At 46.5% G+C, this 70,883-nt stretch overlaps 3 protein-coding genes across 6 annotated transcripts in view; all 3 read left to right on the top strand.

Annotated features, from left to right (window-relative positions):
- The first annotated feature begins 12,391 nt into the window (after positions 1 to 12,391).
- Positions 12,392 to 29,091, top strand: LOC118075224 (myosin-7-like). Its single transcript, XM_060282927.1, has 10 exons — positions 12,392 to 12,551; positions 17,625 to 17,805; positions 19,403 to 19,579; positions 20,270 to 20,427; positions 24,155 to 24,237; positions 24,469 to 24,641; positions 25,966 to 26,076; positions 27,417 to 27,533; positions 28,579 to 28,646; positions 29,061 to 29,091. The coding sequence occupies exons 1-10, from the start codon at positions 12,451 to 12,453 to the stop codon at positions 29,089 to 29,091; spliced, it is 1,200 nt and encodes a 399-aa protein (XP_060138910.1). The 5' UTR covers positions 12,392 to 12,450.
- An 11,455-nt stretch (positions 29,092 to 40,546) lies between these two features.
- Positions 40,547 to 51,077, top strand: LOC118080874 (cytochrome P450 2C19-like). Of its 4 annotated transcripts, none has more exons than XM_035106854.2 (9): positions 40,547 to 40,729; positions 42,186 to 42,348; positions 43,358 to 43,507; positions 44,156 to 44,316; positions 46,415 to 46,591; positions 46,953 to 47,094; positions 47,904 to 48,091; positions 50,388 to 50,529; positions 50,852 to 51,077. In XM_035106854.2, the coding sequence occupies exons 1-9, from the start codon at positions 40,547 to 40,549 to the stop codon at positions 51,031 to 51,033; spliced, it is 1,488 nt and encodes a 495-aa protein (XP_034962745.2). In that variant the 3' UTR covers positions 51,034 to 51,077. The 4 variants fall into 4 exon arrangements, with proteins under 4 accessions (XP_034962745.2, XP_034962756.2, XP_034962736.2 ...); XM_035106865.2 differs by having other exon boundaries at positions 43,352 to 43,507; XM_035106845.2 differs by having other exon boundaries at positions 40,547 to 40,743; positions 42,179 to 42,348.
- A 17,755-nt stretch (positions 51,078 to 68,832) lies between these two features.
- The window catches only part of LOC118080863 (cytochrome P450 2C19-like), an 8,508-nt gene continuing 6,457 nt past the window's right edge, over positions 68,833 to 70,883 (top strand). Inside the window, exons 1-2 of the mRNA XM_035106831.2 lie at positions 68,833 to 69,022; positions 70,592 to 70,754. Coding sequence (XP_034962722.2) covers positions 68,840 to 69,022; positions 70,592 to 70,754 — 346 coding nt within the window. The 5' untranslated portion in view covers positions 68,833 to 68,839. The remainder of the gene's footprint in view (positions 69,023 to 70,591; positions 70,755 to 70,883) is intronic.

The raw sequence follows: 70,883 nt of genomic DNA, 5'->3' as shown, positions 1-70,883 counted from the left end.
ATCATCTGAGTCAGAGGAAGAATGGTGAACACATCGATATAGTCCCCATTTAAAATTTTTTCCCTCTTTTTGTCTGACAGATGAGAACCCAAAAGGATATCTGTGTCCGAGTTCGTGGCGTACTTTTCGTCGGGAATTAACGCACCGTCGCGCCACTCCAGTGTACCCCTAAATGACTTGCGATGGGAGCTGGCCCTCCTTTTATGCACCCAGAGGGGGAAACCCATCTGGTCTTCCCCCACACCCCAATAATCCTCCATAGGGATTTCGCATTCCGAATCCGAGGACGTACCTGTGTCGTCATCCGAATCGTCTCTTCTGCTCCTCTTACGTTTCTCCGACTTTTTCTTCGCCTTTCCTCCATGGCGTCGGTCATCTCCGTCCCGCGACTCCGCGACTCCGCCAGACGCGCGCCCCGCCGCCTCGTCATCCGTGGTCGAATCGCGCGCTTGCACCCCCTGCTGTGCCGCAGCCGCCGCGGGCTGGGTCCCCTGCTGACCTGAAACAGACTGGGCCGCCCCGCTAAGAGAGCCAGGCCCCTGAGACCCTGAAGCCACTGATTGCTGGCTGGGAGTGTTGGTCCCTGAGCCCCGTCACTAACCCCACCGGAGGTGGAGGTAGAGAAAAAGGCAGCAGAGGTGGACGGCCCATCCTGGTCATCAAACTGGGTATCTGCTACACAATCCTGAGAATTAGGAGGGGACTCATCCTGTAGGCTTTCGGCCAGTGGGACCAGCGTGCTGCAGAGGGGGCCCAGCTGGCCGCAGATAGATTGCAGTGCGTTAACCGCCTGGGCGAAAGCCTTAGAATTGACCTTAGCTGCCAGGTTTTTAGCTTGGCCCTGCTTGCCTTTTGAAGCCATGGTCGCAAGGACTTTTAACAAACGCTATGAAATAATTTCCTCCCTTACAATACTTTATATATATATATCTATAAAATGTTTGTTTATTTATATATAATTTTTTTATTTAATTATTTATTTATTTATTTATTTATTTTTTTATTTATTTATTATTTATTTATTTATTTATTTTGTTTTACTTTATTTTTTATTATTTTTAATTTTTATTTATTTATTTATTTAATTTATTTATTTATTTAATTTTTATTAATTTATTTATTATTTACAATTATTGACTATATTTATCTACATACGAGCCTGGATTCTCTTATTATCCGGCTTATTACTTATTCATCTATTTACTGGCTATATATATGAATTTTATTATTATCATAAAACAATTATTAGTGCAACTTCTTAATTATTTGCTAGCTAATTCAAATGAATTCCAAAGAGGCCCTGATAAAATATACAATAATCAAACAGCTAACTCTGTATACTGGAATCAATTCCCGATATTATTAGCGTTAAATATCCACAAATCAAAAGGCGGGAACCAATGCCCACCAATGGTAATCAAAACCCCAAATTAATTCCGGATGGCAGCAATTATAGCAATTTCCACAATACCAATGTATTTTCCTATATAATTAATCGCCTAGCCAAATACCAAAGAGAAGACCGCCCAATAATTAAAAGTCGCTGCGCAAAGGAAACCAGGTCTACCTATAATTAATAACTGCAATGGGAAATGTCACTAATTAATCATATGCAATGAATTAATTCAAAACACCAGGATAAGTCAGATTAAGATAAGTTAAAACCAGGGCGCCCCTGAAAACCAATACAAGGGAGTAACAGTGATCTGCTACTACCGGCAAGAACAAAGGCCACACACAAGATGGCGCTGGCCACACAGGACAAAAACAGCTAGCCCTGCCCTTCCCAAAATGGCGGTGGTTGCACAGAGCCCAGCAATCACTGTACCATGAAGAAGAGACCCTCCCAAAATGGCGACCGTCGGCAGAACCACGTGGCCACCCTCAAAATGGCCGCCGCACTGTACCGCAAGGAGGCCCTCTCAAAATGGCGGCTACCAGCCGACCCACCTGGCCACACTCAAAATGGCTTCCTTATAAGCAAGCCAAAACCGGGCTTTGAGGGAGAGAGCCCAACCGCTACGGCCACCAACCCACGTGGTCGCGATCCCTTCCTGGAGAGTATACCAACAGGGGGGAGAAAAGCCCAGAATCAAGGGGGGGAGAATGGAACGCACTCACCGAGTCCGCGACCGCTGCAAGAGAAAGCTCCGACAGGCAAGGGGAGAGGAGGCAGCCGCCTCAACTCTGCTACCCAAACCGCGGCAAGAAAAACTGCAGGAAACGGTCGCCCGGCTTTGCGAAGGTCCTCCTCGCAGGAGAGCAGGGAGAGGAGGCAGCCGCCTCAACTCTGCACCCGGAGAAGCGGGATCCTCCGCTCCAATCGGCACCAGCCGCTTCGGTGTGGTAACAGCTGCAGTAGGAGAGCTGCTGGACCAGAACCAGGAAGCCAGGCGGTGGGACCCGAACGAAGAACCGGCTTGTGGCCGGTACCCGAAGAGCTGGTTAGCAGCTGTACGGAGAGAGGCTGAAACAGCGCAGCTCCGACGAAGGCCCCCAGGCGACGAAGCGACTCGCGCCCGGCACCGGAACAGCTGATAGGCGGCTGAAACAAGGGTGGCGAAGCACCGCGGCTCAGATGCAGCCTCTTCACAGACGCAGATGAGACCTGAATTGAAGAAAGAAAAGGGGAGTAAGCAATCCGGCAAAACTGAGCTAGAAAATAAAACAAATCCACCGAAAATGAATGCTTCTGCTCGCGCTGGCGAAATAAGAGGGAGAGAGCGAGCTCCGGCCGCGCAGTGGGGTTTAAACCCCGCGGCCCCGCCCCCTCGTCCCTATTGGACAAGGGCGCGGGTGACGCAGGCGGGTACTTCCATTGCGTGGGGGCTGACACTGCAGCCCCCACGCAATGGACTCGTCGGGCTGCCCACAACTCCACCTCCGGCAAAGGCACGGAAGTGGTTTTGTCATTATCTCATAACTGGGTAACTCCCCCCTAAGATGTTCAGCTCCTGTCTCTCTCTCTGCTTCTGAACATGCTGTGGACAAGGGAAGTGACTCTTCTTCCTCCAAATCTCCATCGGATCAGCTGGCTCAGCCCAGACTGTGATAACTCATGGAACAAGGGTGTTCTGGGATGCAGTAGAGCAGAGGCCAACTAACCTCTATTCCAAACTCCTTTCAGCTCAGCTCAGCTACATAACCTAGCAACCCAGAGATATATGCACTGACGAAAAAGATGGTGGAAGTCAAACTCTATTTCAAAGGCTCATTTTTGCTTTGACCAGGCTTGGGCTGGCTCAGAGAGCAGTCAGCCTTACTCCTGAATGGAATGGGGGTAAGTTACACCAGCCTAACTGTACATTACACTAACTTTCTATAATTTGGAATGCTGTGCCCAACCAACCATTAGCTTTGAACCTCTCCATCTTGTGTTCACAGCTCCATTACACTAATGCAAGGATCAGCAAACTTTTTCAGCAGGAGGCCAGTCCACTGTCCCTGAGACTGTGCGGGGGAGGCGGACTATATATTTTTTGGGGGGGGGAGAATGATTTTTGCCCGCCCACAAAGAGGCCTTCGCTTTACCTGTCCCCGTTGTCTTCCCAATAGCCGGCAGTTAGGCTTCTCCAGCCAGCCAGGCGCCATGGCGGAGTAGGAGGCTGCGTTGGCTCGTGAAGACAGAAGCAGCAGCCCCAGCGGAGGAGCCGCGGACGAAGGTAGGGGAACTGGGGCGTCGCCAGAGCTTTTACCCACCACCTGCTACTGCTGCTGCCCAGGAGGCACCACAGAGGAGAAGACAGAGCCGCCCACCAACCCGCAAGTGGCAGCCACAGCCTCTGCAATGACCCGCCTGAACACCATGGGAGGAATGAAGGAGGGAGGCAGGCAGGCAGGCAGGCTGCGACAAAGAAAGCACGCGAGGAAGCGGTGCGGAAAAGAGGCACAGAGAAGGAAGGAAGGAAGGATGGACTGAGGGAGAGGGAGGAGGAGCAGGAGGAAAACACAGCAGCAGCTGGCGTCGTATGCCCCCTTCATAGCACCGCTCTGCTGAGGTGGGCAGGTGGGCGAGCCGACTCCTGCCATTGACAGCGCCCGGCATGGGACAAGATAGCTCCATCCCTGAGGAGAAAAGCACTGCCATGTGAGGGAGAGGAAAAGAACACGTACGCTGGAAATCCACGTGCTGGAGATCCACACGGCGATTCCCGTACCGTCCGTGGGCCGGATCTAGAAGGCAATTGGACCTGATTCGGCCCGCAGGCCTTAGTTTGCCAACCCATGCACTAATGCAAAGAAACCCAGATTGTGGGAAATAAAAATGTACAGAAGTCTTTCTAACAATACTGGTAGCATTATTTTGATTTGACTCTCCATTTACGTACAATTCCCCTCCCTATATCCCTAAAAGCCACTTACAATGAGATTTTGGTAATACTGTATGGAGTGTTAAGTAATTGATTAATCAGTTGCAAGACAGATGATTAATCAGCTAAAAATTCTCCAAACATTTGACATCCTTGCTTTATAGTGAAGGTAAATTACTTTGGACTGAATGATTTTGCTGAATCTTTCAGGGGATACAGTGCTAGTACTTTCATTCTCTTATGTTTATTCTGAGGGCAAAGCATTCAAATTGAAGTCACCCTGTTTTATGCATGTTTGAATTTAACAGACAATGGAAAAGAAGCTCAACATTTCAACTGAACAAATTGGGAATGTATCAGAACAGTAATTAGGCTTTATTGGCAGTGTCGAGGCTGCAATAATACATTCCCCTAGGAATTCTTAATTTAGCAGTCAGTCTCAAAGCATTTGTAAAAGATTATAACTTGTTGCCTGCAAAATTAAATCCATGAACTCCTGTCACTTCAAGACTGGCAAAAGCAGAAGACAACAGAAGATGTGAAAGTAGTGGTGTAAAATGAGAAGTGCAAGTTCTGAAAACTTGTTTCTGCTTTCTGGCCCAAAATAGCCAGCAGCGACTGCTAAAACAAGTCTTGCTAACCTCTCCTTCAACTCTAGACTAACTCATAACAGGTTGGTTTATGAACTCCTTTGATGGCTCAGTTGTGCCTTGGTTTGGATACAACAAATTCGATTTCTTATTAGAGAGTAGGGCAGGGTAGCAATTTGATTTAGTTCACTTTTAAAGGCAAATTTACCCAATTTGCACTTTTCCAATGCACCTTCTTTGAAATTTGACTTCTCTGACTATTCCAGTGCTGTTCTCTAGCCATGTAATACGTACAATAATGCATGTATTAGTGGGGTGGGGAGAGAAATATCAATACACATTATATTATGGGAAATGGTTTTGCAAAAATGGCATATAAAATAAATGTGTCTATTTTAAGAGAAATTCACACAAAAATGCTGATGAGGTTTCATAAACCCTTTTTGGGGGAAGCAGAATTCGCAAACTGACATGGCAAGGTGGGTGAACTGAACTGAAGATTGTGAAATTAGATTCTGAGAGAAACCAAACCAACAGATTCACCCATTCCTAGCAGAGAGTATCCCTGTAATGATGGTTGGTGTGCTGTAATAATTTGTAATGGGAAATGGGAAAGACTGGTTTGTCATTCGGAGAACCCATAACTCAGGTCTTCCTTGACCCTTCCCACCATGCCTAGCTGAAACAGAAAAATTATGCATTGACCACGTGCTTGCCAATATGCTTGCTTTGCATTATTTAATCTGGAGGCCAGATTAGACATCACGTGAGAGATCCGTGAAGAAGACCTATTGGTTTGTTTGCTTTTTAAGAGCCACCTAGGCCCTCAGTTTGGATGATGATCATGGGGTGTGCGGGTGTGATCCCCCTCCCACAAATTTTCTGTTAAAATTCTTCCCCAGGCTTTTACTTGCCCCTCCAGTGAAAAGAGGTACTTGCCATTTCTCTACAAGGGTAAAATGTTTTCTTTGTACCTTTCATGTATACACTCGGACATTAATGTTTGCATTACATTAATGCAAATTTAGTCAATGTGCATGGAAGGAAGAGGGAGGGAGGGAGGGGAGAGATGGCTACTTATTATATGACCAATATGGAAAAAACACAAAATACTGTTACTCCTTTACAGTTGGGGAAATCAGGTCATGTAAATGGGTCATGCAAATTTAGCTCAGTGGCTGAACTCCGGTTGACTTTGCTCAGTCCAGCTGTGCAGAGGCAAAGACTGGTGGTTCTTCACTTGAGTATTTTTCCATTCCTTTGCTGCTGCTCCACGGTTTCCTGCTTCCTGGGGGTGTACATGTGAAGAAAAGGAGGGATGCACCTTCTTTGTAAGTGACAGTGCCCACATTTTTGTACTTCTCCCAAAGCCCAAACACAGGGGGGATATCTTTGTAGCAAAACAGCCTCTTGCGTGAAGTGCCCCTTCTTTACGATTGACAGGGAACCATACCCCGAGGGAAGCAATATTGTTATCCGATCTCCTCAACACCATTTTAGCTGATTGCTGACTCAGGCTGACACGTTAAACCTTAGGGGAACTCACTGTTATTAGTCTCAGGCTTTCTCTGTGTAAATATCACCAGAAGGTCATGTAGACAGATGGAGGGGGATCGGCAAATGGAGGGGTAGTGTGTAAAATTGCAAATGCAACAGGAATTTAAGCAAAACAAAGGTGAATCTAAACAAGCACGCACTGCCTTGGTGGGTAAAAAGCACTGTTTATTTAGCTGTTGTTTGCTTGGCAAATATCACTGATATTTCACCATGAGGGTTAACAGGAATTTTTAATCAAAGCGTTCCTGAATTTTAGTAAATGTGGGGAAAGGTCCAGTCCTCTATTTAGCCACAAGCAAAGGAAAAGCAGAGGAGGGGGAGAGATAAACATGACAATAGAATGGCAAGTGCTGTCCTACTAAGAACTAACTTAAATTAGGGTTCAAAAGGACTCTAGTTTTCAGCCCTAGGATTCAGTCCAGGTGTGAGTATCTTTTAAGCTTAAACATGTGCAAAGTGCCACTGAATAGCCACAAACCAACCCCACACAACCTTGGCCACATCCCCAGCATACATGCAAAGCACTGTGATACCGCTTTAATAGCCATGGCTTCTCCCGAAGAATCCCAGGAACTATATTATAGTTAGTTAAGGGGGGCCATGGAAGACCCCTGTTCCCCACATAGATCTGTAGTTCCCTGGGAAGAGGGACTGGTTGTTAAACAAAGGTGCCAGCTTGCGAGGGAGACTGGGGAGTGTTAGGTTTTTCCTTTAAGACTGATGTGGTCAATGGTGCTACACAGAGATGTGTGTTTGTAACCTTGATCTGAATATTAACACACCTGTGAGCTTTTGCTAATTTGAATAATTGAAGGTAGAGTTTGCTCACTGTAATGTGATTGGGTAATTGACTATTTTGAATTCTGTATTTAAGCTACCCAAATGGTTCATGGGTGTGGTGGTGATGGATTGTGAAATGAGAGGAAAGGAGTAGAGATGTGTGTTGTATATAATTGTAAATAAAAGCAAGCAAAGATACTGAAGACGACTTTGTTATTTCGTCGACCCTGCCGCTGTTGCCACTCGGTTGGTGCGTATTGCCCAACAGGGAGATGTGGCTTTGGGACGTCGGGATGACCCAGGGGCGGAGCCAAATGCAGCAGTAGCGCTGCTTCAATGGCTGGCAGCTCCTCCTCTCTGGCCCTCAGCCGCCTCCTCCACCTGCCGCTGGACGTGGGTTGCTTCCACCACCTTTCCCTCACACAGCCAGAAGAAGAGCTGCTGGCCAATGGAGCCATGCTGTGCTATGCGCAGTTCCACATTCAGGCTCCTCCTGCCACCGCCAACGGCTGGGGGCTACTTTCCCCTCCTTCCCCTCCCTGGCAGCAGTAGGAGGAGAAGGAGCCGACCACTGAAGCCATGCCACGCTCGGCCTCCTCCGCCCCTATTTTTTTCAACACAGGGGCACCTCCCAAAGAATTATGGGAGATCCAAGACAGCTGGGCCACTACGAGTTGGCGCCTATGTTGTTAAACCATACTGGGCATTTTAGCTCGGTGAGGGGAATAGCAGTCCCCTAACAACTCACAGCCCCCTTAACGAACTACAGTTCCCATGTGTCAGGCTGAGGAGGGCTGCACTGAGGAGGAATGGTGGGAGCCTCCCCCTCCCCCTCCCCTTGCTTCTGATCCGAATATCAAATCTTCCCAGGAGCAGGAAGACAGTATAGATTTGGAACAGTGGTTTGCAGAGGGACATCATTCAGAAGGCAGAAGCTGGGAAATACTGGATGGGGAGCAGCCAGGAGAAGAAACACACAGAGAGAGGGTTAACAGATTCACTGTCTCGGGAAAGCATTCATCCGCTCTCCCGAAGGTCAAGAAGAGCTGAGAAAGTGGCAGAACAGAAAACACACAAAGCACAGAGGGTACCAGCTCAAGATTACAACACATAGGAGTGGCGTGGATTAATGGGGACATCAGGCGGTGGGATTCTTAATTGGGAGCACCACCATTCCTAGGAGATGGGTTCTTTGTTCTCACACTGTGATTATTAAAGTTTCTAATGGGTAAGAAGACTCCTTTTCCATTTTTCTGCTTATCTACTGCCAGAGGGGGAGGAAGCCGATTCCCTGAAGCCTGACACCATGATTCTTTGGGAGATTCATATGGTTGTGTAGGCAGCCCTCCAAATAATTTTGTGATGCTCCTGTAAATTACCACAACATGGCTTACCTTGCTGACTTTCCTGGAACACATGTCATTTAGGGCCAGTTTCCCCATTGCAAAAGCACGTGGAAGTAAACTGATCATATCAAGCAGTTTACTCATCTGGAGATTCTTTGTGCAACTGACAGCGGCTGCTGTTGCTTGGAATGCTAAACAGTGGTATGAAGATTCTCAATGTGTTGCCAGAGATCTTTGGTATATATTCTTGTATAATTTATTTGCTTTTATGGATGTTTGTGAGCAAGGCTGCAAACGCTTTCCCAATTCAACCTCAAAGGTGAATGAGGACCCCGTTCAGAAGGCTAGCTTCCCCATGAAACATCCACATTATTAATTTATTCTTATTTATTAAACATACATCAACAAATATTCTCTGGTTGCCTTTACAGAGCACAAAAGCAAAATCCAATCCAATTCAGTATTAAAAATGCAGTATGCAATGATTGAAACAGCTATTAGTTATTTGACATTTCTCTTCAAGAAATCAAACCCTCCCATGCCACAATCTTGTTTCGAAAAACTGACATTTATTGGTTTGTCATGCATCCCTCCTGAGAAGCTAAATTTAGCACAAGTGTCTGGGCAAAATGTCAGATGACACGAGAGGATATCTGTTGCACAACATACCATAAGAGTGTGTAGCATTTAACTCGGTTAAAAATAGTCATATACTTGACAAATGTGGCAGGCTCCTGTATTATATCAAATAGATAGTGTGATAAACAAACTTTACAGCAATAATAGAGGTCAAAGGTATGTGGGGAAGACTGAACAGAGGCAATCCAACAAACTAGTAGAACAAGTTATCTTATGCTTAATCAGTTTTTGGATGATCGCTCTCTATTTCTAGCAACTAGTACAGATCATTTTAAGCAATTTTAACTAAAGAAGGACAAAAAACACCTGCCGTTAACAAATAAAATAATTCCTAGACAAGATTTTGAGGGAGGTGGGGGTATTATGTAATTTTTTACATGTTGTAAGCCACCTTGAGCATGGTTTCGATTATGGAAAAGTGACATACAAATAAAATGATGATGATGACTGTTAGATAAACTATTATATAGTCATTATATATGTACACACATATAATATTTCAGTATTTTTCCAAGCAGCAGGCAACAGTCAAATTTTTGCAGAAGTCCTAAAATCTGTGATTGAAAAAATATATACACAAAAGTATCTACTATCTATTTCAGATCATGAAATGGAAGCCAACGAATACTCAAAATAAGTTTCTTTGCTTCTTCCTAACATTGGGGCAAGGCCTTTTCCGTGGTGGCACCCTATCTTCAGAATATCCTCCCTGGGACCCTTGCCTGAGCTTTCTATTTTAAGCCTGTGATTCAATGGAGAATGACACAGGATCTGTTCTAAATTTGCTCCAGACTAGTTGGTAACCCTATCCTGAAAACAGTAGTCTGAAACAGGAGCTGCTTCCACGCTGCACATTTACTGTAGAATAACCACAGTTTGCTCACTCACTTTTTTTACAGGGCATCTGCATGATATCCTGAATATAACATCCTGCTCCCATATTTTCTCTGTTCAGATTCCACCCCCACCCCCATCTGAGCTCAGAAAATCTTATTTTTTCCCCTTAACACAACAGAACAACTGCACAATTTCTCCAGGTGTAGATGACCCATTGCACAACAATTCAGATTCTTTGACCAGTTATGTCAGAAAGATCCTCCTGATGTTTAGCCAAACTCTCCTTTCTTGTAACTTGAATCCAGTGGTTTGAGTCCTACCCTCCAGAGCAGCAGAAAACAAGCTTGCTTCATCTTCCATGTGACAGCCCTTGAGATATTGAAGATAGTTATCATAGCTCCTCTCAGGCTCCTCTTTCCCAGGTTAAACAGACCCAGTTCCTTCAACTGTTACTCATAAAGCTTGGTTTCCAGACCCTTGGTCATCTTGATTGCCCTCTTCTGCACATGTTCCAGCTTGTCAACATCCTTCTTAAATTGTGGTGCCCAGAAGTGGACACAGTACTCAAGGTGTGGTCTGACCAAGGCAGTATAGAGTGGTACTATTACTTTCTTTGATCTGGGCTGGATCTAGACACAGTAAAAAAACAAAACCCGTTTTAGGAAAATGTGTTGTAAATCTCATACAGTCAAAACTCCGCTCCCGAATGCCTCCATTTTGGAATGTTTCAGCCCCCAAACGCTGAAAACCTAGAAGTAAACGTTTTTCAGAAGCTGAATGTCCGATGCTGCTTCCGCATTGGACTGGGAGCCAGTGTGGTGTAGTGGTTAAGAGCGGTAGACTTGTAATCTGGGGAACCGGGTTTGTGTCTCCGCTCCTCCACATGCAGCTGCTGGGTGACCTTGGGCTCGTCACACTTCTTTGAAGTCTCTCAGCCCCACTCACCTCACAGAGTGTTTGTTGTGGGGGAGGAAGGGAAAAGGAGATTGTTGGCTGCTTTGAGACTCCTTCAGGTAGTGATAAAGCGGGATATCAAATCCAAACTCCTCCTCTTCTCTTCTTCTTCCACTTGCGTGCAGGAAGCTCCTGCAACCAATTGGAAGCTGCACCTCAGTTGTCGAACATTTCGGAAGCCGAACGGGCTTCCAGAACAGATTACGTTCCACAACCGAGGTTTGACTGTAATGTAATGTAAAATCACATTGCCAAAGATCAAACTCTACAGTGCCATCTAGTGTCACAGTGTTATTATGCATTCATAATGGTTTTGGATGTTTTTTTTTTACTAATGTAGCCAAGTCCCTGGATCACAGCTGCCAAGTTTTCCCTTTTCTCGCGAGGAAGCCTATTCAGCATAAGGGAAAATCCCTTTAAAAAAGGGATAACTTGGCAGGTATGCCCTGGATACTATACTTTTGTTGATGCAGCCTAGAATACCATTAGCTTTTTTCGTTGCTGCATCACACTGTTGACTAATGTTAAGCTTGTGGCCCACCTTTTCTGTCTTTCTGTCTATCTATTTGAATTTATATACTGCCCTATACCCTATACCAGGCATCCCCAAACTGCGGCCCTCCAGATGTTTTGGCCTACAACTCCCATGATCCCTAGCTAACAGGACCAGTGGTCGGGGAAGATGGGAACTGTAGTCCAAAACATCTGGAGGGCCAAAGTTTGGGGATGCCTACCCTATACCATTGGTCTTGCTCACCCCTGGCTAGCAAGACCCAATAGTCAGGGATGATGGGAACTGTAGTCCAAAAACAGCTGGAGACACAAATACTGGAAAACACTGTTCTAAATGAACATACATACAAACAAACAAATACTATGCCTTCTTTCATGCTATAGTTGTGATCAAGCAGACAAAAAATATATTCATCCGATACGATTTAGCAAAGAGGCTGCTGCAGTGTTTACGCTGTTTTGTTTCCAGCTGTGCTGGGGAGGGGGGGAAAAGAGAAAGAGAGAGAGGCCGCTCCACTGGGAAACACAAGGACAGTTCTCCCTGGGCACTCGAGGCCTTGATCCGCACTGTGTGCTGGGGTTGCCAGGGGGATAGTGGAAGCACCAGCAGGCGGAAAGGTAACTGAAGTAGCAACGCAGAAAGTTCACCTGGCACACTGAGCCCTGCGCTTCCAGCTTTGCAATTAGATCTGGGTTTGCTGCTCACACACGTCTGTCTCTGTCAATGCAGCGAAGGCAGCACCGTCGGGCTCATTTGGTCGTGCCGAGATAAGCTTTACACAAACTGAGGCAAACTGGACACTTCTTTCCCCTCTTGACCGATTTCCCAGGGGGTGAAACTGCTGTGCACGACAGTACACAGGATTCCTGCAGGAAAGGGGAAGGGGAAGCATTTCCGCACCCCCCCTCCCTTCCTAAAGAAACATGACTTTTCTGATGATGACAAGGGACAATGATCCCAAATACTTTCTGCAGGTGGAAAACGGGCCGGGAAATGTTTTCGTGACCCAGCTAGGAGAACACAGGTAAGGTGGCCCTTAACATATGTGAATGTGTGATGCATTCCTTAAAACAGGGGTGTGGGGCAACTTTTATTCAGTTTGAGGGCCGCACTGTCAGCTGGGAAACCATCTGGGGGCCACACGCCAAGGTGAGTGGGGTCAGGGGATGCTGCCCTAACCCCCTTGTACAGTGGGTTACATTCTAGCCATGGAAAAGATAGGTGTGCCTATAGGCATGCTACTGATTTGTATACATGTTGGATGGGCATACTGTGCGTATTTTCTGGCAGGCTAGTTGCATTTTAATTCTTATTATTTAATTAGCACATTTATGCCCATCCCTTTCCTCCAAGGAGCTTAAGGTGAAGCAAACACTTCTCTCCCTCTCGGTTTTATCCTCAAAACAATCCTGTGAGGTAGGTCAGGCTTGAGAGACAAAGGCTGGCCCAAAGCCACGCAGTAGGCTTCACGGCTGAGCGAGGATTCGAACCCTGGTCTCCCAAGACCCTAGCCACTACTCCACACTGTCTGCCATTGTTGGGACTGCTTGCTCAAGGAAATTACCATTTCCAGGTTACACACCAAAGGCTTCCAACAGGATGCAGAAAAACATAACAAACCCATTCTTATTCCGGTCAAATCACTTGGTGGTACGGCTCAAGTGGATCTCATCAAACTGCACGGCTGGGGCCAAGGATGATGTCACTGCTGCCTCTTTCTGCAGTGTTAAAGTGCCAGAACAACAGTAACACAGCGTATAAAACGGTTCCCACAGACAGCCCTGCATTTGGTGTTTGTGCTGCATGGGGCAAAGATTTCATGCTGGCGGGGGGGGGGGGGAGTGGATTGGAAACACACCGTGGATTTTTTTTAAGCTGTTGACATCATTTAAGATCTCCACATTTACTCATGAGAAAACAAAGCAAGAACTTTGCAGAGAGCAGCAAAACACGTGGGCCCTGAATTTGTGGCGATTCTAGGGAGGTCTGACTAACCCCCATGCATCCTCATGAACTTAGATGCTCAGCTGGCGGAGACAGCTTTGAAAAGGCCTGGGTGGATTTGAAGAATTATTTGCAGCTTCTACATGTGGGCGTCTCTTTAGCTGTCTGCAATATGTCATGGGTCTGCCAGATAATGCTTTACTTTACAACACTGTAGACTCTTTCTCCACGGACTTCAGCTGTAAGTGTTACCTGAACACATGAATGGTGAAAGTGTGGGGAGGGGCAGGGCATTCAGGCTAGCCTCGCTCCCAGTGTCATCATGCCCGCTCCCCACTCAGTCCCCAACACAATATGGGGAAGGTCATCAGAGTTTTTGACTGAGGGCTTATTCACACTTCCCCCTGCTTTCCACCAGAGAAAACCACTCTTTAGTGCTCAATTGGAGCAAACAGTGATTCAGGTTTCCTTCAGATTGCCATTTGTTCCGATCTATCGCTAAAGAATGGGTTTTCCCTTGGAAAACAATGGGGAAACCACTCAGATCCATGCCTAGAATAAGCGTGGGTCAAGACAAGCCCTGAGTATCAGTAGACTCCTGGCCATTCTGAATTGAAAAATTTCCTGTGGGGAAATAAAGCATTGGAAAAAGTTACTGGCTCATATTACTGCTGGGTGGTTGAGCAGGGAAGAGGGTTCTTCTTACTCCCCACAATATCATAGCTGCCAAGTTTTCCCTTTTCTCGCGAGGAAGCCTATTCAGCATAAGGGAAAATCCCTTTAAAAAAGGGATAACTTGGCAGCTATGCACAATATGTAGGAGAATTATTAAAGGTATTGTATTGTCTGATCCAGACTGAGGATTAACAACTTGCGCTGAAGAGCTGCCCTGGCTGATTATTATTATTTTGCACCTTCTGCTCCAGCACAAGATCTGGTTTTTCCTGATCAGGTGGCAGCCCAACTTGTTGGTATAGAAAATGAACCCTTGCAGAGCACAGCTGCAGGATTAGAGTATGTGTAATTGCAACTTGGATTTGCATTCCACACTTGGTTGCTCACACTAGGACCTTGATTTGCCATGGGCTTCTTTTCTAGCCATTTAATCTGATTCATCCAGGTATGCTTGCAGCAATTGCCTGTAAAGGAGGACTCTATGTAGAAAAGACTTTCCCAATTCCAACTCCCATCAGCCCCAGCCAGCATGGCCAGTGATCAAGAATGAGGGATCTCCTAACAACTGCATGCACCCTTAACAAACTATAGTTCCCAGGACTCTTTGGGGGAAGCCATGAGTGATATAACATTGCTTTAAATTTATGGTGTAGATGTGGTCCCCCAACTGCACAATATACATTTAAAGCAACATCACACCACTGTGTGGTTTAACAGTTAATCCCTCTTCTCAATCCCTCTGGGAATTGTAGCTCTCTTAAAGGAACAGGTTCTCCTAACAACCCTCAACACTCTTAACAAACTGCAGTTCTCAGGTTACTTTGGGAGAAACCATGGCTGTAGTATTATGATACTTTAAAACTATAGTGCAGATGTGGTCCTTATTTGGATACAACCCGAAGCAGGATTCCCCCCTTTAGAACTCTGTAAATTAATGTATATTAATAAATTCATTAATTGCTTCATTAAAACATATATCAAATCAGCTAGCAGCCCAATCCCATATGGCTACTCATAAATAAGCCCAATGAGGCTGACTCCTAGAAAACCGCATGTGTGAACGCAGCCTGAGTTTTCATTGGGTGACAAATCTAGTAATTCGTGATCAAACCTTAATCCCCCCCTTTGTCCTGTCATCAGTCCTGGTTCCTCTTCAACTGTGTTGAACACCTCTCACTGCAGTATGTGCCGACCCAGATTTCTTGGAAGACAACTCCCATCAGTGGACGGAACTGCAGTTCAATACATCTGGATGGCACCAGGTTGGCAAAGACTGCTCTGATGATAGCAGCTGAGTGATAGGACCATGGAACGAACCCAGCAGGTGGCACTATGACTGTTTTGTCTCCTCCTGAATGGGGCAATGTAAAGGTCCCACCTGGATTGCTTGAGTTGTGACCTTGTAACCCTATGTTGCTAGCGGTACTATTTAGGAAGGAGCCGCTGCCGAACTACTCCCCTTAAACGTTGCTTCCTTGTGTTGAAAGGGGGGAGATGCCTCCTGTAAACTTGGATGTTAAGGGATTTACTCTGTATAGCATGGGCGTAGGCAGGGGGGCAGTTGCCCCCCCTAGAAGCAGGGCCGCTGGCCAGCCTGCCCCGCTGCCCGACGCTGCCCGGTGTCGTCTCCCTTCTCCCTGGCTGGCTGTGGGGCGGGTGGAGGGAAAGCCCCAGAGCCGCGCAAAGCATTTGGCTGGCTTTCCCTCCGCCTGCCCCACAGCCAGTCAGGGAGAAGGGAGACACCCTCTGGGGCTTTCCCTCCACCTGCCCCACAGCCAGCCGGCTAGAAGGGACGTCTCCCTTCTCATTTGCTGGCTGTGGGGCAGGTGGAGGGAAAGCCAGCTTTCCCTCCACCCGCCCTGCCAATCGTGGAGGGGGAGGAGGGGGTCGGAGCAGCCCAATTTCGGGCTGATCCTGGCGCCCCCTCGCCCCTGCCGATCACGGGGGGAGGGGGGGTCGGAGCAGCCCGATTTCGGGCTGATCCTGATGCCCCCTCGCCCCTGCCGGTTGTGGAGGGGGAGGAGGGGGTCGGAGCAGCCTGATTTCGGGCTGATCCTGGCGCCCCCTCGCCCCTGAACGACCATGGCTTTCCTTGCCCCACTGTGGCCCCTCCCCCATGCCTTGGCCCCGCCCCTTGCCCCCCCTAATTTTGATCCTGGCTACGCCCCTGCTGTATAGGGTCAAGGATGAAGCAAGATGCCATAGAGGTGCCATTGTGATGCTTCTGGCCATCTCCCCTAACTCCTAGATACTGCTGTTGTCACTGCTGTCAGCCTCCAAAAGTTAAAGCATAGATTTATATCCTGGAGTTTTAAGGAGCATGGACAGGTGGGTGACTTGTAGCCTGGGGGCTCCATTACCATTTTATGCAGCCCCCAAAACCTGCCACTATCCATTTCTTTCTGCAGAGATCCTACATTCCATTTATTTTATCACTGTTGTTGCTGGCTTTGCCTCCCTCCATCTTTCTATATAGTTTCTCGATAATTGGAGAAGGCGGGATTTCGTTTTTTTAAAAAATCCACCCGCAATTTGATTTTTAAAAAATCCTGCTGTTTGTAAGACTCCCGTTCAAAGGACTCCACAGCTTCTGCGTTGAAATATATGGGGCGATCAGACTCAAGAAGGGCATACAAAAGAACTCATTACGTGGTTGTTGGCAGTAGCTAGGACATCTATTGTACGAAAATGGAAGACATTGCAAGAATTGCAAATTTCCATATGTGTTGAACATTGTGATGAGGGGGGGGGGGGGAGAGAATAGGGCATAATTTAAATGCTGAAAGCTCCAGAAGGTTGCCAGGCCATATGGTGGGATTTCATTTCTTACAGTGCTGCAAATAGCCTCTGGGACTGTATGGCTTTGCCTATGCATGAAATACGGCAGGGGTCAGCAAACTTTTTCAGCAGGGGGCCGGACCACTGTCCCTCAGACCTTGTGGGGGGCCGGACTATATTTTGAAAAAAAAAATATGAACGAATTCCTATGCCCCACAAATAACCCAGAGATGCATTTTAAATAAAAGGACACATTCTACTCATGTAAAAACATGCTGATTCCTGGACTGTCCGAGGGCCGGATTTAGGAGGTGATTGGGCCACATCTGGCCCCCGGGCCTTAGTTTGGGGACCCCTGAAATACGGCTTTCTGAAGGGTTTGTGAATGTTTTATATATCATTATGTCTCTCCATTTTGATTTTGTATAGACTGAGAAAATTTGTATGTAGTCCCTGCCCTCCCTACTTGGGTTATATCTCATGGTGTGTATATACAACAGATAATAATAATAATAATAATAATAATAATAATAATAATAATAATAATGCTTCCATCATGTAAGTATGTGTGTGCGTGTCTGAATGTGCAGCACACAAAATTTAGAAAGGAATTACATTTACTTGCTTTCTAAAATGTGGTTGTTTTGGTCAGCTTTACATAAAAAGAAAAGAAAAGAAATTCTCTGTATACTTATTTCAGAGTAACGCTGTGTCCCGTATCAGGCTTGACCCAAGAGTGGAGCTCCGACTGGGCCCAGGCACAAGAAAGCTGCCTCAGCAGCAACGTTGTGAGCCATGATGCAGCCAAGGAGAGGGGCGGCAATATTGCCACCAACTCTCCTCTCTCTGCCCCCGGAGTGGAGCTGCAGTTGGCAATGTTGGTTCGCCATGCAAAAATGCTGCCTCCACAGCTCTTTCACAGCTCCAGTTAGGGGACCTGTTGTGGGGGCCCCTTCAAAAAAAATGTGCCATGCCTCCCCAACCACCTATGCTATGCCACTGCCTGTAATATGCCATTGATCACCCAGACCTTGAGAATGAAGATGGTGCCTGTTTTCATCTTCATCTACATAAGCTCTAGTTATCTCCTGCTTGGACTACTGCAATGCACTTTGCAGGTGACTCGGAAACTGCAGTTAATCCAGAATGCGGCAGCTAGACTGGTGACTGGGGGCGGCTGCTGAGACCATATAACACAGGTCCTGAAAGATCTTCATTGGCTCCCAGTATGTTTCCGAGCACAATTCAAAGTGTTGGTGCTGACCTTTAAAGCCCTAGATGGCCTCGGTCCAGTATACCTGAAGGAGCATCTCCACCCCCATCGTCCAGCCCGGACACTGAGGTCCAGAGCCGAGGGCCTTCTGGCAGTTCCCTCGCTGTGAGAAGTGAGGTTACAGGGAACCAGGCAGAAGGCCTTCTTGGTAGTGGCGCCTGCCCTGTGGAACACCCTCCCAGCAGATGTCAAGGCAATAAGCAACTATTTACTTTTAAAAGACAACTGAAGGCGGGCCTGTTTAGGGAAGATTTTAATGTTTGATGCTGTATTGTTTTTAATATTCGGTTGGAAGCCACCCAGAGTGGCTGGGGAAACCCAGCCAGATGGGCGGGGTATAAATAATATATTATTATTATTATTATTATTATTATTATTATTATTATTAGCTCATCCAAAGTTCCATTTCCTGGTCACACCAAAGTGTGACGCAACATTGGGAGCTGCCTTTAAGGGTCTATGACAACAATTTACCTTTTTTTTTAATATATAGGGAAGAAGAGGATAAAGATGCGCCTCAGATTCCTGTCATGCAAAAGGTCAGCTGCCTTTGTCATTCTCTTTCTCAGACAAGAGGGCCAGGTTAAATATAGGACAAGGCTTCTGTTTCTTTATTAGGTGTGCTAAAAGCAGAGCTTTGGCAGAAGTCGAGCAATTCTCCAATAATAACCGTGCTGGCCGGGGGGGGGGTGTTGAACTGGTATCCAGGGAAGATAATATTCTTGTAACTGTTAAAGCCCTACTTGGGAGTTTGCCTTCTGTGCTAATTCAACATGCAAGAGGGAAGAGCCGGCATGAACATGCCAGCTCTGGCCTTTTGTCAGCATGTGCAGTGGAGAGCTTGCTTGACTCATGCAGGCTGAGGCTCCCTGCATATGGGGAGCCTTGGCCCTCCAGATGGCCACTGAACTACAACTCCCATCATCCCATGCCTTGTAGCTCTGCAGGAGCGTGTATTGTTCAGCCTGGAAACTGAGGTACAGCTCATTGTGAGAGCACCCCTGAACATTTTTTTAGAAAAAAGTTTTGTGTGAGTGTGTGACACACACATGCACACACATGTACTAGATAACCTTTGAGGGCCCTTCCAACTCTACAGTTCTCTCTCCTTCCATTGCGCTCTCTCTCTCTCTCTCTCTCTCTCTCTCTCTCTCTCTCTCTCTCTCTGTGTATATTTGTAAAAAAAAAACAGTTTTGTTTTCTAGAGCATCAGTGACATTTTGCAGCATCGCAGAAAAGCACTGCAAAAATTTCGGCTTCGGAAGAAAGAAATTGAAAATGAGCAGGCTTCTGCAGAACTGACTGCAAAGAAGCAAGAGTTCAAAGAGAGGATGGAAGCGCTGGCCCAACGAAGAGAGGCGCTTGAACAAAAAGATCAGGATGTAAGCATCACTCTGCATCTATAAGGAGGGCACTTGGAGTCGGGTTCTAGGCTGGATCTACATTCATCTGTTAAACGTTATTAAATATAACGTTATATAGCATTCAACACAGTTTTCCATTGCCAGTGGCTCCCTACTCGTCATCGCCCTCTGGTGTCATATTTTAATAATGCATTTTCAGGGTGATAAACCACAAGTGTAGATCTGCCCCTAGACTATGGTCTGCTTCACACATGCTGTTCAGCCATAGTTTTAGCATTGCGGGAATGAGCCTCAACAGTAAGCCTCGGGCTGACACCCTTCTCCTTCCTCCTGAGGTGCAGCTGTGTGAAAAAAATTGGAAGTATTTGCTTCATCCTTTAAATTAGAGTTCCCCAGTGTGCCTGAACTTGAGGACCTCTCATTAGTTAAACTGTGAGAAGTTGAGTTGATAACAAGTCAAGATCAATAGCCTGCTGGATCAGGCCAATGGCTCATTTTGTGCAGCATCTTGTTCTCACAGTGGCCAACCAGATCCCTGTGGGAAGCACACAGGCAGGGCCTGAGCACAAGAGCATTTTGCCCTGCAGTTTCCAGCAACTCATACTGCCTCTCCTCATGGAGTCAGAGCGTAGCCTTTGTGGTTAGTAGCCATGGATAGCCTTTACTTCCATGAATTTGTCTAGTCCATCTTTCTCCTTCTTTGTTCAGAGGAAGAACCGGATTCTTGAATTTGACGCATATATTCAAGAGTGTCGTCAGAAGAAGGAGCGTGTCATTCAGCTGTTCCACGAGGAACACAGGCTGAAAGCCCTAAAGAAGCGTGAGGTATTCAAACTGAAAAAAGAGCTTAAGAAACTCCAAGTTAGGTATGTGACTGGTGCTTTTAAGACGGATTTGAGACTGAGCCACGGGTATCTGGGCAGGGGTGCAGTGAGGCAATCTTAGACACTGGACTTCTGGAGGCCCCATCTTTAGATGCCAATGTGTAGCTATTACTTCACTTACTTCAAAATGTCATAAGCCAGCCTTGCTATATTTGGGGACTCCTGCTGGGGACATTCCTCTGAGTGGGGCTCTGGACTTCAGTTCCAAAGTCTTCTCCTGATAACACCACTGCACATTATTCTCCAGCCGGCAAGCATGGCTAGCTTTCCTGATCTGAAGGTCCTGTGCCCTGGCAGAATAGAATCATCATCAAAATTATATTTCTTAAGAATGGGGGCTTGCTAAGAGGGCCATAGCTTCAATGGGGAAGGATGTAGTTCAGTGGGAGAGCATCTGCCTTGCATGCAGAAGGTCGCTGGTTCAATCCCTGGCATCTCCAGGTAGGACTTGCCAGTCAGTGTAGACATTATTGAGCTCTGAGTTCTGCTGGTGCCTACCTCACTTTCAACTTTGGCCCCTGGTTAAGAAGACCCCGATTGCTTTCTCGGGGATTTATTACCAGTAATTGTTAACTCTGCTTTGTAATAATAAGGGGATCAGCCACTCTGCGTTTTAAGATAGTTGTGATTCGTTCATCTATTTTTATCTTAACTAACCAAAGGGTGGTTCCAAATGTATCTGTGTACCTTGCTCTGAGTACAATTTGATATAGACCTGGTCACAAATATTTTGATAAATGAATGAAACAAAAGCCAAGACAGACCCTTTTGGGTCCTCAGGACATAATCTTGATGGTGCCGATCACATTTTTATCTGTAAGCTACATTGAGTCCCTGTCGGGGGGGGGGGGGGGAGGCGGCATATAAATAAATATATATATATACAGTGATCACTATCACCAGCTTGAGCTAATAATAATAATAATAATAATTTATTATTTATACCCCGCCCATCTGGCCGGGTTCCCCCAGCCACTCTGGGCGGCTTCCAACAAAACAGAAATTCTAAAATACAGAGATCCATCAAACATTAAAATACAGAAATCCATCAAACATTAAAAGCTTCCCTAAACAGGGCTGCCTTGAGATGCCTTCTAAAGGTCTGGTAATTGTTGTTCTCTTTGACCTCTAGTGGGAGAGCATTCCACAGGGTGGGTGCCACTACCGAGAAGGCCCTCTGCCTGGTTCCCTGTAACTTGGCTTCTCGTAGTGAGGGAACCGCCAGAAGGCCCTCGGAGCTGGACCTCAGTGTCCAGGCAGAACGATGGGGGTGGAGACGCTCCTTCAGGTATACCGGACCGAGGCCGTTTAGGGCTTTAAAGGTCAACACCAACACTTTGAATTGTGCTCGGAAACGTACTGGGAGCCAATGTAGGTCTTTCAGGACCGGTGTTATGTGGTCTCGGCGGCCGCTCCCAGTCACCAGTCTAGCTGCCGCATTCTGGATTAGTTGTAGTTTCCGGGTCACCTTCAAAGGTAGCCCCACGTAGAGCGCATTGCAGTAGTCCAAGCGAGAGATAACTAGAGCATGCACCACTCTGGAGAGACAGTCAGTGGGCAGGTAGGGACTCAGCCTGCGTACCAGATGGAGCTGATAAACAGCTGTCTTGGACACAGAGTTGACCTGTGCCTCCATGGACAGCTGTGAGTCTAAGATGACTCCCAGGCTGCGCACCTGGTCTTTCAGGGGCACAGTTACCCCATTCAGGACCAGGGAGTCCTCCACACCCGCCCGCCTCCTGTCCCCCACAAACAGTACTTCTGTCTTGTCAGGATTCAATCTCAATCTGTTAGCCGCCATCCATCCTCCAACCGCCTCCAAGCACTCACACAGGACCTTCACCGCCTTCACTGGTTCTGATTTAAAAGAGAGGTAGAGCTGGGTATCATCAGCATACTGATGGACACCCAGCCCAAACCCCCTGATGATCTCTCCCAGCGGCTGCATATAGATGTTAAAAAGCATGGGGGAGAGGACAGAACCCTGAGGCACCCCACAAGTGAGAGCCCAGGGGTCTGAACACTCATCCCCCACCACCACTTTCTGAACACGGCCCAGGAGGAAGGAGCGGAACCACTGCATGACAGTGCCCCCAGCTCCCAAACCCTCTAGACGATCCAGAAGGATGTTATGGTCGATGGTGTCAAAAGCCGCTGAGAGATCCAGCAGAACAAGGAAACAGCTCTTACCTTTGTCCCTAGCCCGCCGGAGATCATCGACCAGTGCGACCAAGGCAGTTTCAGTCCCATGATGAGGCCTGAATCCTGACTGGAAGGGATCCAAATGGTCCGCTTCTTCCAGGCGTGCCTGAAGTTGTTCAGCAACCACTCGCTCAATCACCTTGCCCAAGAATGGAAGATTTGAGACTGGGCGATAGTTGGCCATATTGGCCGGATCTAAAGATGGTTTTTTAAGAAGCGGTTTAATAACCGCCTCTTTCAGCGGGTCTGGGAAGGCTCCTTCATGAAGAGAAGCATTTACCAACCCGCGAAGCCCATCGCCCAGCCCTTCCTGGCTAGCTTTTATAAGCCAGGATGGGCAAGGATCAAGGAGACAGGTGGTTGGTTTCACTCGTCGAAGCAGCCTGTCCACATCCTCGGAGGTAACAGATTGAAATTGATCCCACAAAACTTGACTAGACAGGACTCTAGCACTCCCCCGCCCCGGCCCTGCTCCCACGGTGGAGTCTACCTCTTCCCGAATCTGAGCGACTTTATCTGCAAAAAACTTTGCAAAATCATTGCAGGAGATCATGTGGCCCGTACTGGGCCCGGATGGAGCAGGTGGTTCCGCTAAATTGCGAACCACCTGGAAGAGTCTCCTGCTGCTGTTTTCTGCAGATGCGATGGAGACGGTGAAGAAGGTCCTCTTCGCTGTCGCCATTGCCACTTGGTAGGCTCGAAGTTGAGCTCTAGCCCGTGTCCGGTCTGATTCAAAATGAGTTTTCCGCCACCGGCGCTCTAGCCGTCTCAACGACTGTTTCATCGCCCTCAGCGCCGGGGAAAACCACGGGGCTGTCCGGGCTCCATGCAATCTGAGAGGGCGCTTCGGAGCCAGACAGTCAATAGCGCTGGTTAACTCCGCATTCCAGCGGGCCACCAGGGAATCAGCTGAAAGGCCATCGACATGGGATAAAACATCCCCTACCACTCTCTGGAAGCCAATTGGATCCATTAAGTAGCGGGGGCGGACCATCCGAATCGAAGGCTGGTCCTTTAGAGCAAAAGGGGCAGTATTCCACCAACTTCACTGTGCCCCCAGCCAGCTCCTACCTGCCTGCCTTTTTAGTTACATCCATGCCACAGGCAGACACTCAGTCTCTGTGTTGCCTCGGTAGAACTCCTTAGGGAGAAGGATGAGAACATAACTAGAGTTAGTTGACTCTGCTCATCACTGGCTCTGGCTTTACCTACTGTTGACCTCTCTGCCCTCCTCCCTACCAGTCCCTATGGGCACCAGCCTGCCAACACTGGGCTGAGCTGGTCTTATCACTCAAACGGACAGCTGGCAGGAGCTGGTGGTGCGACGGAAAATGGGCCATCTCTGCAGATGTTTGGCAAGCTTGAGATGGGGGAGGATTGTCCCTCACATTTCTAACTGAGTAGTGCTACAGCAACTATCCCTTTCCAGCAATTTCTAGTCATTTGTTGATAAGACGATTTTTAATGTCTGAGGCATTCCAAGCACCGCTAATATATATTTCTTCAGAAAAAAGAAACTACAGAAGAAGATGGCAAAATACAAAAGCTTACAAGATTTCCTGAAGGAAGTTACCGCCACAATCCGACCAGGTGAGTATAACCATTAAACTGGGGGACGACGACTCTGTACTTGACAAATGCTTATTTAGATTTCTTGCCTTTTGACTCATAAAAGGATCCACAAGACATCTTTCATAAACCACTTTTGAAGAGCCATCAAAAACAAAGAGTAGCACAAAAATACCGAAACAATAAAAACATGACCCTGATATGTGTTTTCCATGTACAGTATAGCATAATCCTCCCTGTTTTCAATTGCAGACTTTCTTGGATATCCGGAAGACTCTGTGGTTGAAGCCCTCATCAAAAGGCACAAGACACTGTTTGAGGAAAACCAGAGCTTGAGGAAGAATTTGTCCACTCAGCAGTGTCACATTGAGGAAACCCAAAAAGAATTAGAGAGCTTGCGAGAGGAACACAACATCACGACATTTGTAATGTTCACTGAGCATGTAGTTTCTATGAAGCCAAATCCATTCATTCCACAGGTCCAATTGTACTAAGCACCGAGTGTGCTGGTTCTCTTCTGAAACCTTAGAGAAGGTCAATTCTATCTTCTGAAACCAGCCAAGCTTTGAGAGTATTTGCAGCACATAGGAAACCCATGCTGTGTAATTCAGTAGGATTCTCAACTTGTAGATCCCTTCGGAACAGGGCCCAATTGACTCTATAACTGGTCACACCACAAAGCCTCAGAGAGGATTTGTTGTTGCTGCTGTTGCTGTTTTCTTTTTCTGCAGGAAGTGGGTGAATGATCTTTTTGAAAGACTTTTTGAAAAATATGATTATAGCTTCCCGCTCTTCCCCCATTGTGTGCTACTAGTGTACTGCTGTTGCTGCTATTGTTTCATTGTGTACTAGTTTGCATCTTCCCTCTCACTACTAGTGTACATCTCCCTTCTCATTGGGTACTATTAATAGTATTAGTATTAATACTATTAGTATTGAATGGTGTTACAATACGGACAGGTATTGTCTTTTCTGACTGGCAGTGGCTTTCCAGAATCTCAGGTAGAAGATCTTCCTTTTGGCCTGCTACCTGTTCTGTTAAGTGGAGATGCTCCTGGGATTGAGCCTGGGACATTCTGCATGCAAAGCATGTACTGTATCACTGAGCTATGGCTCTTCCCCATAAGTCTAAGTGCTGTTGTGGTGGAGGGAAAAAACATTATTACAGCTCCAGACTCTTTTGTACCATTAGGAACCGCTGCTGTTTTCTCAGCAGTGCCTCTCACTTTTTCTCAGGGAAGCCTGGGAGCCTTGAAATACTCTATCCTGAACTTCCCTGGCTAGTACCTATGATGGCTATGTTCTACTTCCACTGCTGAAGGAAGTTTGCCTCTGAATACCCATTGCCAGACACTACAGAAGGTGTGAGTGCTGTTGTGCTCAGGTTCAGAGTGCTGGACTAGATGGGTCCTTGGCATGCTCCACCACAGCTCTTATGTGCCCATCAGAAAATCTCAAAACAGTCAAAACCTCTCTGGATAGTTTTCCTTTCCTTCAGCTGCCATGCAGTTCCAAATAGTCTAATGTTACTGGGAAGTGTTTCTGCATATATTTGCATGTGTAGGTGGGTGAAATCACTTGCAAAGCCTCTATTTCCTCTTGCTTGGTTAACATTCTTATTGTTAATTATTACATTAATGTTTACTGTATGCCGCCCCAAGATCCTTGGGTAAAAGTCAGATTACAAATACTGTAAAATAAATGTACGTACAGCGCATCCCTAAATTCCCATTTTATGGCTTTGCCTAGATGCTACTCGGCAAAATTTCTGAACTTCAGTCAAAGAAAAGTTCGCTACAAGAAAAAAAGATACACTTGTGTCACTACATTGACAATGAGGAATGTCTCATCGATCAACAGGTAAGTTTCTCTGAGTCCCCACCCCACCCCCAAAGCTCCTGTTTATTGAATGGATGTTGTATACAACTTAGAGATTAAAAATGTATATGGTACAGGGTTTATAAATACTTTTGCTTTTAAGTAAATAAAGTAAAATACAGCTCCCATTAGCCCCAGCCAGCATGGGAGTTCAACAATATCTGGGCTGGATCTACATTGATCTTTTAAACATTATTAAATACTAGTATCATGAAGCCTGTTAAATTAACGGGTGCTAGAACAGTGAGCTATAATTGGTGATGGACTATGTGTATTGTCATCATGTCTTGTTTGAGAACTTCCCTGGTACCATCATGGCCATTAACAGAAACATATAATTTCCCTGGAGGGACTCCAGATTTAATTTTACCAGGAATGTGTAAATAAACCCTTCTCCCCCCGAGTCCCAATTCCCTCCCCGTCCTGCGCGCCGCCAGCCAGCCCCACCCGCGCGCGTGCGCGCTCCCTTCCTCTCAGACCAACCGTCTCTCCTGGTCCCCTCAGTGCCCGACCTACCTCCGGGCTGATGTAGGAGACAAAGGAGGGCTTGGCCGGCCTGGCCCCCACGCCGCCCCCCATGCCTAGCATGTCTGGCCCCTGCGAACTGGCGGCGGCAGCACTGCCAGGTCTCCGGCCGGTGGTGGCGGGCGGGAGCGGCACTGTGGCAGGGGCGGCAGCTCCTCCCAGGAGGACTCTGCGTCTTCCTCCAGCGCCGCCCTGCTTCGCCTCATGTAGTTAATCCTTCCCATCACAGCGAGCGGAAAGAGCCTACAGTCCTGGCGGTGCATGTGAGCCTCCAAGTCCCAACGGCTGTCCGTGGGGCACATGCGCAGTAGCACAATCCCACGGACACAGGGACTGGACACAGAGACACTTGGATATTATTATAGAGGATAATGTTCTATAACATTGTTACAGTTTCCCTTTGCCAGTGACTTGCTGCTCTGCAGCACCCTCTGGTGTCAACATTTTAGCAATGCATTTTTTGTATTATAAACCACAAGTGCCCCCGGAGGGCTAAAAGTTCCCATGCCTGCCTTAATTTGCGAAAGCCCGCTTTGAGGATAGTGGAGGGGCAGGACTGACGGCTGAACTGGGATTTAATTTGCTGCGGTGTCCCATATGAAATGAGGATTGCAAAGCTGGGACGAAACTGGATTTATATTGCTAATGAAGATGATGAACCAGCTGCATCTTCTTCTTTTAAAAAATAAAATAAAAAGTGCTAAATAAATGTTGTCTTCTTTCACTACTCCCCAAGTATATGTGGATGTATAGTGGTGAGAAGGATAAAGTTCATCCATCTCTTTATGCTCATGTAGAGGCAAGATCTAAGCAGGATGCTGTTAGCAGTTAACAACATGGCAGAGCTATGCTACATGCCTCATTATGGCCCTTTGGACGACATGACGTTGCTGTCCAAGCTGGACATGATCCAGGTAAGTGAAACCAGCCGTGTTTTTGAAAACCCAAGACTGAGTGTAACATTTTACCCATAACTGTTATGAACAGCAATAATCTAAGGGGACAAAGCATGCATTTAGATCAGGGAGTGGAGCAATAATACATTGCATTTTTACCCCGCTCTTCAGCCTCACTCTTCCTCTTGACTTGACTGACTGCTGCCACTGGACCTGGGCAGACTACAGACTGCATGCACTAGAACAGGCATGTTCAACAGGTCGATCGGGATCTACCGATCGATCACGGGAGACTAATGGTAGATCGCGGTCGATCACATGACCCTTAGGGTTTGTCCTCCAAAAGGGTTAGAAAAAAGGAACCAAAACCTCCCCCCCCCCAAAAAAAGCTCAACAACTTTGCCTTCCCTAAAAAAAGCTCAACAAACGTGCTCTAAAGGGTAGGGGGAAATGTCCACTCTTTAGAACCAAAGGATTCCTGTCTCCTGGTGTTGAAACAACTCATTCATAGTGGTGACTTCATTTGTGGACTAAAAAACACTGAAAAGCAGGAAAAGACAGGCTTGCCCTTCTGTCTGCACGTTTCACTTCTGAACTTTTTAAATAGGTGACTGGTTGACTTTCTCTTTTTTAATGAAGGCTCAGAGTCTAGGTCCCCTTGCGATTGCACCACTGATAATCCAGTCTTGTTGGCCATGCAGCAAGATAAGAAGGGAAGCAGAAGCTCAAGAACCTGAGGCTTTGCTCAAGCATGTTGCATGTAGCAGCTCAGGTACATAGTATTGAACCATGGTTTACTGGTGTCTTGCAGAAGTTTCAGACTGCAACTTGCCATCAGCCCCAACTAGCATAGAGCAAGGATGATGAAAGTTGTAAACTGAAACATCTGGAGAGCACCAGGATCTGGATAACTGTTTTAGAGCTATGTGTGAACCATCCCAATGTGTTGTGCAAGATTAATTTTCCATGTGAATTTGCAAGACACTTTCTCAGTACTTCGGCTTAAGCCACTTTCCTTTTAGAAACTAAGCTTTATTAAGAACCTTTCTCTCTTTTTATTCAGGAGTCCATTATGAGGAAAAAACAGATTGTAGAGGAAACAAAAGCATTGCAGTCTGATGAACTTACAAGGTCATCCTCTCATCTTTTGAGGGAAAAGTCATCTTCTACTTTTTCGAGGGAAAGGTCATCTTCTACTTTTTCGAGGGAAAGGTCATATTCTACTCTTTTGAGGGAACAACTTAAAAAGCAAATAAGCTTTGCCAGTCTGGACAAGCTGGAAGACAAAGGAGGAAAAGCATAAGGAGACAAATCTCTTTTAAAATCCCATATACAGAATGGGAGACACTGTATGGACTAGTGGAATATTTATAGTAGGTTCTGCACACAAATCAACACAGATGGATGTCAATGCATTACCATAAATGCTTTGATTTGTGAGTGAAAGGGTCTTTCATGCTTTTTTTTTTTGCAAGTATGGGTTGAGTGATCCTGAGGGGGCACTTTCTTTCTGCCTGTTAATTCTATGTATTTTGGTGTTTACAGATTTACTGGAGGAGTGGAAGCCAATCTCTGAAAGAACCAATGCACAATTTGGAAGTGCTCCTACAGCCATTCATTCTCCTAAACAGGCAGGCAATGACTTTGATTAGCTGGCAAACCAACCATGGCTAGGTCTAGGAAAGTTTAGTTTAGATTCTGCATTGATACACTTTGGATGAAAAGCAGTTAAAGGCACAGCCTGCTAAGTGATGTAATGGTTAAAGTGTTGAACTAGGACCTGGGAGAGCAGGGTTTGAATCCCCACTCAGCCATGAAGCTCACTGGGTGACTTTGGGCCAGTCACCATCTCTTAGCCTAACCTTCTTCACAGGGTTGTTGTGAGGATGAAATGGGGACAAGACTAACCATGCACACAGTCTTGAGATCCTTGGGTGGTGTGTGTGTGTGTGTGTGTGTTTCTGAGTAGACATTGGTAGGCTGTTAGGCTTCTACAAAATGATTGAATCGTAGAGTTGTAAGGGACCACAAGGATCATTTAGTCCAACCCCCTGCAAGACAGGAAGGTTTTGCCCAACATGGGGCTCGAACCCACAGCCCTAAGATGAAGGAGCGTCTCCACCCCCATCGTTCTGCCCGGACACTGAGGTCGAGTGCTGAGGGCCTTCTGGCGGTTCCCTCACTACAAGAAGCCAAGTTACAGGGAATGAGGCAGAGGGCCTTCTTGGTAGCGGCGCCCGCCCTGTGGAATGCCCTCCCACCAGAGGTCAAAGAGAAAAACAACTACCAAACCTTTAGAAGACGTCTGAAGGCAGCCCTGTTTAGGGAAGCTTTTAATGTTTAATAGATTATTACATTTTAATGTTCTGTTGGAAGCCGCCCAGAGTGGCTGGGGAAATTCAGCCAGATGGGTGGTGTGAGGGGGAAAGGGTACAGAGAGCCCCCCCCCATCCTGAGGAATAGCTCTTCCACCAGCAGTAGCGTCAGCGGGGAGGGGGATGAGTCCAGTGAGGAAGGAGGAAGGAGGAGACGGGGCTCTAGCAGCATAGGAGAGCTCCTGCTGCACGTGGGACAGAAAGTGAGAGAGGGGGAAGAGGGGGAGAAGGAAAACATGGAAAGGAGACCCTTTTTCCCTCCGGTTCCGGAATTACGCGGGAGGAAACGCGGGAGGAGATTTGGGGTGCCCCGACTCTTATGTTGGAAGAGGACGTGGAGTGCGCCATTCCAGGTGTCACGGTCCGGTCGGCGGGCGTCAGGACCAGAGGCAAGATGGTGGTGAAGAAGCAGGAACAGGTGCATGGCTGAGGGTCCAGCAGCAGGCAGTTGCAGGGTCAAGGAGCAAGGCAGAGACGAAGGTCCACGGGGCAAGAAGCAAGGCGAAGGCTCAAGGAACAAGAAGCAAGGCGAAGGTCCAAGGAACAAGAAGCAAGGCGAAGGTCCAAGGGTCGAGGAGCAAGGCATTGGCAAGGCGAGGGTCCAAGGAGCAAGGATCAAGACGTCGGCAAGGCAAGGGTCCACGGAGCAAGGATCAAGATGTCGGCAAGGCAATGGTCCAAGGAGCAGGAGCAAGATGTCGGCAAGGCAAGGGTCCACAAAGCAAGGATCAAGACGTCGGCAAGGCAAGGGTCCAAGGAACAGGAAGCAAGGTGAAGGTCCAAGGGTCGAGGAGCAAGGCGTCGACAAGGCGAGGGTCCAAGGAGCAGGAGGCCAGATGCAACCAGGCAGGGAAAGCGTTGCTGTGGCAAAGAACTGAAGGGAAATGCTGGGCTTTTATCCCTCCCAGCTCCTGCCACCAGGTGCAGTGAAATCTCAAGTGGCCTCACCTGGGTGACTACTCCTTGCCTCTCCAGCACAAGCTGATGTCTTCACCTGTGTGGCCACGCCTTGCTTCCCCAGCACAAGCTGAGGCAGGCCCCAGTCCTGCAAGGCACTACAGGCCCCAGAGCCTGACTCCTGCCCATACTCCTGACACCAGGGTTCTGGGTCAGACAGAGCAGATGTATCCTGTATAGCTCTAGCACTGTAAATAGCCTGCACTCAATAAAAGCATGAAAAGGCAAAGGTCTGGAGAGTCTTTACTCTAGAGTAGTTGCAACTATCGCCTGTGACAGGTGGGGTATAAATAATAATAATAATAATAATAATAATAATAATAATAGTCTCGTGCTCTATCAGCTTTAGTATTGGGTATATATTTATATTCAGATCAAGACAATTATCAACTTATCCCTTTGGGTTTTACAAAACTATGGGGAGCAGAAGAGTCTTCTAACCATTAAATTATTTTGAATCAGTGCCCAATATACTGTTTGTGTTCTAACTGAGTCTCATTTTAACAGTTAGGTTGATATGTTTGTTTTCCAACTGTGGTTGTGAAATGAAGTTTAAGTGGATTTGTTATATAAACTCTGTTTGTATATTCCAACTATGTTTCTCGCCGTTGTAAAATAAATGATGCAATTCTCAATTCCTTTGTTGCACAATACACGTAATATCTAAACAGCAGTTGTACTTTTGGAGGCTGTGAAAGTGCATTTGAGTCATTCTCCAAATATTGTCTTTGCAATTTTGTATATTTTGGCCAACAGTGAATTTTTATTTATTTATTTCAATATGGTTACTAACAACAGTGTAGGTTGCTTCCATGTTGTCTTATCAATTACAGTAAGAAAGCTGATTGTTCATTTTTGTCTGGTAAAACACCCAAAGAACCCAATTTTAATATATCCTACAAATGTATATATTGGTTTTATTCCAGTGTGGCTTCTCCAAAAGAACCTTGGGTATGGTGAAGGTGCTGATTTTTTAAATGGATTTCCCAGGGTCATCTGTGGAGAGGGAAGGACTATTAAAGCCAGTTTAATTTTGCAGATTTGATGCCCTCAGTGTCCAGATACTTTACCTGGAGCCAATATTAATGTAATAATAAAAAAATCTTTTTAAAGTATCAGAATGTGTATACCACTTAATCGTAAAAACCCTAAGCCATATACAATTTTTAAAAAAATATAAATTAAAACTATTGATAAAAACCAGAAGTTAAAAACAAGTTGGCCTAATTTCTCCCCAAGATAGTAAAAAACCCAGCAGTTAAAAGCTATGCCTTAAAATGTAAAATTACATATACATGTCAGCTTTACATATTAAAATACATGTCAGCTTTTGCCTAAGAAAAAAAAAGTTTTAGCAGGTGCCAAAAACAGTACAACACGGCAACAAATATTCATACAATAAGCTCAAAAGTGATTATACATGATTTATCAGTCTTGTGTGAGAAATTCTTACAAAATGCCACAGAGATTTGCAAACTACTCAACCAAAAATGAACTTATAATATCTAATTTGATTAGAATTATCCAAGTGCTTAACTCAGTCTTTTGTTGTCTTTGTTTTTTAAATGGGTTCATGAAGATTTAAGCAAGAGGTAAGTTCAATGTTGCTCACATTAACCATGGAGTGGTGATGGAGTTGTAGACACGGTGCTGGCGTTTTGCACCTGTTTTGCCCTAGCAGTCCGAGTAATTAGAAGGCTGCTGGTTTGCCCCCGATGGGGCCCGTTTACTGAGGCTGGCTGTTAGCCCACTCCCTGGGTTGTTTTCCGGGCTAATTCGGTAATCTGATCTTGAAGCATTGATACATGTATTGATATTAACTAATGATAATTCAAACAAAACCTTATTATGATCAACTTAATGCACTTATAAACATTTGATTGTATACACAGAGCATGCACAATAAATACAAAATAGATACAAAGTAAATTTACATTATGCAAAATGTTACATTTGCTACAACAATTTATAAATACATACTTATATATCATTGAAGATACAATTTCTTGGTTTAAGCTTAAGACACTGGTTTGCTTAGCAAAGTTACCGGTACCCTGTTTTCTTCTGGATATAAATACACTCTTTCATTATTGGTTTCTCAACAGGTGTTGGATGTTAACAAAGTAATGAGGAGGTGTAAGAGAGGATGAAGGAAAGGATAAGGACAGGATAAGGAAGATAGTGCTAGTACTTACATCACCTATTTGATTTCAATTCCCTTGACTGTAGTTTTTTTACCGTAAAAAAAAGTTTTAGCAGGTGCCAAAAAAAAGTACAGCAAAGATGCCTGCCTAATGTCAAAGTGTAGGTGCTACCATGCTGAAAATACTGATTCCGTACAAGTGCAGAAGAAACATCATGTGGCACTTGTAAAAGTGCCAGTTCATCAGATCAGAGGGATTGAGTGGGCATCTCTCTCCCTCGGCTTCTGAGGAGTCAGCATGAAGAATATTCCATTGTGGGGTCACAAACCATTTTGGTCCCAAGGGCACATTTGCAAACTGGAGAAACTGCACATCCACTGCAACCACACAGATACCACAAACTGCATATGATTGGCTGTGAAGCTTAATCATGGCCTGAAAAGTCAGAGCTGGAAAGGGGAGGAAGGGATAATCCTTCCCTCCCAGTTGTGACCATCCTGAAATTCCTTCTCTGCTATTGTAGTTAGACTTGAAATAAGCACTGTGTATCTCATTAAGGAGTAGCAGACATTTTAGACAGCGGGGTTGCATCTGGGGAAGGAAGGGTTATGGACATAGTGGGGGGGGGGGGTTAATTCTCTGCTCCCCAGGTATGAGCCCCCCCCCAATCGCTATTCATATATTTGTATCAGAGATGCAGTTCAAGTCTGCTCAGATTGGAATTCACATGGATGGTTGGTGAAGGACCCTGTGTGAGAAGCAAGGAAGGGAAGACCTCCCAGGGTGGGAGAAGAAAGGGAAGCTTTCAGGTAAGCCAGCGGCATAGCATGGGTTGCCAGGACCCATGGCAAGGAAAGTTTGGCACTCCCTAACCAGCGGCTCCATGTGGTGCTGGGACCATGTGTGCATGCCTCCTCAGGCTGGGGCGCTGCCACCACTGTGAGTCTTGCCGTCTGTCCACCTCCTCTGCCAGCAGGGATGCCGCCTGGCCAAGGGATGCAAGGGCCCATTCTCTCCTAGCTCCTGCCCAGCATGAGGCGGGCCAGAACAGGGAGCCCCTTGCAACGGCTCTCTCTCTCTCTCCCTGGCGCGGCTGCGCCAGGCCTGTGTTTCCCTTTCCCTCAGGTAAAATCCCCAATGGAGAATGAATCACGAGTGAGGGTGGGTTTTTCTTTTGGGAAAACAGGTTGCAAACAAACTTTATTATAACAGATGTAAACAAGGAGTTTTGGTTCTTCTTCTTCCACAGAAATGTAACAAAACAGTGCTGTTGCTTTTTATTAAAACGTATACTGTTCCAAGTTATAGGCTGCATGCTGTTCAGGCTTTAGGTTACTTTCTTTTACACATCTTCCATAGATCAGACTTCTCCACTCACACTTCAGGAACGTAGGTTTTTAACTGGACTTTCCCCCTTACAGACATCCAAATCCTCCTTGGCCTTGGAATCACTACTGCCCTTTCCTGTCAGAGTATTCCCTCAGACGACCCGTTTTCTTGTAAACGCCATGTGGGGCTGTGTCTTTTCTATTTTAACCATGTTCTGCGATTCAGAACCTTAGAGCATATACTGAGAGTTCTCGGCTCTCCTCAACTCTACCACCTCTCAGAACAAACTCTCCTGACAGAATCCGACTCCCAGACCCCATGAATCTGTCATGAGACAAAGGTTCTTGAGAGCAGAAGCAGTAAGGCCTACAAGGCCTACACAATCATTCAAGCCTGCTAACTGCTAACTGTTAACAGCAAACTGCTAAGTGACTGTGACTCGGGACTCATCTTGAGTGATGACTCATTCTCCCTATAAAAGTAGCCAGTCTCTGTGCGAGTTTGTATCTCAGCCAGTGTGTTGTGTTGTGTTGTGTTGCGTTGCGTTGCGTTGCGTTGTGCAGTGCAACAAAAATTGTGCCAGGACTAGTAAATCGGTAACTAAGACTGGTCCACCCATTTCTGTGTGAGACAAGAGTTAAGAGTTACCAGTGAGAGAGGACTTTGCATTTTTCTTTTCTCTCTTTATTTTGGTTTACATTAGTTTGTCTTTCATTGGAATGTATTATGAAAAGCCTTAATAAAATCTAATTTAAAAAAGAAAGTTCCTCAAGCCTCTCTACCTAGAACTATCTAGAACAAGACAATGTGAGACTGTAAATAATGTTACCAGGTTCTCGTTTACAGAGAAAGGGCAACTACCTTGGAAATGTAACATAAATGTCAGCCTGTACATGAAATTAAATGATGATCCAATACCATTTAGAATGCTAATAACTCTTGTGTTTGGCCCTAATGCATCAGATTAAAAATAATGTCTGCTTTTAATCAATACCGCCTGAAAACTAACAGAACAGCTTTGCTAATGGAAGCATCAATACTGTTTCTCAGCACTGGAAATGAAAGCGGGCTCCTGCAAGATTCTCAGGGTCAACGGCCCAAATGTCACAGAGAAAAATCACAGCCAGGGAACTGATTACTCTGTGCTTATATAAAATGGCCTCTGACATGCCCCAAGGTGGCGCACTTAATAAATTCACTCATTTATATCACAGGAAGTGGTGGATAAATGACAAACCTAATGAACATCAGTAGTAATATAAAGTACTGTAATCAATTTTGGAATTACTTTTTTTTTAAAAAAAGACATTGCAAGCTCATGAGATTGATCTTTTATAGTTTATACTTGGTGTGCAGTGTAGTGAGGTCATTTTTCCACCCAGATATAATCCCAAAGCAGCCATACAGCTACATGCAGCACTTTCAATTTGTAAAAGGAGTGGGATTACGAAGGGGTGCTGAATGTGGCAAACTGGATGAAGATGAGCTCCATGAACAATTGTCGCATACACCCATTTCACGTGGGGAAAAGACACACAGTATCGTAGAGGTTTTTTAAACCCATCTTGTTTTTATTCTAAGATAAGGAGCCTAAATCTTTCGTAATGTAAATTAAATGCACTTTTCCCCCCAATTCCCAAATAATGCAGGGAAATATTGCTTTCCTGCAAACCTCCTGGATTGTAACTGCTTTATTTGTTTTAGCATTATATATTTGATTGTTGAACCTGAAAGGGTGGATAAGGAATCTAATAAATACATGCATGCATGCAAGGCAAGTAGGATAATGTTCATTTTATGCCACTTTTTGAATCATAGCTGTCAAGTCGCTGACAAAGAACTAAAATATGAAAAAGCCAACCAAGATAAGTACAATTTTGATACAAAATGCTATAATTTATTTACACTGATGTAAATAAGAAAGTATTTCAAGATTTAAATGATTTTATTTTATTTTAGTAAAATGATATGTTAGGATGTACTTTTGGTGGTAGAGTACATATGGAACAATAAGTTAGTACTTAGAAAAATTTTCTGTTTTGTTGGTGCTGGACTTCACTCAACCTCAATATTTATTAACCATTTGCTGTACAGGAATGCATTTAATACATATACCAGATTGGTGCGGTGGCTGCAGTGTTGGAATAGGACCTGGGGGAGCAGAGCTCAGATCCCCACTCAACCACAAAATTCACAAGTTGACCTTGCACCTAGTCACAGTATCTCAGCCTTGTGAGGATATAATGGGGAGACCATATGCCTCACCTTCAGCTCACTGGAAGAAAGTGGGATTTAAAAAGGGGGGGGAGGGAACTATATACAGTACTGTAATATGAAAGGAACAGTCCCAGGCTCCCAAGAACAGGAGCTGGGAGGACATTGGGTACTGCAGACCACTCTTTCCCTAGTTGCTTTTGGGGGCATATGTTCTCCATTAGTGTGAATAAGTGCTTTTTTGCTGGGCTTCTCTGCTCTGCCTTGGTTTCTGTTCTCCCCACCCACCTCCCCAGTACAGCTTCTCAACAGTTAGGTTTCAGTCACTGATAGCGGAAGTTGAAATGTCAGCATGCCGGTTGAGGAGTTGTCTGGTGGAAGGGATGGGATGGTGTGCAACAATAGGATGGAATCTGTGGTATAAGAAACTCGGTCAAATTATGGAACAAAATCATTCTGTAGCAGATTTGAGGTTTGGGGCTCTGGAAAAGTTGCAAACAGATCTTGTTAAGAAAATAAATGGAATAGTTATGGAGGCTGAAGCCTATACCTTTCTGTTCTTCTTGGGTTTATTTAGGAGTTGAAGAATTTCTTCCTCTCTTGTAGGGTTTAAGATTTGGAGACATTCCCTTGGGCTTTTTTGCACTGTCATGTTTTATAAGTTAAAAACTTTAATTTCTTATCACATATTAACAATGCCCAGCCTGTGTAATCTGTTTTAATCAGTATTGCATTTTGATATTTGTACTGTAACTGTATTGTGGGACTTTGACAGCTGTGAGTTAGAATTCTCAGTATGCAAAGTACAGGTTACAGGTAGGTAGCCGTGTTGGTCTGGGTCGAAGTAAAATAAAAAAATTCCTTCAGTAGCACCTTAAAGACCAACTAAGTTTTTATTTTGGTATGGTGTGCATGCACACGAAAGCTCATACCAAAATAAAAACTTAGTTGGTCTTTAAGGTGCTACTGAAGGAATTTTTTTATTATGCAAAGTACAGTAATAGGCACATATTCAATTCGTGGGTGCAGGTTTAGAATAATTTGGATAATGTGGTTGGATGGAGTTAAGACTACTGGGTGGTGGGGAGCAGAAGTGAATTTGTGGCTGGGTGACAGTCAGTCTGCTTCAGTCCATAGAGAAGACAACAGAAGAAGAGGATCGAGGAAGACAAAACTAAAACAAAACAGAAAGGCAGAGTGGCACAACCCTCCTTCAATCATTTGAGCACAATATCTGGAGCCTCAACCTTCAGCTCTCCAAAGGCAAGGATATCCTCTTTTTTTAAAGTTTAAGAATAGCAGAGGAAGGCCAGGAGCCTACTTAATATGAATTGTTTTTCCATATAAAATATATGCATATAATGCATATATATATTCTCGTTGATTGTTTGTTGTTGTAAAATTCCTTTGAGGTGTTTTAGGAAGTAGTTCATTAATGGAATTGATTGAATAAAAATAATTGGAACTTCAGGCTGACTGACGGTAGATAGATGCAGATGAACGGGTGCTAGAGAATAGGCCAATCTATGGGCTTCTCCTTCTGCAACAGGACAAGCCATGACCACACGGAGGCTCCTTGATGCCTGGCTATCATGTGGTGTGGCTCCTTCACATGTGAGGACAACAAATAGCATCAAGCGGTGTGAATGGGGTGCAACATTATACTGCTTAATATTGAAATTTTAGATTGCGTGACCTGCCCTGGGACCTTATGGTGCGAAGCAGGGAAGAATTCAATATATAGTAATAAAGGAGACTGCATGCTTTCTCCCCGAGGATCCCCATGTACCTCACATTTGGACACTAAGTACTGGTTACCCACAAATGCAGCAGCAAGAATGCAGCCTCCATTCTGTGCACCAGAGCCCTGTCTCCTTCCTCTGTGGGCTCATCATGGTGTAGTTATACTGCTTTTATAATAATCAGATCATGGTGCCTTGCCCTGACACAGGGATGTAAGAAGCTGTCTTATCCCGAGTAAAAGGGCTCTTCATGCCCCTACTGAGTGATAACGGGTCTTTAACCTGGGACAATGTTCTTGTAAGGCAGAGGCTCTACCACTTCACCAGTTGCTCTGGCAAATAAACTCAGTTTATGCAATCAGAACTCTGGTGAACTGAGTTGGCCTCTCTCTGCAGAGCTGTGGCTAGAATGGGCTGAACTTCTGTGATCTGCACTGACAGGAGATTGACTCAAAACACACAGAGCAGCAACAGTTCTTGGCAAGAACACCTGGTGCACTTTGGTTTACGAACTGAACCACGAGTTCAAATAAGTTAATGCAAACTAAACTGACAAGTCAGTTTGAAAGAGAATTTAACATTGGTATAAGGGAGATATTATCCCAGCTAATTACAGTAATTTTATGGATGTCTATAACCTGTTACATGAGTATATTTGAGCTTTGAATCAGTGTATAAAGGCCAGCTAATATACACAACAGGATACCTATTTACCATACTTTCTTCTTTTTGACATCTTTTTTTGAAATGCTTGAGGATCACTCCTGTTTTAGGAGCTACCCCTTAAAAGGCGACCTCTCAATACTTCAAATAGATAGCTTGGCAGGCTTCCATCATCTTGCTCCCCTCTTGTACTAAGTATGATGCTCTTCTAAGAGGTGGATGGAAGAATTGGACTAAATGAAAACAAGAAGTTAATGTTCTGTGTCACCATGTGCACTAGTGACCATGGTTTTGTCCCCACTAGGGCACATGAGTCACTGTTTTGAAGAGCACATTGGTGTGTCTTATCAATACAAAAGCACTTCCAGGTTTATGTTTCCAAAATCTATCTTGGTGTGTCCTGTCCACATTAGTGGGTAGTGCTAGATGGGATTGTTGAGGGAAAGTGAACAAACTTCCTTCTCCTGAACCTCTAGCTAATCCATGTATTACTTTAAACCACACAAGAGCACTGTTTGTATAGCAATCTAGCCAGCACTTGATTGTAGTATTTTTCTAAGTTAACTCCACCTGTAAAAGCTGAACCATTTTGTTGTTCTCTCCTGATGAAATGCCTGCTATTTCTCTCTCTTTTTATCCCTACCAAAAATCCTGCTATGGCTTATTTTATGGGTATGTCATAAAATATGAGAAACAGGGTACTCATCCTGTAAATAGTTCTTGCCAAGATAATCCTGTTCCTGCATGAATAAAGCTGTAGAAATCCAGAAACTGTACGTAAACTTCTCAGTCTAATTCACCCAAGCTGCAAGGTCTGCTAACGGGGATGTATTTGTGCTGAAGCTGAGGTCCATTATGGACCTGCCCTCAAGTTCTTTTTCCAAATATGTGTGTTCCAATAGTCCAGACTTGCCCAAGATTGCAGTAATTTATTTTACATGTGTGTTGCTCCAAACCATGAAATCTGTTGTCTTTTTTTGTTTGTTTGTTTACCTGTTTGGCATACATACCTTTGATTTTTTAATAATAATAATAATAATAATAATAATAATAATAATAATAATACAAGTTTTCTCTACACTTCTGACACAATTTGTCACATTTGTGGGCATCTGAGGTTCAAGAAACCTCCAACCAAGCACACAGAGTGTACAATAAAATCTCCTGCAGGAACCTTAAAAGCAGAAGCATTTGCCACAAGGCTACATTACTATGTTTTGCAGAAATAAACCGAACCCTTGGTTGTCTTACATCACAGAACTTGTGCACAGTAAATAATGCCGTTATCATTGCCTTACTAATTGATGAAGAAAAATACAGACTTAAGCATAGCTGCCAAGTTCTCCCTTTTTGAAAGGGAAATTCCATTATGCTGAATAGGCTTCCTCGCGAGAAAAGGGAAAACTTGGCAGCTATGGACTTAAGTTCAGAGAAGTTCATTTCTTGATTATACAACCTGATCTACTTAATGGCTAATCTCATTTACTCAGAGAAACCTAGAATTCCTATTGGTGACAGTCCATGTATATGTGACCTCCTCAGAGTATATAAAATTGGAAAGCAAATTAATTTGTCTAGAGTCATTTCAGTCTCAGTTAGCTGGTGCCATGGAGCCTCTAGGGACAGTGATCATTTTGATGATCATATGTATCTCTTGCCTTGTTTTCCTTGCAGTCAGGAGCAGGACGCCAGAGAATGCAAAGCTGCTACCACCTGGCCCAACTCCACTGCCCATTGTAGGGAATGCTCTGCAGCTGAAGATCAACAACCTGGCCCAGGTTCTCCAGGAGGTAAGCCAAAGAAGAGCACCTTCCTCGACAGCTGTCTGTTGATGACTGTTACCTGTTTGCAAGTTTCTTGCCATTTGACTGTTTTGGCAGGGGACAATCCATTGTCTGTCTGTTTGTTTGTTTGTTTATAGATGGTACCACATGTGTGCAGGGCACATTTGCAGAGTATAAAGCAACAGACTCTGCACTTTGACAGAGGAGAGGCTGAAAAGGGCAAGGAGGCACCCAAGCAGGAGGGAAAGAATAGCAGAATCACTATTATTTCAGTGGCATGGATTTGCGCTTGGCTACATCAGCAGGGATGGGGAGCAGGGACTTGTCCCAAAGGCTCCACAGAAAAGAGGTGGACTTTGAGCAGGTCCCACAGCTCCATAAAGAGCTTATTTTATTGTGATTTTATTGTTTTATGCTTAACAGAAAAGCCATAAAGCCCCTTTCTGAGTAAAGAACTTTAAAAAGCAATAGTGCAATTTTATATTATACTAGAGATGGTGCTGGGGGTGAGTCTAATTCTCCCTCCACACATGGATGGTTTGGGCATTTTTGTGTGAGGCAGACATGATAACATATTATCATATTCACGATACAGAGAAAGTGAACGGGAAAACACTTTTATCTCTCTCTCTCATAATGCAATACCCTCCAACATTTCTCCATTGAAAAGAGGGACATCCCATTCCATAATGATAATTTTACTATTTATAGCCCACACACCTTACTGGGTTGCCCCAGCCACTCTGGGCAGCTTCCAACATATATAAAAACATAACAAAACATTAAATAAAAACACTTCCTTTTTCAGGATTGCCTTCAGAGGGGGTCGGATAACTCTATACCCTCCAATATTTCTCCAATGAAAATAGGGACATCCTAAGGAAAGGGGGGGACATTCTGTAATCAAACTGGGACGGCTTCTCTAAATCAGGGGTGTCCCTGGAAAATAGGGACACTTGAAGGGTCTGTAATGCTAAAACTTGGAGCCTTCGGTTAAAGATGAATGTTGGAAGATTTACAACACACACAAGATTGTAGCCCTTCATGCATTGCATATTTAAACTGTGGAATTCACGCCCAAAGAAGTAGCGATGATAGCCTCCAACTTGGATGATTTAAAAGAAATGTGAAGACAAAATTCACTGAAGATAAAGCTACCCATAGCTGTTAGCGATGACACTGTACCTCCACCAGTTCCTGGGACCTGCAGGAGGGGAGAGTGCTACAGTATTGCACTCAGGTCTTGTTTTTGAGCTTCTTAGAGGAACTGTGTTGGCCACTGTGATAACAGCCATGGACTAGTTGGCCTGATCTAGCTGCAGAACTCTTCTGTATGTTATTAAGAGTCATGTGGTTCAGATGCCCATAGTGAGTCCGGGGGTAGTGGGCCTCTACATCAGCTATATGACTCTCTCCTAACCCGCAAACCCACCTAGATGTGTGTCCTCTATCTTTTTTCCAGTTTAGTGAGAAGTATGGCTCTGTGTTCACAATGTATTTTGGAGCAGAACGTGTTGTGGTGCTGCACGGCTATGATGCAGTGAAAGAAGCACTGATCGACCATGGAGATGAATTTGCTGCCAGGGGACACCTGCCGTTAGCTGATGATTTCAACAAGGGATTAGGTATTTTATGCTGGTTGACCAGTGGGGGTGGGGGGACAGGAAAATCCCTCTTTTCATGAAAATAAAGCAAAAAAGGTTCAATGACAAGTCCTTGCATCAGTAGCAATAGATAATTAGCAGCCTTTTAATGGCAGAGCTTTATATTGGCCATTGGCATTTAAGAGAGAAATGAGCCATTTCATAAACATACTTAAGCAATGTCTAGGGCAGTAGTGGAGAAAGGTGGGTGTGGTGCCCCAGGTGCCATCCCTGAGGGGCAGTGACATTGCCACAGGCGGTGCCCCCCCTGGGATGCACACCACCTTACACCCGGGGGTGCTTACCCCTGCCCACGCAGGCAAGCACCAGAAATCAAATCAGGATTGAATGAGTTACTAGCTTTTAAAAACAATGTTCTAGGGTAATTCTAGTGTGGGTAGTAAAGTGTGAGAATTATGTGAGCAGAATTCCCTGGCCTGGATCTTGTGAATCAATAAACTCTCCACACCAAGAAAGAGTCTTTAAATTTGTTACAAAAAATAATAATAACTAAGTACAAATCAACACATTGCACTTAAACAACTAGCAATGTAGTCCAGTTTTCTTTAAGTTCTTTCTCATTAATATAGTCCAAGAACTATTGCTTCTTCATTATGCTTCCAGCTTCAGAGAGAGACCCAGGCTCCAAGAGATGAATTATCAGTGAGCATAACATAAATATTGAAAAGTTGAAACCTCTTTTTCAGCTTTAGCTGCAAAATGAACATTGTGCAAATGCAAACCTCCACTAAGTTGCATACACAACACACACATAGCATTTTATACACACTAAACACATATATTTTACAGTAAGGGCATGTATCAGAAGACTGGCCAGCTGCTGATTATGGAATAAAGAGGCACCAAAGTACCAAGTCTCTAGTTGGTCCGGAGCCAAGAATAAGAGCCTCCTGCTCTTCCAACCTGCTTCTTCTGCTCTCCCTTTCAGTCCAGACATCTCCTTCATGCCCATTTCTCTTCTGCTTTCCAGGAATTATATTCAGCAATGGGGAAGCGTGGAAGCAGCTCCGACGTTTTGCCCTTAGCACCCTGCGCAACTTTGGGATGGGAAAGAAAAGTATTGAGGAGAGGATCCAAGAGGAAGCACAGTTCCTGCGAGAAAAGTTCCAGGACACTCAGGGTGGGTATGAAACAAATATGTGATGAGTGTGTGGCAATTTGGAAGGCTTCCCCTGATTGATCACAGTGATCTGACCAGTGTGTATGGGACAAGGTGGTCCTTAGGTCACCTGGTCCTAGGTCACAGAGGGCTTCATACACACCAGTAATGCACTGAACTTACCTTGTCAATGTAATGGCAGACAATGCATATCTTTCAGCAGGTGTGTAATATGCTGACACAGACCGGTTCCAACTAAAGCCTGGCTGCTGCTTCTCTATCTGCTCCACAGATGTTATTGAATTCAATCTTCTTTCAGCCCAACAGCAGTCATCAGTGGTCCAGGAGTTAGTCTACCAGCAACAGAAGTGCTTTAGATTCCCTAGTTTTAGTCTAGAGTTCACCAAGGCCTGCATCACTGTGGTCGCTCTTTCCTATCCAAGGAAATACCAGCTGAAGCTGAAAAAAAGAACGTTGGAAAGTCCTTGGAAGAAACCACTCATAGCCACTGAAGATGTGTTTGCCTCCAGCATTGTTGTGGGAAAGGCAACTTCCTGTCTGTCCACTGAGGCCAGGAGCCAGGAAATGGCAGCTCAGAAATTCCAGACTAGATTATTGCCTTAAAATCTGTAGTGGGGTTTGATAAATCTTTTGTTGTTGTCCTTCCAGAGAAGCCCTTGGATCCAACCTACTTGTTCAGTTGCGCTCTCTCCAATGTCATTTGTGCAATTGTCTTTGGGAAACGATACGACTATAATGACAAGAAGTTCCTATCCATGATGAGCTTAATGAATGAAAACTTTCAGGTTCTTAGTTCTTCTTGGGGACAGGTAGGTGCCATCTGGTTAAAGGCATCCTTTTCCACAAAGTCTAAAGTTTACTTGCATGTGGAATAATTATTTTATGTAGATACTGCCTCTGGCTGTGGCCATTTTCCTGCTGTTTAAATGTCTTGCTTCCAGGCTTCTCATGGCCCATACTGCCTTTGCCTCTTAATATTTCTGTTAATGTCCTAGTTACAGGCTTGTCATGGGCAACTGGTTAGTCACTGTGGCAGCAGGATGGGCCCCTGGCCTGAACCAATAGGCTCTTCTTAAGCTCTTATGTTTTTAATTTGGAGATCCAATTAAGGCTGGTGCATACCATGCCAATACCTGGGTCTAGTAACCAAGGTTTGACTTGACAGCAGCCCAGTGGAACAGGAAGTAAAGCTTAACCCAGTGATGGGCAACCTTTTGAGCTTGGTGTGTCAAAATTCGCCAAAAAACCAAGCATAACTCGGGTGGTGTGTCACTTCGAGAAAAAACCCACAATTTCATGATATTTAAATTTTAAATAACAAAAATGTATAATTGTAATATATAACTGTATTTAATGAACCAAAAACTAATTATTTAAGCAAACCAAACAAAAAAAACCTTATTTATCACAAAGTGCCCAGAGTTGTTGAGCTTTTTGGGGGGAGCTGCTGACCAAAGTTTTGGAGGTTTTTTGGGGGGTGCAAAAGTTGCTTTGCTTTTTTTGGGGGGGTGCCCCAAAGCTGCTGCACTTTTTTGAGGGGAAAGAGAACAGAAATAAATGACGAATAATACCTTCACTGGAATGAACACGCAGCACCGACATAGTGTGCCAAAGTGCCAAAAACCAGCACAGAACGGGTTAAAAAATGAACGCTGTTACACCCAATCATAGTCTGCCAAAGCGCCAGAAAAACAGCACAGAAAGGGTTAAAAAACCAATCTCTGGCAACCAGCAACAACAACAAAAAAAGGATCCGGGTTTTAACAGTGGAGAGAAGCTGTAGCGAAGACAAGCTCTAGCGGAGACAAGCTGTAGGAGCGGGAGAACAAATGGGGGGGGGGGGACAACAACAGCGCGAATGGGCCGATGGGGCGTGTGCCAGCAGTGAGGGCTCTGTGTGTCATGTCTGACACGCGTGTCATAGGTTCGCCATCACTGGCTTAACCAGTAAAACCCACAGGCTCAAGATTATAACTGGAACTAATCACTTTGGATGTATACACATTGCCATTGCCTCTGCATCCAGTGTGTTTCCACTACTGATTTGAGAAGGTGTGAATACATGATTTTAGCCACATTTCATATATATCCTGCCATTTCTTATGTGCCTTGCTGCATTTTAAGCCAGTGATGTGTACACAGCCTGGTTTCAGCAGGCGGAGCACTAAATTTGGAGATATATATGTAATCCCATAGCTCAGTTTTCCAGCATTTGGCTTGTTTATATAGGATCCCAGAGTCAATCCCTAGTAGCATCCCTGGCTAGGAATGGGACTCCTGAATGAAACCCAGCAGAGCTGCTGCATAGGCAGTACTGACCTTGAGAGACAATGGTCTCTCTTTTAAAATGTGCAGGGTTTTTTTGGGGGGGGGAATTGGGTTGTTGTTTTTAATTTTATAATGCATTTTGTGGTTTTATATTTTGATTTTATTTTGTGAACCACCCTGAGACCTGTGGGTATAAATTCAATAAATGATAAAATAAAATAAAATAAAATAAAATAATAATAATAATAATAATAATAATAATAATAATAATATAAGACAGCTGGCAGGGGATGTATTGTTGCATGATTTCTCAGATTTTTCTAAAGGTACACATAGGTGAAATTAAAAAATAAAAATCTGCATATGACCTCTACAAACATTAGGTAAAGGGTGGGAAGGCACTAATAGAGGGGAAGGGAAGATAATACAATGCAGTACATTCATGAAGCGCCACCCAGTAATGCAGATGGGGAACATCTACATAGATTTTGGAGCCATTGGTAGTGAAAATGCTGGTGTGTGGACCACAGAGTTGAAATGTACACAAAGCAACAGTGGCCAACATTATATTGATGCCAGAGTGTGGACAATCCCTGATTGAGGTTGGTGCCAATGGGTCTCTTGTGGTGTTTCTTCTAGCTCTACAACCTCTTCCCTTCTTTGATGAAATGCATCCCTGGGCCCCACCAGAAAATGCTGAAAAACAGCTTGGCAGCCAAAGAGTTTGTTTTGGAGGAGGTTGAAGAGCACAAGGCCACTCTGGACCCCAGCTCACCTCGGGATTTTATCGACTGCTTCCTTATGAAAATGGATCAGGTAATCATGAAAATTCACAGAACTCTCCAGGTGGGTTCTTCTGCTACTCCTGAAGCTTCCCAGCTAGTAGACTTCCATCCAGCTTGTTGTGGGGAATGCCAAGGAAAGAGATTCCTGCCCACATCCCATTGGAGTAGATTCATTTCCCATTCCTGACCTGTTTTTGCAGTACGTGGGAAGTTCTTCGTAATGATTAGCCCTCTGGGCAAGGAATGTCAAGAGGAATGAGCTGTAAAAGGACTTAAGAGAAGATGTTGCGTCTTGGGAAGGGAGCTGGTCCCAGTGGCGCAGTTAAATTCTTGTTATGTTGTATTCAGAACAATTGAGTTGACTCCACTGACTGTGCTGTGTGTTTCTGCAGGAAAAAGGTAATAGTGCATCCCATTTCACCATTGAAAACTTGGCCATAAGCACAGTTGACTTGTTTGTGGCTGGAACAGAGACCACCAGCACCACACTGCGATACGGGATCATGACCCTCCTCAAATACCCAGAGATACAAGGTAAAACGGATGCGATGTTAGTATTTATTATTCTACTTCTTTCCTAGATTTAAGTGTCAAAGGTCCAAGAGGTTGTTGTTCTGCCACTTTCCTCAGGAAAACCCACTGTTCATTGCTGAATCGGAACAAACGTCAATCCACAGATAACCTGACTGACATCACCAGTAAACAGAAGGCTTTCCTGGAGAAACCCGGGGGGGGGGGACGACGAAATGCTTAGACCCATGCCTAGTAATCACAGACCTGTGCCTGGAAATCCCAGCAAAAACAGAAGTGTGGATGAGCTCTTATAGCTCTTATATTGCAAATCTTAGGATTTTATATACAAACAGTAACAACGTGAACCTGGCACAGTAGTATAGTGGCAGCCAGCGCAGATCGTTTAGACAAAGGCAGGCATAGGCAAACTCTGGCCCTCCAGATGTTTGGTACTACAATTCCCATCACCCCTAGCTAACAGGACTCAGAATCACTGCAGGACAGTGCCTCCAATAGGAATCCCTCTAAACTGCACCATCACTTGCTCCTATAACTTCCCTAAAGAGGGGGCTCTTGTCCCTATAACTTCCCTAAAGAGGGGGCTCCTTTTGAATAGAAATTGAATTAATATATAAATAATTTTAGTTATTATGTTTCCCTGTTTATTGCTGAAGGTGAGCTACAATAACTTGTCTGTGGTGACAAGTTAATGGAAAGTTGGCATCAGAAAGCTCCAAAATGTGCAGGGGCTGGCAGCCACTCCCATGGAGTTTCATTTGCTTCTATGATGTTTCCTGCACTGGTGTTAAACCTCATTCTTCCTATTACAGAGAAAGTGCATGAAGAAATTGACCGAGTTATTGGCCGATCACGAAGTCCTTGCATGGCAGATCGTGGGGAAATGCCTTACACAGATGCTGTCATCCATGAGATCCAGAGGTTCATCTCTCTCATCCCACTGAGCCTCCCTCATGCAGTACTCAAAGACACACGGTTCAGACAATATGTCATTCCAAAGGTCAGCTCTTTTCATGGCTCTGAGTAGTAATAGTAGGCTACTAGCCATGATGGCTATATTCTACTCCATGACCAGAGGCAGCATGCTTCTGAATACCAGTTGGTAGAAACCACAGGAGTTGAGAGTGCTGTCTTGCTTAGATGATATTTAAGGGCTTCCCATGGGCATTTGGTTGGACACCATGAAAACAGGATGCAGGACCAGATGGGGCCCCAGGACTCAGGGCCGTTGCGTCCATTTAGGCGAACTAGGCCACTGCCTAGGGCGCCAAAATGGAGGGGGCGCTAGTCTGCCTGCCACCCGCTGGTGCCACTTCCACTGCGCCTGTCACCTGTAGCGGCTTCAGTCCGCTATCCTGAGGCGCACACTTGCCTCCGGAGAGTGGCCTGAAGCCACTCAACAGCTGACAGATGCAGTGGATGCGGCCCCAGGCTCGCGCTCCCCGCGTGAAGCTCCAGAGCCGTGCGGGGAGCGCGAACCTGGGGCTGCCTCCTCCGCCATAGCTGCCAAGTTATCCCTTTTTTAAAGGGATTTTCTTTTATGCTGAATAGGCTTCCTCGCGAGAAAAGGGAAAACTTGGCAGCTATGTCCTCCGCGCCTGTCACTATTGAGCGGCTTCAGGCCGCTATCCCGAGGGCTGAAAAAGGCTGCGACCACCTTTGCCGAGGGAAAGAAGCGTGGACTGTGGAGCTGCTGCTGGCAAGAAGGGCAACCTTCACCCCAGGGCGGCGCCCAGTGTGTGGACTTGCACGGTGGAACCCACCCCCCGCAACGCTCTTCGCCTCGGCTCCGCCACAGCTGCCAGGCCGCGAGGGTGTTTATGCGTATGCTCCACTGCTCTCATGTGACAGGGTGGGAAGGGGAAAGAGGCGGAGGGAGAGCTCTCTCTCTCTCGGGGCGGCTCGCGGAGTTTTCGTGCCTTCCTCGGCGGCGGCGCACCTCCGGATCCGGGCCTGGTGGTGACGTTAGCAGCCCGGCCTGGTGGTTCCACCCCGGAGGGCCTTTCAAAGCGCCACCTCGGAAACGGGCCTTTGCGCTACGCCGAGCGAGGAAGGGGCGTGCGAGGGCAGGGGGAGGATTCGGCACCCCTCGGGATCTGGCCTCCTTTCAGGAGGTGCATACACCAGGCACACTTAGGGTTTACACTACTCGACCCTTTTCAAAGACCCACTTTAAAAAAAAGTTGTTATAGGGTTATCTTTCTTCCCGTTTGCGCCGCTGCATGTGCTTTTCCCACACACTTTGAATGCACAAGGATAGCAGCCTGACTTCATCAACAGAGTATAGAAATATAATCAAGCTGAAAAATCCAGGGGATATGTTCCTGGTGCAGAATAGCCCACTGCCATGTAAAGACAGACTATAAAAACAGCTATAAAAACAGGCGTCGCAAGCCCTGAATATCAGTACCCCAAATTTCTGTGAAGACAATGTGTAAGGCAAAACTAGAAGATGTGCATTTGCTGGTATGGGAGAATAATCACAACACAGCAAGAGACTTGTTGGGGAGAACTGTAGCTCAGTGGAACAGCGAACTATTTTGCAAATGGGTGCTCCCAGGTGCAATTCTTAGCATTTCCAGGTAGGGCTGGGAAAGACCCATCTCAAACCCAGAAGGGCCACTGCTGTTCAAGAGTAGGCAGTCCTGGGGTAGATGAACCAATGATCTGACTTAATATAAGGCATCTTGCTAATGGGAGTTTGAAGCAGTGGAAGAGAAGTGTTTTAATGCTGAACATATCTGGTGCCGTCTTTGACAATTCTTAGGGTGATTGCACACATTTTTTGAGCTACATGTAAGGTATTGGGGGCACAACCCCTATAATAATGTGAATATGAAGCTCCGGAGGTGCGTGGGGAGCGCGAGCCTGGGACCACCTCGCCGCGCCTCTCAGCTGTTTTTTATTTTATTTTTATTTTTATTTTTCTACTTTTTTCTTTTTTCTATTTCTATTTATTTTTTATTAACTGGGGGGGGGGGGGCGCCAGAAGGTGGTCTCGCCTAGGGCGCAAAAAACCCTAGCACCGGCCCTGCCAGGACTGATCCGAAAGAGCTATAGTTATCTTCTTATGTACAAGCAAGGGAAGTAGTTTAGCCCAACGCCTGGGCATCTTGAGGCCTGGACCTCATTTTAAACACCCTGTTGCCTTCTGAAGCGGCCCCATTCTTCTTCTGTATCCTCAAAGTACCTTCCTTCCTGTTAGTGCCTTCCCACACCATTCCTTTGTGAGAGTCAATCTTATCCTTTCATTGGGTGTCCTGGCCAACCAGCCCATTTCTTTGCACTCTCTGCAGGGCACTACCATATATCCTATTCTGACGTCTGTGCTACATGACAACAAAGAATTTCCAAACCCCAAAGAATTTGACCCAGGACATTTCTTGCACAAAGATGGCACCTTCAGGAAGAGCGACTATTTCATGCCTTTCTCAGCAGGTAAGATCTCTGCTCCCCCGGTAGGCTGCAGTCTTAGCCAGCTCAGGTCTTTCCAGTCTCCCTAATTGGCTGGTGTCGGGCAAATGAGGGGGAACCTCCTCCCTCCTGCAGCCTACACTGGGAGGGCTCCCAGTTTGTGAGAGAGGGGCAGAGGCTTCTGGGTCCATCAGAACTCCTTGCACCTTGGAGAAATGGTGGAAAGAGTGACTCTCCCAGGAGCTGTTCTTGGAGCAGCACCTTTGCTCCTTTGGCATGATTGTTATGTTCTCCATAACAGCCAAAGTGGTTGTTAAGCATCTTACACTTTGGGTTCCCCTTGCAGGGAAGAGGATATGCGTGGGAGAAGGTCTGGCCCGTATGGAGATCTTCCTGTTCTTGACCACCATATTACAGAACTTCACTCTGAAGTCCATCGTTGACCCCAAGGACATCGATCTCACACCAGTGATGAGCAGCATAGGCAACTGCCCTCGGCCCTATCAGCTCTGCATTGTCCCTCGCTGAAAAGCCTGCCTCAGGAGGGCTGCACGTGTGGAAAAGTCACAACCTGGAAATCTTTGTTCAAAGAACCTGTAACAAAATATCACCTCATGTGTGGAGCCCTATATTCTTACCTGACTATTCATGGAACTGGGCTACTTCAGAGTAACGACTCTACACAGCTCTGCATTTTATCTTTTATTGGTGCTGAGTATTTACCGTGCTAATGGCAGTGCTATTTACAAAGACACATCTGCTCAGCTTGAATCAGAACCTCCAAGTGGCTTTTGGCGCGTCTTGCGCCAGCATAACAACTTGGGGAGACCCATCCTCTTCCCCTGACGTTTTCTGCGCAATTCCGGAGTTGGGGGGACGGGTCTGCCCCCCTTCCTTCCCCCTTCCTGTCCCACCTGGGACGATGGCTCTTCTACCCTGCCAGAGCCTTGGACACCACTTCCTGTTTCCCCACTTGAGCTGGAGCTTTCCCTCTTTTCAGCCTCGCTCGGGGCTGGGTTGGAACTCAGGAGGGAAGGGGCTTCGCGATACCCCTTGTCCCTCACATCCACCCCCATTCCAAGCCCCCCTTCTCCCCTCCCAAGAGGCTGCACGGGTGTCGGTGGTGACCGAAAGCCTAAAAACTCCGTGCTGTCCGAGCCGGTTGGCGTGAACACCTCCCCCCAGTCCCGTTGGCCCCCTCCTTCCTCCTGGGAAGACGGAAAGCCCAAAAAGTCCATGGCCTCTGAAAGTACCTCGTACGACACGGGACCGGTCACCTTGGTGACTGTGGCGGGTACCCATGCTGGGCCTGCCCCAAAATTCTTTGCGTACACTGCGTCCTGGGCCACAAATGTCCGGGGGTTCCTGCCTTTCCCCACCACTACCTCATCCTGAGCTCTGTCGGGGTGAAGTCGGTCCAGTCTAGTTGCAAGGCGCCGGCCCATTAGTAGTTCAGCTGGGCTCCGGCCCGTCGTTGTGCTTGGGGTGCTGTGCTGTGCTAGAAGAAATGCGGCAAGGCGGTATTCCCAGTCCCCTTGTGTCATGCGGCGGAGGCTGTCCTTGGTGGTCCGCACCATGCGCTCCGCTTGGCCATTGGTGGCAGGGTGGAATGGTGCTGAGCGGATGTGGCGGATGGCGTTCTGCGCTGTGAAGGTCTGGAACTCCTCTGACGTGAATGCGGTTCCATTGTCCGAGACGAGGGTGTCAGGGAGCCCGTGGGTTGCAAAAAGCTTACGTAGTACCCGGATGGCTGCCGCCGTAGAAGTGGACGGTACCAGTGCGACCTCCAGCCATTTGGTGTAGGAATCCACCACTATGAAGAATGTTTTTCCCTGGAAGGGTCCAGCGAAGTCCACGTGCAAGCGTGACCATGGATGTCGGGCGGACTCCCAGGGCTGGACTGGGGCCCTTGGGGGATCCGGGCGGGATTCTTGGCAGGTCTGGCAGTGTTGGACCCAGGCCTCTATCTCTCTGTCAATCCCCGGCCACCACACATAACTCCTGGCATGGGCCTTCATCCTCACTACCCCTGGGTGTGTCTCGTGTAGGGCTGTGAGGACCCTTTTGCGGAGGGGCTGGGGAACAACAACCCTGCTTCCCCATAACAGGCACCCCTTGTGGGCCGACAGTTCATGTTTGCGGTTTGTGTAGCCAGCGAATTCTGGCCCGGGGCTGCTGCTGGGCCATCCTCGCCACACCCAGTCCAGGACCCGGGAGATGACCCTATCTTTTGTGGAATGGTGCGCAACTTCTTGTGCCTGAATGGGTCGGTCGGGAAGCAGCTCCAGGGTCATAACCTCTTGCGCAGGCGCTGGGTCGGGGCCTGTTTCTGGTAGTGGTAGCCTGCTGAGGGCGTCTGCGTGGCCCATCGCCTTCCCAGGGCGGTGGATTAGTGCATACTGGTAGCCGGCAAGGAAAATTGACCACCTGAGGACACGTGGAGACAACACTTGGGGGGTCTGCTTCTCGGGGGCAAACAGGCCAAGCAACGGCTTGTGGTCAGTCACTATGGTAAAGGGCCGCCCGTACAAGAAATCATGGAATTTTTTTACGCCCTTCACGATTGCCAGACCCTCCTTGTCAATCTGTGAGTAGTTTCGTTCGGCTGCAGCAAGCGTCTGGGAGAAGTATGCCACCGGCACCTCTCTTCCATCCGGGAGTTGGTGTCCCAGGACAGCGCCGATGCCATAGGGAGAGGCGTCGCATGCCAGCACCACTGGCAGCCTCTCGTCGAAGTGTGCCAAGACCGAGTTCGAGACGAGCAAGTCCTTGACTGCCTGGAATGCGGCCCTTTGTCGCTGGCCCCACACCCAAGGGGCCCTTTTATCTAGGAGTCTGTGTAGGGGCTCCGCTACCGCTGCCTTATGCGGAAGAAAGGCATGGTAAAAGTTCAATAGTCCCAAGAATGACTGAAGTTCGGGCTTGCTCTTGGGCGCTGGGGCCTCACAAATGGCCCGTACCTTGTCACCGGTTGGATGGACCCCTTCTGCGTCCACCTTAAATCCCAGAAAGTCCACCTGCGGCACTCCCAGTAAACACTTTTCCCGCTTCACCTTGAGGCCCGCCGTCTGGAAACGGTGCAGGACGGAGCGGAGGCGGTCCTCAAATTCCTCTGGTGTGGGCCCGGCGATCAGTACATCATCGAAGAAGGGGGTGACGCCAGGAATCCCTTTAAGGAGAGAGTCCATTAGATTCTGGAATATGCCTGGTGCCACGCTAACGCCAAATTGCAGCCGCTTTACTCTGAATGCCCCTCTGTGCGTCACAATCGTCTGAGCCTCTGCTGTGGCTTCGTCCACAGGCAACTGTTGATACGCTTGGGCCAAGTCCAGTTTGCCAAAGATTTTTGACCCAGCCAGGGTGGCGAGGACATGGCTGACCACTGGCACTGGGTATGCATGGGCCGTGAGAGCCTTGTTTATGGTGCATTTGTAGTCTGCACAGATGCGGACCGAACCGTTAGGCTTGACGGGTGTGACAATTGGAGTTTCCCAGGGGGCGTTGGGCACCGGCTCCAGCACTCCTTGCTCCACGAGTCGGTCCAATTCCTCGTCTATGCGGGGTTTCAGGGCGAACGGGACCCGGCGGGCCTTGTGCCTGATGGGTCGTACAGCGGGGTCTAGCTGTAGGGCAATGGGGGGTCCTGTATATCGTCCCAATGCCCCATCGAAAACCCCTGGAAACTCTTTGCATATGGCGTCCACGTCCACTTGTAAGCTAGTGCGGTTCACCCCGGTAACGGCTAGCCCCAGAGGTCCAAACCATGCCAGTCCCAGTAAGCTAACGTAGGGGCCCTTAACTACCAGCAAGTCCAATTGTTGCTTTCGCCCTCGATATTGCACCCTGAAGGTCCCCACCCCCATTGTAGGGACCTTACGTTTCTGGAAGTCCCGGAGGGTGAATGGGGCCGGCCTTAGTTTGGGACCCCCATTAGGGCACAGTTCCCTTAATGTTCGGGCCGAGATTATGGATAGAGTTGAACCCGTGTCCAGCTCCATGCGGCATGGGGCTCCCTCTATCTGTACCTCTATATAAATTTTCTCTGTGCTGGGATGGGGCAACTGGAATACCTGGTAGTCCGTGATCTCCGTCGAGTTGCCTTGGTGCATGGTGCCGTGTGACCTGGGGCTCCTGGGTCGGTCATCTGATGCTTGTCGACGGGTGAGTCGAGCCCGACACACCCGGGCGATGTGTCCCAATTTTCTGCACTGCCTGCACTCTGCGTTGCGGAAACGACAGGTCCTCCTCTCGTGGTTCTCCCCGCAGCTTGCACAGTTCCCTCCTTCTCGTCGAGGCTGCTGTGGTGTGTGTGCTGCTTGAGTGCGCCGCTGTACTCGGTGTACTTCCTCCCTGTCAGATTCGGATTCGTCGGTGAGGTCTTCGTGGTAGACCCTCGGTTGGGATGGCGGGGCCGGTCGTGCCTCTTGCGTTGACCTCTCGGCGGCTTCGGTTGCCAGGGCTTCCTCCAGAGCAATCTGGAACGTGAGGTCTTTTTTGGCGTAGAGGCGTCGTTGCAACATCTCGTCCCTCAGGCCACCGACGAGGCGGTCACGAAGCATGTTCTCCAACTCTGAGAAGTTGCATAGCCGGGCGGCTTGGCGGAGGGAGGTCACAAACCCAGTTATGGTTTCCCCCGGGGCTTGCCGCTTTGCGTAGAAGGCATTTCGGCAAGCTACCACCGAGGGCTGTGGTGAGAAGTGCTCCTTCAGCCGTTCCATTATTGTTTTGTACGAGACGGTAGCGACATCTCTAGGTGCAAGGAGAGCCCGGGCGATTTCAAACGTCTCCTCTCCACAGACGCTGAAGAATGTCGCCCTCTTCATGGCATCGTTGGTGACTTCTTTCGCTTGCAGGAGGAAGTTGAAACGGGCAGCGTACCCTTCCCAGTCTCCTGATGCTGGTTTGAATGGCGAGAAGCTGCTGTCGGTTGCCATTCTGGGTTCCTTGGGTCCTGGAGCTGAAGCCTGGATGCACGGTGCGATGCAGCGGTGCAGCAGGTGGCGGTGCTGCGGTGCAGTGCGTGGTGGCGGTCAGCTCAGCAGGATCCCACCTTCGTCGCCAGTGAAATGTACTCGGAGTCGAGAGTGAATTTCATGCTCTTTATTCAGCTCATAGTCATCAAGGAGAAGAGAAGAAGAAGAATGGCTCTTTTCCCAAAACCATCTGCTTATATACATTATTTACACAATGGGCCTTGCGTGATTGGCTACTTCAGGGCTACACCTGTGGGCCAATTATATTGTGGATTGACTTCTGCCTGCAGCCTGATTGGCTGCTCCTACAGGCCAATCAGGTAGCAGATTCACTTCTGCCCGCCGCCTGATTGGCTGCTCCAGCAGGCCAATCAGGTTGCGGATTCACTTCCACCTGGAGTTGGATTGGGTAGCTCCCGCTGTTTCTGAATCCTATTGTTCTAGGATTCAGCTCAGTACATAACAGCCTCAGAGCTGGTGGGGGTGAAAATCTGCTGCCAGTCCACCTCTTCTCCTGACTGAATGGACCTCGGAGATGCCCATATCTCCTCCTCCGTGTCCTCAAACTCTGCTTCTCATCTCCATGGCGAACTGCTTTCCCCCTCCTGTGCTTCCTCCTCCTCCCCCTCCCGTTCCATGTGCCAGGGCTTGGGCCTGTGTGGGAAGAGGGCGTGGAATTCTTCCACTAAGAATTCCTCTTGTATCTGGGTGGCTGGGACCCATTCATTTTGGGATGGCGGGGCGTCCTCCCATGCCATGAGGTACTCCAGGCCCCCCACCCCCCTTCGTGAATCAAGGATGGCCGTTGCTTCATTGAGTGGCTCCCTGCCTCCACTCTCCCCCCCTCCCTCGGGGGGCTGTGCGCTGCCTCGGAACCTGCTACTTTCCCTGTACGGAGACAGCAGCGATCTATGAAACACTGGGTGCACCCTCATGTCCTCTGGCAGTGCCAGCCTGAATGCCACCGGGTTTACCTGTTGCGTGACCGTAAAGGGGCCCAACCTTCTGGGTGCCAGCTTCTTGCACCTCCCTCTGGTGGGAAGGCCCTCCGAGGACAACCAAACCTTGTCCCCCACCCTGATGACCTCCCCCGGTCGCCTGTGGCGATCTGCCCCCTTCTTGTACGCTTCCTTGGCCCTCTCCAAGTGTTCTCTGAGCTGCTGGTGCACCGTCTCCAGTTCCTCTGCCCAATCCTCTGCCTGTGGGCCCTCCTCCTCCTCCTCCCCCTCCCTCTCCGGGAAAGATCTGAGGTCGCGCCCGTAGTTGGCCTTAAAGGGCGACACCCCTGTGGAGACGTGCACCGCATTGTTGTAGGCAAATTCTGCCAGTGGCAGGCGATCCACCCAGTCCGTCTGCCTCTGGCTGACGTAGCATCTCAGGTACTGCTGCAGAATGGCGTTGACCCTCTCCGCCTGTCCATTGGTCTGCGGGTGCCGAGCCGTCGACAAGCTGACCTCCACCTGCAGGAGGTTCATGAGCCGCCTCCAGAACCTGGAAACAAATTGGCGGCCTCGATCCGAAATAACTCTTAAAGGTAATCCATGCAGTCTGAATACGTGGTCAACAAACAGTTTGGCTCTCTCTTCTGCAGAGACCGCCCTGGCACACGGTATAAAATGGCACATTTTGGACATGAGGTCCACCACCACCAACACTGCGGTCTTGCCCCTGGACGAAGGCAGGTCTGTGATGGACACTACTTCCCACGGCCTGTGCGGTGTGGCTAATGGCTCCAGCAACCCTGCTGGTGGTGCTCTGACCACCTTTGCTCGCTGGCAGGTGTCACAGCCCCTTACATAGTCCCGAACATCCTCCCGCACCTTCCAAAATGACCCGCCGTCGGGTTGTCGTGCATCTGCTTGAGGACCTTACCTCTGAGCTGGTTGGTGGGCAGGTACAGGGCTCCCCTGTAAAAAAGCAACCCCCTCCTTTCCTCAAAGTCTTTTGCCTGCTCCCTCCCCCCTCGCAGCTCTCTGAAGATGCGGGTGGCAAACTCATCTGCTGCCGTCAGTGCTGTGAGTTCTGCCTCGCTCACCACTGCTGCTCCGCAGGACCATGCTGATGGGGGGAAAATGTGCCGGGGTGCTGGTGGCAACTCCTCCTCCATGTACTCCGGCTTGCGGGAGAGGGCATCCGCCCTGACGTTCTGCTCCCCCGGTATGTAGTGGATGGAGAAGTTGAAGTGCGAGAAGAACTCTGCCCACCATATCTGCCGCTGGTTGAGCACCCTGGCTGTTCTCCAGAACTCCAGGTTTTTGTGGTCTGTGCACACCTGAATGGGGTGCTTGGCGCCCACCAGGAAATGTCTCCAGTGTTTAAACGCAGAATGGATCGCGAGAAGTTCCTTATCAAACACCGTGTAGTTGCGTTCAGGCTGTGTCAGCTTCCTGGAGAAAAAGGCACAGGGTCTCCACTCCCTGTTGGCATCCAGTTGCAACAGGATCGCTCCCAAAGCCCTGTCTGAAGCGTCGGTTTCCACGCGTAGGGGCGCATCCTGCACCACGTGGAACAGGTTCTGGTCTGAAGCGAACACCCTCTTGAGGCTTTCGAACGCTGCTTGCGCCTCCGGTGTCCACCTGAACTTCTGCTTGCCTCTCAGGCAGTCAGTGATGGGAGCCGTTACACGTGAGAAGTTCTTGATGAACTTCCTGTAGAAGTTGGCGAAGCCTAGTAGGCGTTGGGCATCTTTGTGCGTCCTAGGGCTGTGCCAGTCCAGGATGGCCTGCACCTTGTCCTTGTCCATCGCCAGCCCCTTGTCTGACAGTTTGTAGCCCAGGAAGTCCACCTCTTTGGTGTGAAACTTACACTTCTCCAGCTTCACATACAGGCGGTGCTCCTTCAGGCGCTGCAACACCTCCCTGACATCCTTTACATGCTGCACTGGGTCCTTAGAGTATATAAGGATGTCATCAAGGAAGACCAAGCAGTTCTTGAAGAGGAGGGACCCCAGGACGTGGTGCATGAAGGCCTGGAAGCATGCTGAGCCCCCTTGCAAACCGAAGGGCATCACCAGATATTCAAAAGAGCCCAGCGGCGTGAACATCGTGGTCTTCCACTCATCACCTTCCCGGATCCTGATCAAGTTGTACGCCCCCCTCAGGTCTAGCTTGGTGAAGATCTTGCCCCTGCGCGCTGCTGTCAACAGATCGTCCACTCTGGGCATTGGGAAAGCCACCGGTTCTGTCATGTTGTTCAGGCGCCTAAAATCCACCACCAGACGGCGCTGTTGCGTGTCTTTCTTGTCCACCCAGAAGACCGGGCTGCCCCCTGCTGCCTTGCTTTCTCTGATGAACCCCCTCTTGAGGTTCTTGTCTATAAACGCACGCAGATCCTCCAGCTCCTGATCTGACATGGAGTACAGCTTGGCTGGGGGTAGCGTGGCCCCCGGCACCAGGTTGATCTGGCAGTCAAACGACCTGTGCGGGGGTAGGTGGTCGGATTCTGCTTCACTGAAGACCTCCTGCAGGTCCCAGTACGGCTTGGGTATCGCCTCACCCCCCTTGACGTGCATGGTGGCCACCGTGGCTATTGGAGGCCCCTCCCCTGGTTGGTGCTGCATGCAATGTTCCAGACAAAAGTCTGATCCAAACGTGATGCATCTCTGGTGCCAACTGATGGAGGGGTCATGGCGCGCCAGCCAGCTCATGCCCAAGATGATGGGGGGGGGGTCTGAGATGGTGGTGACGTTGAATGCCAGTGTCTCTGAGTGTCGTCCCACCGTCATTCTCATGGGGGGGGTCTGGTGGGTGATGGCCCCTCCCAGCAACTCCCTGCCGTCTATGGTGGAGACGTGCAGGGGGAAATCCAGCTGCAGAAGTTGGATCTGGTGCGCTTCTGCAAAGTTTCTCGAGAAGAAGTTGGCTGATGCACCACTGTCGATTAACGCGAGGACCGTCAGGGGATAGCCATTTGGGAGCGTTAGCGTCACTTCTAGAACCACCCCTGCTCTGGGGGGGGGTGGGCTGGCGCTGCTCCTCGCTGTGCGGGTGGGCGGGTTGGGGCCGGTTTGTGCTAACTGTGCCTGGCTGCTGCCCCTTGTCTCCTGCAGCCAGGCTGTCTCGTTTCCCTGCTGTGGTGCTACGTCAGTGGGGGAGGGCACAACCGTTCCCGCCTTTCCTTGCCACTCCCTGCGATGTGGGCAGTCTCTGACGCGATGCTGGGGGGAGTTGCAGAGAAAGCAATTCCCGCCTCTTCCCTCCTTGCGTCTTGGCGCCGCCGGGGTTTGAAAAGCCCGCGCACGCGCTCCTCCGATCTCCATCGGTTCCGGCTCTGGGGCTGGCGTGGGCTGGGCATGGGGTGGGCCCTGGGGCGGGGCTGGATGGTGGGATCTGTCTTGGGAGCGTGGGAACCAAGGTCTGTGGGCGCGCGCTGTTTGTTTGTCGTTCCATCTGGATTCCTGCCTCACCCCCACCGCTAGCGCCGCTTTGCTCAGCTCATCCATGTTCTTAGGTTTAGGACCTCTCGCTAGTTCATCCTTCACGTCTGAGTGCAGCCCCAGATAGAAAGCTGACCGCACAGGATCGCTGTGCAGATCCCACCCCAATTTGTGCACCAGCATGGTGAATCTTGCCCAATACTCTCTCACTGTCAATTTTCCTTGTGTTAAATTATGCAGCTCTTCTTTAGTGGCCTCCATTTCACTGTCACTTGCATACATGATTTTTAAGGCTTCTAGAAATAATTTTGCATTCTTCATGCAATCATTCTTTTGCGCTATGAGTGGTCTGACCCATTCACGGGTGGCCCCCGTCAAGTGCTCTATGATAAAGGAGACTCTGTGTGCGTCATCTGGGAATTCTGCATCATGTAATTCCAACGCGTAAGTTATCTCCGTCTCAAATCCTAGGTACTCTCTCGGGTCGCTGCTAAACTTGGTGACTAGGGTCTGTCCCCTCCTCACTTGGACTAGCTGGGGCTGGGGCACCCCCCCACCTCTCGCAGCTCTTTCCTCATCCAGTTTTTTCTGTAAATCCACCACCATCACCCTTAGTTGCTTCTCAGTCTCATCTTTCGCTCTCACCTGCTCTGCCAGCTTGTTCAGCTCCTCCCGCGTTCCTCGCGCTTCCTCCTGAGCGGCCAGTAATTGCTGGTGTGCCTGCGCTGTCAGGTTCTGTAATTTCTGTAATTCCTGTGCCGCGGCTTCGGCTTCCAGCCTCCACTGCTCAGCGTCTTGCGCGCTCATCGCGGCCGCTCCAAAATAGCCAGAAAGACTTGGAGGTTGCTGTCACGGTGGCCGGAGTGGGCTACTTCAGAGTAACGACTCTACACAGCTCTGCGCCAGCATAACAACTTGGGGAGACCCATCCTCTAGTCACAAAAAATAAATTCCCTTCTTATCTTTCTTGCCCCTTCATATGCATGTTTGTGTGATGGGCAAAATCTGCCAAAATGGAAGTTTTTTAGCCACTGAGAAGTCGTCTTGTTACTCTTTGTTCTAAATGAAGCCAATCAGAGTGGAAGGAGTTGTGTCAACCACTGAGGAACTGGTGGCCCTCAAAGGTGGTTGGACTCATGCGCCCATCATCCCTGATGTTGGCTGGGGCAGATGGGAGCTGGAGTTCAGAAATCTCTGAAGAGTTGCAGGTTCCCTATTCTTGCCATGAGGGCTCAGTTGGGACAACTCCCATATTCCCATTTCATTGGCCAGGTGGCTGGAGATGGAGCTGCAGTCTAGCAACAAAATCTCCAACCCTGACTTGGTGGGCTGAAGTGCTGCAGGGTGTAGAAGTTGGGTGGGTCAAGGCCCCTGTCTGAGATGACCTTTTGATTCCCTCACGTGTCCTACTCGAGATACAGCAAAGTTGTTTAACTGAGTGACAACATAAGCTTTTTTGGTAACCCTTCTATACATCTGTACACTGAGATTGGCAGATGTGCCAATGCTAAAAATAAAGCACAGGCAGACAATTGTATTTGGAAAGTGTCAGGGGATTGTTGCTGCTACTCTCGAGTAAAGACACTCCAGTCCACTCTGTCTTTAAGAGCTTTATTGTGCATATTTTTTACAGTGCAAGAGATATCAGAAAACATGACTGCCTAGTCCGATTCAGAACCCGGCAATGGCTTATGTCGCATCTTGTACCAGCATAAAAGCCTGGGCACCTCCCTCTACCTCCCTCTAGCCCTGCGTGTGGGGGCGCGCCTCAATTCGGGCGCCAGAAGGGGCTGCGTTCCTTCTCCCGTCCTTTGGCTGGAGCGTTGCAAAGGCTCCAGCAGGGCACTCACTGCGTTGTCCTTCCTCCTTTGACCAGCCTTGGCTCTGACACGTCTGAGAGCCCCCTCTCCACTCCGCTCCATTCCTCATTCCCTCCTCCTGACCCGCTGCTAGCACTGTCACTGGGCAAAGTGCTGGTCAGGATGACTGGGGGAGGGTGCCTGTACGGAGTCCCCCTGACAGAAAGATATTCCAATAAACTCAGTTTGGAGTCTCCTGGTGCTAGAACAAACTGTCTAAAAATAGCTTTTTGCCAGAGCTAAGAAGGAAAGTCTTTGGAGGGTGCTGCAGAAATCAATTGCTTTTAAAATCTTTTCCCCTTTCACCTAGTAGAACAACCTTGAGACTTGACATTTACAAATGTCTGCCTATAATCCGTTTAAGGGTAACCATGTTCTAAAGAACAGATAGCAATAATGGATGCAACTGAACTTCTAAGTACGTATGGGAGATGAGCTAAGTTGGATCCAGTAATCTACTAGTCCTGGGAAGCATATCTTCAAGAAAGGCACAGAGCATATATGGAACTTGCCAAGATGACCGGAAGGATCCGCGACCAGAAGGAGGAGAAGGTGGAAGAAGATTGGAAGAAATTTAGAGACTATTTGAAAGAAATACTGTAATATTTAATTTACCTTTAAGGAAGCAAAAATAGGTTTCTGGCAGTGTATTATATGTAAGATAGAAAATAAGATAGAATGGTTTATTAATAATGTATTTTAATAATGTGTAAGATTTTGGACGAGGAATCTACTAAAAGTAAAAATGGACAATGTAGTTCAGAGGGGGGGACTGAGGGAAGTCTCCACATTATGAAATTGATAATGTGATGAATTGTGGAAATATTTCGTGTTATTTGTGTGTATGTCCTGTTTGTTGTTAGTGTAAAAAATAATAAAAAATATTATAAAAGAAAAGAAAAGAAAGGAACAGAGCATAGATGAGCAAGATCTCCCAAGCCCACCTTGAATGAACTTGGAAATCATCCAAGATCTTCCAGGATAAGAAAACTTTTTTTCCCTCCTGAGCCCAGCTGAGGCTCTCACTGTCTTTAAAAAATCTAGAATTGAGTAAAAATGGGCCTCCCCCAAAATCCCCACTTACTTTGTGGGTGGCAAAGTAAGAAAGGTTGTTTCACTGAATATTCTCCAAGGGAGGACTAAAAATCTCCCAGAGGTGTTTGAGAGGGAGAACGTTTAAAGAATTGTCAGAATTTATTTCATCTCAGTCTTCCTCCAACCCTGCTCCCATTCAGTGTAACAGAAAAATGTTTCCCTAGTACAAATTCAGAGGCAGCATGGGCAAAATTGGTGAGGGGAAGTCCACCTATGAAGTTAACCAAGGAAGAATGGTCTTCCTCTTGTGCCTTCAGATTTTTTTGTTTTGGGTTGCTGCATCCTCTCAGTTATGCTCTTAATCAAAGTAATGAAGTAATATTTCTCCATTGAACTGAATGGAAGGGGCAAGAGGAATGAACCTGTCTCTGATTTGCATTTTAATTCAAGCTGGAGAAGAATTCGGAGCTTGAAATGCTTGTCCTCTGTCCCCTTTGAAACTCCTGAAGGTGTTCTCCAAACCAAAGTTTGGAGAAGTGTGCTGGTTTCACTAGCATAGAAAACCACTGCTCCACTTCTGGAGAATAAGAACACATCCAGATGTATTTTCTACCTGTTTGTGAAACGGAATGGCTTTATAGATGTATTTCACCCTCCCAGAGCTAAATAAATAATACTATGACAAACTGAATGCTGTCACTTGTAAAGATTATGCAAGTATAGCAATTTTATTTTATTTGCAGATTCATAAACTGCTTCACAACCAAACATCACTGAAGCCTTGTAGAGTAAAATGCAAAGGATTCCTAATGCAGTAAACAACATTTGCTTTGCATAATTTATTCTGACTCTGCAAGGCTTCAGGAGGAAAGAGTTGCTTTGCAGGCCACTGGTACCTTCACCCCCTGAAATCCTAAACTCCTCCTTGTTTCTACCAGGCATTGCTTATGCACTTCTGAGCTTTGCCTTTGTTTCTAATGTAACCCAAGCTACTGCCATTCATTGTATTAGCAGCAATCCAGCACACCTTCATTTACTAGAGTAAGTGTGGCAATTATTGTTACCCCTTCTCTTCCAAGAGATAGATGCTGGAGCATGCTCGGTAGGTTGCTTTTTAGGGTGGTCTGAATGGCTGCTCTCAGAAGATTCTGGCAGTCTAACCTGGCCCTGGGAGAGAGAACATAAGACTAAGAGAACTCTGCTGGATCAGGTGAAATGACTATCTAGTCCAGCATCCTGTTCTCACTGTGGCCAGCCAGATGCCTATGAAAAGCTCTCAAGGAGCAACTGAGCGCTACAGTGCTCTCCTCCCCATTTGCAATTCCCAGCAACATTTGAGGGCAATTCCTAACTGTGAAGAGCATCATGACAGCTCCATAATAAAATCCAGAGTCAGGCCACCGGGATTTAAATATCTTGTTTTTCTAACACATTGCTTTAAAAAAACACGCCACTTTAAAAACACAGACATTCAAAACAAATTGCTAATAAAATCTCTTAATTAAATTTATGGCACCTGACTGCAATTCTGTGCATGGTTGGGAGTAAGCACCATTGAACATAGTGGTACGTATTTCTGCTCTATAGGTTCAATTTTAAAACACATTTGGTTTTAGCAAATGACATCCAGATAGCATAAACACAACCTTTTACTTTTAATTAGCAATGCAAAGAACTTTTAGTTAGAATTTTACAACAAAATCAAACAGTCCCCTATCTCCCCACCCCCCCTGTGCATCCTCCCCCCTTCCTAACATGCCCCCAACGCTCTCTATTCTTCCCTAGCCCCAAATCCCCATAATCCTCTCCCCCACCCCACCCCACAGCATTTGTATTTGTTTGTAAACTGTTTTTCAAAGGGATCCATTTTATTTTTATTTTATTCTTATTTTATTTTACTTCTAAGAGCTGGTCCTCGACTGTAATAATAAATGAATCTGAATCTATTTGTTTGTATGATCAGTGGGAAACCTGTATTTTCACTACCTATCCCTCTGACACATCTAATCTAAGGATGACCTGCTGGTTATGATGTAACAATGCAAACAATCCAGAATTTACAGACATTTATAAACCACTTCCACACAGGATTATAGTATTTTGTCTCAAACTGGCCCACTGTACAAGCTTATATTAGCTGACGAAAACCTGCCCCATGCCCACACTTTTAAGCAGTTTGCCATTGCTTCTTTCAAGTTGTATATAAAAATAGGAGGTAGTCTGTGGCAATTTAAAGACTTAACTGTATTTATTTGTAAAGGGAGTAAGATTTGCTAGGGCATACATCCTCAGATGCAGAATGGGTGGCTACAACAACAACAACGTATTAGTATTATTAATGAGATACAGTGCTATTTTTCTGGGGGGATGCAGGGGTAAGCATACCCCAAAACATTTTGTGAATCTAACAGGAGAGAAAAAATGGAAAAAATTAAAATAATTAGTTTCTTCTCTAGCAAGGTGAATCGTCAGTTCCGTTGCTACCCTCGATGGCAGCCTTTGGTCCATTTACTGCATTTATTTTTCCCGATTTGAATTATAAAATAGTGATTTCTTGAGTCAAAATGAGAGTACACCTACATATTATACTGCTTAATATTGAAATTTTAGATTACTGTAACCTGCCCTGGGACTTTATGGTGCAAAGCAGGAAAGAATTCAATATATAGTAATAAGGGAAAATTCTTGCTTTCTCCCCGAGGATCCCCATACACCTCACATTTGGACACTAAGCACTGGTTACCCACAAGTGCAGCAGCAAGAATGCAGCCTCCTATTCATTCTGTGGACCAGAGCCCTGTCTCCTTCCTCTGTGGGCTCATCATGGTGTAGTTATACTCAGTGGCAGAGCTTCATGGTCTGGCACCGAGGGGGGGGGCGGAGAGCAGGCGGGGGCGGGGCTGGCATGCATCCTGAGGAAATGGCGCTCAGTGCAGGTGGGGGAGCAGCTGCGATGCACCCGACCAGGATGGCGCTGCCGGGGGTGGTGCGCTCCCCCCGCACTCCTCTTCCTCCGCCAGTGGTTATACTGCCTTTATAATAATCAGATCATTTGAGGAAATAAGAGGATTTGATGTTGATAAGTGGCAGTATATACAGCTTACAAGCATGTTTAATGCTGATCAAAAAAAGGGGTTCTCGAAAGAAAATTCTAAATTTGAAAAAGAAGTGATTCATAATAAAAAGAAATCATTATCAAGAACATATAATTTGCTCTTAGATTGGGATTTAATGGATGAGGAGGTGAAAGAAACAATGATAAAATGGTCTAAGGATTTTGAACAGCTAATATATCTTGAGCAATGGGATAAATAATAGAAAGAAAACATTAAATTTACAGCCTCAAATAATATTAAGGAAATTTTTATTAAAATCTATTACAGATGGTACCTAACGCCAGTAAAGCTCACCAGAATAAACAAATTAAAGACTAATCCGTGCTGGAAATGCAATAAAGAAGTAGGAACGAGAATGCATATTTGGTGGGGGTGCAAGAAAATTAAAACCTTCTAGCTAATGGTGCATGAGGAAATGACAAAAATGCTGAAAAAAATCAATAACCAAAAAGCCCGAGGCATATTTGCTATGGTTAATAGATGAAGAAATACATAAAGGAAAAGGAAAAGTGATTCTATATGCCAGTACAGCGGCCAGGGTAGTTATAGCATCTAAGTGGAAAGAAGGAAGAATGAATCTATAAATTAAATGAGTATTTATTAATAACAAAATTACCTGCAATAAGGAATCAATCAAAACAAAATTTGAAAAATGAATGGAAATGCTATGAAGATTACATGGCAAAACATTGCTCAAAGAACGATGTGCTTGGATGCCTGGATTAAGATATATGAAGGAAAAATGGAGAGAAATTAAGGAAATAGGACAATGTTGTATAAAGAAGAGAGTAGAATATAAAATGCATATTGAGATAATGGTTTGGGACGGAAGTAGAAAGAGAGGCAGGGGGAAGTCAGAGGGGGGAGGGGATGCAGGGAATAGTGGTGGGTTAGGATTAAGAAAGGATGTGAGAAATGATTCAAAGCTAATGTAAAGATAAATGTAAATGTGATTGTAAATGAATGATATTATCAATGGATGGATTAGTAATAATGGAGAAAAATTAATAAAGCTATAAAATAATAATAATAATAATAATAATAATAATAATAATAATAATAATCAGATCATGGTGCCTTGCCCTGACACAGGAATGTAAGAAGCTGTCTTTTCCCGAGTCAAAGGGCTCTTCAGGCCCCTACCAAGAGATAACGGGTCTTTCACCTGGGACAATGTGCTTGTAAGGCAGAGGCTTTACCACCTCACCAGTTGCTCTGGCAAATAAACTCAGTTTATGCAATCAGAACTCTGGTGAACTGAGTTGGCCTCTCTCTGCAGAGCTGTGGCTAGAATGGGCTGAACTTCTGTGATCTGCACTGATAGGAGAATGACTCAAAACACACAGAGCAGCAACAGTTCTTGGCAAGAACACCTGATGCACTTTGGTTTACGAACTGAACCACGAGTTCAAATAAGTTTATGCAAACTAAACTGACAAGTCAGTTTGAAAGAGAATTTAACATTGGTATAAGGGAGATATTATCCCAGCTAATTACAGTAATTTTATGGATGTCTATAACCTGTTCCAGGAGTATATTTAAGCTGTGAATCAGTGTAAAAAGGCCAGGTAATATACACAACAGGATACCTATTTACCATACTTTCTTCTTTTTGACATCTTTTTTTGAAATGCTTGAGGATCACTCCTGTTTTAGGAGCTACCCCTTAAAAGGCGACCTCTCAATACTTTAAATAAATAACTTGGCAGGCTTCCATCATCTGCATGCTCCCCTCTGGTACTAAGTATGATGTCCAGAGGTGGATGGAAGAATTGGACTAAATGAAAACAAGAAGTTAATGTTCTGTGTCACCATGTGCACTAGTGACCATGGTTTTGTCCCCACTAGGGCACATGAGTCACTGTTTTGAAGAGCACATTGGTGTGTCTTATCAATACAAAAGCACTTCCAGGTTTATGTCTCCAAAATCTATCTTGGTGTGTCCTGTCCACAATAGTAGGAAGTGCTAGATGGGATTGTTGAGGGAAAGTGAATAAACTTCCTTCTCCTGAACCTCTAGCTAATCCATGTATTACTTTAAATCACAGAAGAGCACTGTTTGTGTAGCAATCTAGCCAGCACTTGATTGTAGTATTTTTCTAAGTTAACTCCACTTGTAAAAGCTGAACCATTTTGTTGTTCTCTTCTGATAAGATGCCTGCTATTGCTCCCTCTTTTTATCCCTACTCATCTTGTAAATAGTTCTTGCCAAGATAATCCTGTTCCTGCATGAATAAAGCTGTAGAAATCCAGAAACTGTACGTAAACTTCTCAGTCTAATTCACCCCAGCTGCAAGGTCTGCTAACAGGGATGTATTTGTGCTGAGGCTGAGGTCCATTATGGATCTGCCCTCAAGTTTATTTCAAATATGTGTGTTCCAATAGTCCACACTTGCCCAAAATTGCTGTAATTTATTTTACACGTGTGTTGCTCCAAACCATGAAATCTGTTTTGGCATGCATACCTTTGAGTTTTTAATAATAATAATAATAATAATAATAATAATAATAATAATAATAATAATAATAATGCGAGTTTTCTCTACACTTCTGACACAATTTGTCACATTTGTGGGCATCTGAGGTGCAAGAAACCTCCAACCAAGCACTCAGAGTATACAAGAAGGTCTCCTGCAGGAACCTTAAAAGCAGAACCATTTGCCACAAGGCTACATTACAATGTTGGGCATAAATAAACTGAACCCTTGGTTGTCTTACATCACAGAACTTGTGCACAGTAAATAATGCTGTTATCATGGCCTTATTAATCGATAAAGAAAAATACAGACTTAAGTTCAGAGAAGTTCATTTCTTGATTATACAACCTGATCTACTTAATGGCTAATCTCATTTACTCAGAGAAACCTAGAATTCCTATTCGTGAAAGTCCATGTATATGTGACCTCCTCAGAGTATATAAAATTGGAAAGCAAATTAATTTGTCTAGAGTCATTTCAGTCTCAGTTAGCTGGTGCCATGGAGCCTCTAGGGACAGTGATCATTTTGATGATCATATGTATCTCTTGCCTTGTTTTCCTTGCAGTCAGGAGCAGGACGCCAGAGAATGCAAAGCTGCTACCACCTGGCCCAACTCCACTGCCCATTGTAGGGAACGCTCTGCAGGTGAAGATCAACAACCTGGCCCAGGTTCTCCAGGAGGTAAGCCAAAGAAGAGCACCTTCCTCGACAGCTGTCCGTTGATGACCGTTACCTGTTTGCAAGCTTCTTTCCATTTGACTGTTTTGGACGGGGACAATCCATTGTCAGTTTGTTTTTTGTTTGTTTGTTTGTTTGTTTGTTTGTTTATAGATGGTACCATCTGTGTGCACGGCACATTTGCAGAGTAGAAGGCAACAGACTCTGCACTTTGACAGAGGAGAGGCAGAAAAGGGCAAGGAGGCACCCAAGCAGGAGGGAAAGAATAGCAAAATCAGTGTTATTTCAGTGGCATGGACTTGCGCTTGGCTACAACAGCAGAGATGGGGAGCAGGGATTGTCCCAAAGGCTCCACAGAAAAGAGGTGGACTTTGAGCAGGTCCCACAGCTCCATAAAGGGGGTTATTTTATTTTCATTTTATTGTTTTATGATTAACATAAAAACCATAAAGCCCCTTTCTGAGTAAAGAATTTTAAAAAGCAATAGTGCAATTTTATACTACCGTATATTAGAGATGGGGCTGGAGTTGGGTCTAATTCTCCCTCCACACATGGATGGTTTGGGCATTTTTGCCCTCTGTACAAAAAGGTGCTCCTTTATTTTCCCCAGAATGTGCTTGGTTGGAAGATACTTTAAGAATTCCCTTAAAAAATTGGTGTGAGGCAGACATGATAACATATTATCATATTCACGATATAGAGAAAGGGGATGGGGAAACTCTTTCATCTCTCTCTCCCATAATGCCATACCCTCCAACATTTCTCCAACGAAAAGAGGGACATCCCATTCCATAATGATAATTTTACTATTTATGGCCCTCACACCTTACTGGGCTGCCCCAGCCACTCTGGGCAGCTTCCAACATATATAAAAACATAACAAAACATTAAACATTCAATAAAAACACTTCATTTTTCAGGATTGCCTTCAGAGGGGGTCAGATAACTCTATACCCTCCAACATTTCTCCAATGAAAATAGGGACATCCTAAGGAAAGGGGGGGACATTCTGTAATCAAACTGGGACGGCTTCTCTAAATCAGGGGTGTCCCTGGAAAATAGGGACACTTGAAGGGTCTGTAATGCTAAAGCTTGGAGCCTTCAGTTAAAGCTGAAGGTTGGAAGATTTACAACACACACAAGATAGTAGTTCTTTATACAGTGCATATTTAAACTGTGGAATTCACTCCCAAAGAGGTAGCGATGGTAGCCTCCAACTTGGATGATTTAAAAGAAATGTGAAGACAAAATTCATTGAAGATAAAACTACCCATAGCTGCTAGCGATTATGCCGAACCTCCACCAGTTCCTGGGACCTGCAGGAAGGGAGAGTACTATTGCACCCAGGTCTTGTTTTTGAGCTTCCTGGTGGAACTGTGTTGGCCACTGTGATAACAGTCATGAACTAGTTGGCCTGATCTAGCTGCGGAACTCTTCTGTATTTTATTAAGAGTCATGTGGTTCAGATGCCCATAGTGAGTCCGGGGACAGCGGGCCTCTACATCAGCTATATGACTCTCTCCTAACCCACAAACCCACCTAGATGTGTGTCCTTCTCTATCTTTTTTCCAGTTTAGTGAGAAGTATGGCTCTGTGTTCACAATGTATTTTGGAGCAGAACGTGTTGTGGTGCTGCACGGCTATGATGCAGTGAAAGAAGCACTCATCGACCGTGGAGATGAATTTGCTGCCAGGGGACACCTGCCGTTAGCTGATGATGTCAACAAGGGATTAGGTATTTTATGCGCTCCACCTTACACCCGTGGGTGCTTACCCCTGCTCATGCAGGCCACTCTGGATGCCGGAGCATCTAGTTGCGCCTCTGGTCTAGAGCAAGCACCAGAAATCAAATCAGGATCGAATG

This window comes from Zootoca vivipara, chromosome 1, assembly GCF_963506605.1.
Source record: "Zootoca vivipara chromosome 1, rZooViv1.1, whole genome shotgun sequence".
NCBI lineage: Eukaryota > Metazoa > Chordata > Lepidosauria > Squamata > Lacertidae > Zootoca > Zootoca vivipara.
This window is presented reverse-complemented; position numbering and strand designations above follow the sequence as displayed.

Excerpts from the sequence above, each read along its gene's own strand:
- LOC118080874 (XM_035106845.2), top strand. The coding sequence starts at position 40,547 with ATGGAGCCTCTAGGGACAGTGATCATTTTGATGATCATATGTATCTCT. Across the intron at positions 43,508-44,155 it reads AAAGTTCCAGGACACTCAGG|AGAAGCCCTTGGATCCAACC; the intron begins GTGGGTATGAAA and ends TTGTCCTTCCAG. Across the intron at positions 44,317-46,414 it reads TTAGTTCTTCTTGGGGACAG|CTCTACAACCTCTTCCCTTC; the intron begins GTAGGTGCCATC and ends TGTTTCTTCTAG.
- LOC118075224 (XM_060282927.1), top strand. The coding sequence starts at position 12,451 with ATGACTTTTCTGATGATGACAAGGGACAATGATCCCAAATACTTTCTG. Across the intron at positions 12,552-17,624 it reads ACCCAGCTAGGAGAACACAG|AGTAACGCTGTGTCCCGTAT; the intron begins GTAAGGTGGCCC and ends TACTTATTTCAG. Across the intron at positions 24,642-25,965 it reads AACACAACATCACGACATTT|ATGCTACTCGGCAAAATTTC; the intron begins GTAATGTTCACT and ends GGCTTTGCCTAG.